The 72,089-nt window shown below is 38.9% G+C and overlaps 4 protein-coding genes and 1 long non-coding RNA gene across 5 annotated transcripts; 4 read left to right on the top strand and 1 right to left on the bottom strand.

Annotated features, from left to right (window-relative positions):
* The first annotated feature begins 23,957 nt into the window (after positions 1-23,957).
* LOC133710209 (uncharacterized) lies at positions 23,958-26,044 on the top strand. Its single transcript, XR_009846560.1, has 5 exons — positions 23,958-24,470; positions 24,776-24,933; positions 25,111-25,192; positions 25,445-25,533; positions 25,613-26,044. It is a non-coding gene; the product is annotated as an uncharacterized LOC133710209 (long non-coding RNA).
* A 1,627-nt stretch (positions 26,045-27,671) lies between these two features.
* LOC133709405 (uncharacterized) lies at positions 27,672-33,287 on the top strand. Its single transcript, XM_062135138.1, has 3 exons — positions 27,672-27,830; positions 29,231-30,061; positions 30,926-33,287. The coding sequence occupies exons 2-3, from the start codon at positions 29,231-29,233 to the stop codon at positions 32,699-32,701; spliced, it is 2,607 nt and encodes an 868-aa protein (XP_061991122.1). The 5' UTR covers positions 27,672-27,830; the 3' UTR covers positions 32,702-33,287.
* Positions 33,288-34,570: 1,283 nt separating this feature from the next.
* LOC133709984 (uncharacterized) lies at positions 34,571-35,875 on the top strand. The gene is made up of 3 exons (XM_062135955.1): positions 34,571-34,905; positions 35,016-35,149; positions 35,241-35,875. Exons 1-3 carry the CDS (start codon positions 34,737-34,739, stop codon positions 35,511-35,513), a joined length of 576 nt encoding a protein of 191 aa, XP_061991939.1. The 5' UTR covers positions 34,571-34,736; the 3' UTR covers positions 35,514-35,875.
* Positions 35,876-35,955: 80 nt separating this feature from the next.
* On the bottom strand, positions 35,956-39,838 carry LOC133709983 (mitochondrial thiamine diphosphate carrier 2-like). The gene is made up of 7 exons (XM_062135953.1): positions 39,469-39,838; positions 39,097-39,213; positions 38,878-38,989; positions 38,082-38,209; positions 37,131-37,283; positions 36,590-36,739; positions 35,956-36,413 (listed from the first exon to the last, which is right to left on the bottom strand). Exons 1-7 carry the CDS (start codon positions 39,583-39,585, stop codon positions 36,195-36,197), a joined length of 996 nt encoding a protein of 331 aa, XP_061991937.1. The 5' UTR covers positions 39,586-39,838; the 3' UTR covers positions 35,956-36,194.
* A 5,787-nt stretch (positions 39,839-45,625) lies between these two features.
* LOC133710237 (protein SRC2-like) lies at positions 45,626-46,784 on the top strand. Its single transcript, XM_062136254.1, has one exon. It carries the CDS (start codon positions 45,754-45,756, stop codon positions 46,639-46,641), a length of 888 nt encoding a protein of 295 aa, XP_061992238.1. The 5' UTR covers positions 45,626-45,753; the 3' UTR covers positions 46,642-46,784.
* Positions 46,785-72,089: the final 25,305 nt, after the last annotated feature.

The raw sequence follows: 72,089 nt of genomic DNA, 5'->3' as shown, positions 1-72,089 counted from the left end.
CCGGCCCAAAGAAAAGGACCCGGTCCAATTCCAATATTAAAAAAAAAAGAAAAAAAAAAGGAGAAGGCCCAAAGTAAAGATCAAGCCCAGAGAAAAAAGTGCTAATTCTCAGCCCAAATCAGCAGGCCCAACAGAACCCGAAAAAAAACACATCGCTACGCACGCCTGCATCAACACGCGCGTGCGCTAGGACTGTTTTATTTTCTCGAAATCAAGTATGTTTTCTTTATTTTATGATTTTAATCAAGCATGTGAATTTTATTTTCTCTTTTTTTAAGCATGCTTTATACCTTATTGTTTATACCTTTATTACGTTTTGTTATTGAGCATGTTTAGTTAGATAATTTTGATCATTTAAAGTATGTCTTGTTATTTATGCTTTATATGATTATCTTTAAGCATGATTTATAAATATGTTTAGCATGTTTTATATTTTATTGCTTATGTTTTTATTATGAAATTTTAAGCATATTTTGTGACTTTATTTTTACGCATGATATATGTAACATATATTTTGTTGTATATTTGTGCAATTTGAGCATGTCATGTAGTTTATTTTTATATATGCTATGTTTTTTTTTTATATATTATTAAATGTGTTATAGTTATTTTTGTAATGCAACATATAAATTCCATTTTGCCATGATAATGAAAATCCATGTGCATTATACACACACTTACTGTGATAAAGTATTTTCACATAGCATCGGAAAAAAATGTGACCATTACGAATCTTGGTCTTGAAATCTAATTCATACGTTTGGAAAATAATTAACGTGGATGTCTTTATGACTGCGTAATTTATTTCTTCTCTCTTGTTTATGTAGATGGCTGATCCAACTCGACCTGAATTTGACATTTTGGACTCAGAAGGACTTGAGTACCACCGTTGGGTTTCCGATGTAGAAACTGCTTTTGTGGCAAAAGAATACACTGCCACCATCAAAACTCCTACTGACCCCAAAGACGATGGACCGTCTGATAAGGTGAAAGCAAATGCCTTAATGTTTTTGAGGAAACATATTGATCCTAGCCTACGCTGGGAATATCTTCAGTTGAAGACACCCAAAGAACTATGGGATGCCCTTAAGGGACGTTTTGGGAACATTCATGACACCTTGCTCCCAGAACTGACCGTTCAGTGGAATGAAATCCGCTTGATTGACTACAAAAGGGTCAATGACTTCAACAATGACATGTTGCGCCTAAAGGCACGTCTAAATTTCTGTGGAAAGGAACTCACAGAAGATGATATGATCCAGAAGACTCTTTCCACTTTTCCTACTTCAGCAATTATACTAGCGAACCAGTATAGGCTGGAGTATGACAACAAAAGAATCACAACCTTCAATAAGCTGATCAACCTACTGCAAGTGGCTGAAAGGCATAATGAGGTTCTTTTGAACAACAATGCCAGGCCTGTTGGGACAAAGAAAATTCCCGAAGCTAATTATGGCAAAGTGAAAGGTGGAAAGAACCCCAATGCAAAGGGAGTTGGACGTGCTGATCCCTACCCACGTGGCAACAATGCACCACGTGGCAAGGGACGTGGGGGTCGTGGTATGGGCCGTGGAGGCCCTCCGAATGTGTGGCGCAGAGATGGTGGTGCTGGCCCTAGTGGTCATGGAAACAAGGTGCAAAGGGCACCTAAGAACCCTTCAGTCAAATAGGGAAGAGTTGGCAATGAACCATGCTATAGGTGTGGAGTCATGGGGCATTGGTACAAGAACTGCCAAGCAAGCAACAAAGTAGCAGCCAATTACAAGGGGTATAGGGAGTCTAAAGAACAAGAGGCTCACTATATGGAAGAAGGAGGCAATGACCCAGACGTCAACCTCACAATTGCAGACTTCAATGGCAACAAGGAACTTGCTCAGTCAATGGATGCTTCAGATTTTGACTGATCTGCTCTATTTATTTTATTTTCCAAAAACAATTGTGAAGGCATAATGCCTCATTTTTAATTAGACTATTACTTGGTCTTAAAGTTTATTTCAATAATAGTTTGATGAATTAGATTTCTGAACAAGACCTTGATTTGATTATCGTTGGCTTATTAATAAATTTCGGATTTTATTCTGAAGCATTGAATTTATTCGATTTTTATTTACTACACATATTCACATGGTTCGAAAAAGCACTATAAAGATGTAAAGCAATACATCTAGAAAAAATTTATTAGAATGAAAAATTTTTATCATCATTCTACAAAAATAGACATGCTCTGAAGAATATGAGTTATATTTTCTAAAATCATTAATAATACCTCCCATTTATTTGTAGGAATGAATCGAGGAGAACTTGAGTGCTTAGTTGATAGTGGGACTACCCACACAATATTAAGGAATAGGCAATTATTCATTGAATTAATAGCCTATAATTCCTCTGTGACTACGATGATTAGATCATCACAAGTAATAAAAGGGCGAGGAACTGCCAAATTTTTGCTGCCTAATGGCACAACATTTAAAGTCACGGACGCTCTATACGCACCAAGAGCTAATCGAACCTTGTTAAGTTTCAAAGATATTCGTGTCAACGGTTATCATGTAGAAACACATTGTGAGAATGGAACTGAATACCTTTATATTACCTCTAATGAATGTGGAAGGAAACACATTTTAGAGAAACTTATGAGTCAATCTAGTGGACTGTACCTCACTACGATTCGGATCATTGAATCATATGATGTCACCAACAATGAAATGTGGGACACTGACTCATACAGGCTTTGGCATGACCGCCTAGGGCACCCCGGTCGTGACATGATGATCCGTATTTTAAAGAACTCACACGGACATCCCTTCTTTCGAGTGAAAAATAAAATGGGAGGAAAATCCGCCACACTGCAAGGTGTCGGTCCTAGTATTGCTCAAATGCAGTCATTGCCTTCTGAAGTACCAAAAGCACTACCTCCCCCCCATTATGCCTCATTGACTATTTCAAAGGCACATCACTCATTTTGCAAAGCCTGCTCTTTAGCAAAAACAGGATCGAGACCTTCCTATGCTAAAGATACAAAACAAAACATTCCATTCTTACAAAGGATACAAGGAGATATCTGTGGACCTATCCATCCAGAATGCGGACCATTCAAGTACTTTATGGTTCTGGTGGATGCCTCGACACGCTGGTCACATGTCGTTTTATTGTCCACAAGAAATGCTGCATTTGCAAAACTCCTAGCACAGATTATACGCTTAAGGGCTCACCACCTTGATCACCCCATCAAGTCTATAAGGCTTGATAACGCTGGAGAGTTTTCATCAAAAGCATTTGATGATTATTGCATGTCTATTGGGATCGATGCAGAGCATCCTGTACCCCATGTGCATACACAAAATGGTCTCGCAGAAGCCACCATCAAAAGGCTACAGATGGTGGCTAGGGCATTGGTTATGCGCACCAACCTGCCTATATCTGCATAGGGTTATGCAATATTGCACGCAGCTTTACTTATTCGTTTCAGACCCACTGCTAGCCAACCATTTTCTGCGTACCAGTTGGTAACTGGATATGAGCCTGACATTTCACACTTAAGCATATTTGGTTGCGCAGTATATGTGCCTATTGCGCCCCCACAGCGCACCAAAATGGGTCCTCAGAGACGATTAAGTATTTATGTTGGATACGAATCCCCAACAATTATCCGCTACTTGGAACCCTTGACAGGCGATCTCTTTACCGCTAGATTTGTGGATTGTCACTTTGATGAGACAGTCTTCCCGTCGTTAGGGAGAGATAGGAAAAAGGATTTTCCAAGGGAACGACAGGAATTATCGTGGTTTGTCCCCACTCTGTCTCATTTTGATCACCGCACTTCACAATGTGAAAGTGAAGTGAAAAGAATAATCGATCTTCAGAACGTAGCAGATTCGATGCCTGATGCGTTTACTGATATCGCAAAAGTGACGAGATCACATATACCAGCTGCAAATGTGCCTGCAAGGTTAGAAGTCCCCAACAAGGGGCACGGTGCCGCAGATAGAGGCACTGCAACCACACTTAGTGGAGATGTGGTTGAGGCCGTGGCTCCCCAAAGGAAGAAGGGGAGGCCACTTGGTTCGATTGACACTCACCCAAGGAAGAAGAGGGCGAGTAAGGCACAAACCGATCCATTAATCATCAATGTAGAGAATCCCTCTCATGAGATTGTCTCTGATTATAGTTATGTCCATGAATCAATACTGGAGGACGCTCCGATGTTTGAAATGATTCCACAGAACAAAGAAATCTCAATGGATTATAAGAGTGCGTATGAGTTTATAGAAAGATCTTCCATACACATTGATGATATATTTGCATACACTGTTGCTCAAGAAATCATAGAGCACGATGATATCGAACCACGTTCTGTTGCAGAATGTCAACAAAGAGCAGATTGGCCTAAATGGAAAGAAGCAATCCAGGCAGAATTAGATTCTCTGACAAAGAGACAGGTATTTGGTCCGGTAGTGCTAACCCCACCAAGTGTAAAGCCTATAGGACATAAATGGGTCTTTGTCAGAAAGCGTAATGAGAAGAATGAAGTCCTGAGGTACAAGGCTCGCCTTGTGGCGCAAGGTTTCTCACAACGCCCTGGAAGTGACTACGATGAGACATACTCTCCCGTAATGGACGTTATAACGTTCCGCTACTTAGTTAGCTTAGTAGTTTCCGAATTACTGGAAATGCAGCTCATGGATGTGGTTACTGCATATCTCTATGGGGATCTAGATTCAGAGATATATATGAAAGTGCCTGATGGCCTTACATTACCCAAGTCAAGTGACTCTAAACCACGGAGTGCGTTTGCAATTAGGTTGAAACGCTCACTTTACGGATTGAAACAATCCGGGCGGATGTGGTATACCCGTCTAAGTGACTACTTGATTGGGAAGGGATATAAGAACGATGAAGTATGCCCCTGCGTATTCATAAAGAAAACAAGTTCCGAATTTGCAATTGTAGCAGTATATGTCGATGATATGAACATAATAGGTACTCTTGATGAAATAAGAGAAACCGCGAGCTACTTGAAATCCGAATTTGAGATGAAGGATCTTGGGAAAACTCGATTCTGTCTAGGCCTTGAACTAGAACACCGAGTTTGTGGAATACTAATCCACCAGTCTGCGTATGTCCAAAAGATGCTCAGGCGATTTAACATGGACAAAGCACATCCTGCTAGCACTCCCATGATCGGTCGAAGTTTGGATGCAAGGAAAGATCCATTTCGTCCAAAGGAAGATGACGAAGAAGTGTTGGGAGCTGAAATTCCCTATCTAAGTGCAATAGGCGCATTATTGTACTTAGCCCAATGTACTCGACCAGACATTGCATTCTCAGTGAACTTGTTAGCTAGATTTAACTCAGCGCCAACGCAGCGTCACTGGAATGGTATCAAGAATATTTTCCGATACCTAAAAGGAACCATTGACTTGGGACTGTTCTTTCCCTACAGAAAGACAAAAGGGACCGCAAATGGAACTGCAATCCCTAAAGGAAATGTTGATGGCGAAAGCGCCACTCACTACACTGAAACGCCAAATAACGTTTTGGTTGGTTTTGCTGATGCTGGGTACCTCTCTGACCCACATAAAGGTCGTTCCCAAACTGGTTATGTATTCACCATTGGGAACACGGAGATATCTTGGAGATCAACCAAGCAAACTCTTGTGGCTACCTCCTCGAACCACTCAGAGATCATTGCTCTACATGAGGCGGTTCGTGAATGTGTATGGTTAAGAGCTATCATCACACATATTCGAGGGACTAGTGGTTTGAGTTCTACCACTGAAGAGCCTACTTGCATTTATGAAGATAATGCAGCTTGCATCGAACAGATGAAGCTAGGATATATCAAGGGTGATAATACAAAACACATATCGCCAAAGTTTTTCTACAATCAGCAACAACAGACCCTCCTCAAGATTCAAGTGAATCAAGTAAGATCTGAGGAGAATGTGGCAGATTTGTTCACCAAACCATTGCCTAAGGCCATATTTGAGAAACATGTGAAAAGCATAGGAATGCGAAGACTTTCCAAGCTCCCCTGATTAATGTAAGTATCAGGGGGAGGTGTAGACGTCAGGGGGAGTCTAACACACACATGTCATCCTCAAATGTAAAAGGTGCGTTGTGCTCTTTTCCTTCGACCAAGGCGTATTTTTTGTCCCACAGGGTTTTTATTGTTACTTGACAAGGTTTTTAGTGAGGCAACAACTCATGCACCATTTCGCTTTGACTTGGCACAAGGGGGAGTGTTAAAAGAAAAACATATTGTGTGCCTTCGTCAAAGCAACTGACGGAGAGGGAATCAAGGAATCAGTGATTACCATCAATCAGCACAATTACGGATCAATCAGCATTTAGTATCATTAATGTAATCGATATTTCCGTTGTAATTCTATCCCTATATAAAGGGACTATGAAATGAAATGAGTAGACCAATTCCAATTCTCAATTTACTTTTACAATATATATATATATATATATATATATAATATATATATATATATATATATATATATATATATATATATCATAAAAATATTGATCAATGTCTTGATCTACAATCAATCAATTGAAATTCAATTGTTCAAGCTTTCCTTGAACCATGATATAAAAATTCAAATCGATGAGAATAATTAATAAGACAAAACCCAATATTTCATAGCAACACTATTCAAGGTTTTAGGGGTAGACCACAATATTTGGGTCTTAGGGTTTCATAAATCATTTTTTATTGCTATTAGGGTTCCAAGTATCACAATTGAACAAAAAAAAAAATCACATTCAACAACTGCAATGAACATGTTGGGTATCAAAAAAATATTGATATCATGAAAGATTAGAGAAAAGATAAGAAGAAACAAGAAAGAGAGATGATAGATAACCAACCTCTTTGCGCAGAGAGAAAACTTTGATAGATTTAAAAAAAAAAAAAATCTTTGGTCTGGTAGCTAGAAAATTATTGGAATTTGGTATGTATAGTTAACACTACAAAAACAATTCCTTAAAGCCTTCACCCGATTGGCCGATCCCCAATTCGAAAAGTCCAAAGTCTAAACAATTTGAAAATCCTCAAATCCCTAATTCTTCTGATTCCAATCCAAAGTAATGGCCTCTGAAGGCTCTAAGTCAGCAGCTCAATCCAGTCACTCCACTAATTCAGTAACTGGCAATGAGGTCATGGCTGCTCCACAAAATGGACATGAACAGAATCAAACATCATCTCCTTCTCTAGCAACTCGAGCTTCAAAAACTAAAGGGAAGAAGAAGTTTGAGCCTGCAAAGAACACGAAGAGAAAGAGGGATAAGAAGGCCAAGAAGGAGAGGTCCGAAGTGTGGGAACATTTCACCAAATTCGACAAGCCTTTACTGGAGGTTGTGGATGGACAGGAGACTGTAGTTGGCAGTACAAAGAGAGCTCAGTGTAAATACTGCTCCACTCATTTGCAACTTTAAGCCTTTAATAATGTGAACTGTTCTTTGTTTGTTTGCACTAATGTAGAACAAGCAGAAGAAGAGAGAAAGAGATTGGAGAAGGCCAATGCAGGTGCAGCAGTAGAAGTTGAAGAAACTCATGCCACTCAACAAAGCTGAAAGGCTACAAAGTCTTCCAAACTTTGAAAGAGTAGTGATGCATCAAAATCTTCCAAATCAGTGTCAAAGACTAGGAGTGTGAAAAAAAAAAAAAAAAAAAAAAAAAAAAAAAGCTCAGGTTTGCTCACTTGTTGAGTTGCTGTTTCTCACTTTGCATTCCTTGATGAGTTTGATCAGTTCTGGACTTGGTGAGTTGGTGAACTTACTAGTTTTTTATTTTATTTTTTGTTTGAGTTGCAGCAGGTTGTGTTTGGAAGTTGGAACTATGGAAGAATCAAGAATGTAATTTGGAAGTGGAATTGTGGAAGTCTAGAAGATGTTTGATAGTTTGATTGTTTGCTGCATTTTTTGAATTTTTGTCATTGTTATTTCAGAACTTGATTATCTAATTGTTTGTTGAACTTGTTGAATCACTTGAATGCTGCTGTACTCTACTACTCATTTTATTTCAGTTTGATAGTTTGACAGTTTGTTGTTGTTCCAGTTTGATTATTGCTTGATATGCTGCTTGATTGTGTAATACTATAAGTCTATAATTACTTGATATGGCAGATATGCTGCTATAGAAGGGTAGCACATAAGCACAGTGCTTTAGTTTAATCTCATTCTTTGATACACATATGATTGAACATAAAAATTAAAAAAATAATGGAAATTATTCTATGCACCGACCGTGTAAATGACCCAACACTTATAAAATGATCTCAACCCTTAATATTTATAATTAATATTTTTATTAATAACCTAAGAGTGTATTTAATATAATCTAACCATCCATTTATGTCGGTGCAAGTGCACGTCGGTGTACTGAATCCTCCCCATGTAATAAAGTAATAAACCACCAAAGCACTTTGGAATGATAGCTAGGCACCGTGCAGATCACGCCCCATAGTAATTAATTCAATACATTTTCTAACAACGGGTCCCCGAAAATTTTGGTGGGTCCCGGAGTCCGTACCTATTTCACTTTCTAACCGAATTATTCTCCGAAAATTCTTCTACCCACCCAAGTGGGTGGTCACCCGATTGATGTGTCAGACATCCAGCCACTCTAAGGCGACTAACTCATGTGAGCCGTCCATTCAGTCATTAGTCTAAATACGACCGTCACCGTCAGAAATCAAAACAAAACATAGTTGGGAGAAAAAAGGGTTCAGTCAAAGGTTCAATCAAAAGTCAAAACACCATCGAAAACCCAGATCCTTGCTGGTTCGAATACCAGATACTAAAGGTTCTATTGAATTGTCGGCTTAACTGATTAGATTTTTCTTTGGTTGTATGTCAATTGTGTTGTAGGATCGGAGTTTGAATGTACGATTCTGAAATAACCAGTTGCTGAAGAAAGATGAGAAGGATTTTCTGGGTTGTTTACGTTTATGGGGATGATTGGATTCAGAGAAGTTGCGATACCAATTTGTTAGTATAGATTTTCAATTTGAAATATTGCTTTCATCTATAAAAGCAATTCAACAATGGTCTGTTGCAACTTTCGTAAATGATATTGACTTTTAGTTTGAATTGATATGGTGAAAAGCTGGTAGAATTTGACTTGATCGATCACTTATAGTACTGTTATTTGACTTTAGCATTGATGTCTTGCACTCTCACATCTCAGAGTTAGTAGCAGTTATCAAATCAATTTTGCAGATGTGAAATTCTTATATCAAAGACCATCAAAAATCCAGATCTGGGAGAACGATCGACGGATTAACTTAGTCTTCCATGGAAGGGGGATGATCTGGAGACTCATAAGCAGGTTTTGGAGGATTCTGGAGACTCGCTAACCCAACAACATCCAGATTCGATCTGGGTTCGAAGTAGTTGCCGATCTTAATTTGGGTTGATAAATTTTGGTCTTTGTCTCAACAAATATCTTGACCGCCAAAAACTAACAGCACGTATAATTCACGTGCTGTTAAAAGACCAAGGTGAGTGCCCACCTAGGTGGGCAGAAGAAGCTCCGATTATTCTCTCCTTTCAGTTTCTTTTTGGTCTCATACACAACCAATCATTTGCCCAATATTTTCCTTTAAAAAAAAAAAAAAATTATTTATTGCACAAGACTACAAGTTGTCAAGTTCAGCGGGAGCAGAGATGGTCAACGCTGAGGCTATTCCCCACTTCGCTATTGTCAAATGGGATTATTTAAGTTGTTGTTCTATTGTCAAAAAAAAAAAAAAAATTCACAAAGTTTAACTAAATAGTATCTTGTTCGTGTTATTAATATTTCTTCTATAGAAGAATTTTATAAATTATCATTGTATTATGACTTGCTCGACACTTTGGTCATTGATTTAATTGTTTTAGTCACTTAACTTTAACTATGTTATTAACTTTGGTACTACCGTCAAATTTTTGTGAATAACAAAATTTCTCAAGGACGTATGTCTCAAGTTAATAAGTATGTGAAAAATATAGGAAAAGATATAGTAGATGTTTTTGAGGTTGAATTTCATTGGTACCTGCCATCAACCTAGAGCCGAAGTCCATCAAATGGGTTTCTACAAAATTAAGCGAAAGATGAGTTGGTGCTAAGAATGAGGCATACCTTCGAATCTCTGGCTACCGTACTAGTTCTACATCTCTCATTTTTGGCTACAAATTCGAATTCTTTTTTTAGGAATTGAATTTCATCTGCGTTCTGCTACCTATATCCTCCTAAGTTTCAATTTGGCTAAAAGGCCACTTCTGCTTCCTTCAAATTTTGGCAAAACTAACCTTAATGCAACCAGATATCCAAATCCAATAAAGAAGAAACACACCCATATGGCCATATGTTCTTGGCTAATGGTTGTAATTGATTATAATACAAATAAATTAAAAAAGCTTTATTTCCATCGTCTTTGGGACCCATGAGCAGTGGCGTAGCTAGAAATCTTAGTTAGGAGGGTCAAAATTTAAATTATAATATTAAACAAACATAAACTTCATCAAATAATATAAAAATTATAAATCATCACAATACTTAAAAATAACAAATCTATCTAAAATAATTATAGTTGTCCACGACGATTACTCATTTCTGAAATATCATCATTTGATGTATTTCTTATTTGAGGAGTTTCAGGTGGTGTCAACACTGTTCTGTTGCTTTTCTCTTATAATACCTCTCTAAAAAGGCTTTCATATTCCAAATTTTCAATTACAAAGATTTCAACTTGCTATTCGGAGAGAGAAAATCTGAGAGAGACAAAAGACAAAATTATGAGAGGAAACAACTTAAGAGAATGAGCAGGAGACCAAAAAAAGCTATACAAGTCTAAATATATATAGCCTACATAGGAGAAAACAATCATTAATTAGGAAAATATATTAAAATATTAAAAGAATGTGGGAGACCGTTTTCTGTCCAAATTGGGACAATTTTGATTAGGAAAATATATTAAAATATTGGAGATTGTGGGATACTAGGAGTAGGACTGTAGGAGAACCGTCCAAGTTGATCATGATAATAATTAAAAGCAAACTTTTTTTTTCTTTGTCAGAAGGGTCAATTATTGGATTAAAATATGATATATACATGTCACTATCACATATTTCGACCAACCATGGCTCATTTTGGAAAATTGAGAAGGGTCAATTGACCCTTCTCGCCCTACTGTAGCTACGCCCCTGCCCATGAGGTGTTGTGCTAAATACTTTGTGTAATTCACTCTTTAGGGATGTTGTTCTTAATTTTGGGTGAAAAGATCCTTTCTACATTCTATGAAGAATCGCAGTGTAATCACACTGTGAGTACCACAATTGTGTGCCTTGTCGAGCAGTGTGTTGTAGGCTGGGACAAGTCTACATGTGGTTGGTTTGTCATTTTCTTGCATGCCTAAATTACAGATTCTGATGGTTTGATTTACAAATTTCAAGGTTGTGGCAATGTTGCTGTTGTTGGTAATATCTTGAGGAGATTGACGATATAACTTCAATTTTTGCTAGTCACTTTGTTAGTGCTTTAGAGCAGTGTTCTAGTGTACATGGAAAATTGAATGGTGTAGTATACCTTCTTGTTTGTTATATCTTAGCTATAAGGTTTGTCATAGCTGTCAAAATTATAAGGGATGTCATTCATAATGATTAATCGTTAATTGTTTCAATAAGCTTTCTTTTTTAAATAAAAAAAAATAGAGAGAAAAGTTTTTTTTTAGTTTTCTTTCGACATCAAATGAGAAAGATGGATATAATAGCTAGCCACTACGCAATTATTTCACACCTCCAAGTTCGGAGTATTTTTATCAAAGTCTTCAACAAATTCCTCTTTAAATGTACTTTCTTAAAACACTCATTAATCATGTTGCAGATCTCTTTGTCTTCTCCTTAGACCAAAGAGTAAAATCCATTTAACATCTTGACAAATTCTCGTGAAGCTTAGTCTAATAATTACATGTATTAAAGTCATAGGTTTATCATTTAGCTTCCAAAATTCAAAATTATATTCAAGGTAAACAAAAGAAGTCGAAATACTTGTTAAAAATAAGAGGGGTCCTCAAATTTCAACTTGAGACGTTTTGATTGGAATCAAAATGGCTCTAATTATGGACCGCTAGTGCTAAAAGAAGTAAAAAAAAAAAAAAAATGTTGGGAAAACCGATTGGCTTTTATGCGTCCGCGTCGTAGTGGATCTCCACCCAACCACTGCTGGATTTGTTCCCGCCAAACCCGTCTGTGACTTGGGCTGTATCTGTGGGCAAACCGGATGACCCGATAACAGTGCCACGACGTCGTATAGAGCAGTTCGATTTCCCTCATCTCTCTCCGATTAGAGCCAAGGCCACGTAAACCGTAGGTCACCATTCTGATCAGAGCAAGAAGAAGAAGGAGAAGGAGATGCCTGGGACCCACCTTAGAGATGGCGAGAGAGTGATTCTTGCGTGGGGCAGCCGCACCGACACGTGGTGCGGCAGGCCAATCATTCCCCTAGCAGGGGGGTATTTTGGGTATTTCACATTTAAAAATCAGGGACAATTTCGGAACAAAGACAAAAATTTCTTAAATTTGATTGGGCAGCCGCACCGTACACGTGGTGCGGCTACCCGCACCTAAGAATTGGCCGATGGCGAGATGGAGCAGCCACAGTCAACGGAAAAGGCTCGCTTCCCAATCACAGAAGCGAGCTCTCGTTCTCGTCTCTCCCGTCCATTGGTACTTCCATTCACTTATGCTTCTTAATTTTCAGAAACCTTATCGACTACTTTTTTGTTGCTGAGAAATTTATATGCTAATTTGTATGTCTCTTTTGTTTTGCAGTGAAAAAAATTTCAAATTATCATCAGCCACAAGGCTAGTGAAAACTTGAACTCGAAAGTGACCGAAAACTCGAACTTCACACGTTAATTTCAAAGCGGAGCTCCGCTCTAGATAAAATCTATATAATTACATACATACATATATTTATATATATATAATTACATACATATATTTTTATACTTTAAAGTTACATCTTAGAAAATATCTCTGCTACGCCTTAGAGTTTTAAAACATTGTTATATAGTGCCTGAAATTAGGTTGATGAATAAATTTGAGGTACTCGAGCTTTTTCTTGGGCTGTTATCAACAGCGCAGGCTAAGATTCCCCTAGCCGCTATTTTGTAATAATAGACACTGAGTTGTACCAACTAGTTAGTTAGTGGAGCCGTTAGTATCTCATTCACTTTTGTGTGTTAAGGTCCCAAGACTACAGGGCCGGCCCTGAGCGCTGCTGCCTGAGGTAGCCGCCTCAGGCCACCACTCTCCGGCGAGCCTCCGCCAAGTTTTTTATTTTATTTTACATATATTCATTATATAATTATATAATCTTCTTTTGCGAATACCCTATAATATGGCCACGCTACAGCAGCGGCAACATAGATTTGTTGTTGTTGGCAGCACCAAGATTTAGTGCACTTGCACCGACATAAATGGATGGTTAGATTATATTAAATACACACTTAGATTATTAATAAAAATATTAATTATAAATCGGTGCATAGGATAATTTCCAAAATTTGTGATGAGATATGATTTTCGCTCTCCCAAAATCTGTGAAAATTACTGGTCCCCTCACCATTAATTAGCAGAATATGCATTAATCATTTTGAAGGCTACAGGATTTAATATTGTCTTATACAGGCAGTCGGAATTGGAAAAGATCTCATAGGTATTGCCATCGGAAATTGGTAGAGTACCCAGTCATGGTGTCCTCAGACACTTTGTTGTGGAGGTAGCACTCTTCCTATCAAAAATAGTATTAAGTTTAGGGTTTGTGCCGTAATCGTCTCAACTGTTTGGTGTTGGCAACAATTTGTGGACATATCTTCTCAATATGGTGAAATATTTAAATGGAATGGATTTACATTGACAAAAAAAAGAGTGAACGTGTTAGATGACTTAGATCACTTTAAAGGCTCAAGGAGATGCAGTGTACATGATCTGACACCTTTCATTGTAAAGGTGTGCGTCGTATTCAACTTCCCTATATTTTTCAGTGCTCATCAGGCTTTAACTTATAGTGTTGGCTTGTGATCTTATATTTAGTCACACAAGTAATGATGGAGCATATATAATTAATCTGTTTTTTAGGGGGGCACAACAAGTTTTACTTGAAGAAGGTGTCAGACAGTTCGAGTAGAACATCTTTGTTTGTGTGAGAGTGATTGCTCCATTATGCTGAGGATGTATTGTGTGAGAGTGATTGCCTCATTATGCTGAGGATGTATGGCAAAACGTACGATTCCAGTACACCGTCAAAATGGATCTGTTGATGAATGTATTTTTGAATCAAGATGGCCAGCTTCGAACAAAACATGGCTTTCAGTTTTTTTTTTTTTTTTTTTTTTTTTGGTGTGAATATTATTTAGAAGAAAAATCTAATATACACTAAGAAAAGTTAAACTTGAAGTAACATGAGAGTTGATGATATGGCATTTGCATGCTATCATGTGGTATCTAATTTTGGTATAAATATTTGGGATCTCAGGCAATTTTTTTTAAAACAGACATAAGTGGCTTTGCAAAGATATTTTGTGGATTATAAAGAAAACGTTTGATTTTACTAAACGCTTTTATTGCCAATTAGATCAAGTGTAGAGGTTCCAAGCGTCCTTAGTACATAGCCACAAACAGAACAAACTAGCTCTAACAAGCAACATTGTTTTTCTTTTTGTTTCCTTATTTTTAACTAGGAGGGGGACTTCAATGTAGGATGTCTTCCCAACATATTGAAGTGAAATTCCTATGAATAAGAACTAGTTGGCCTGAACCCATTTCTGTTGAGACCACATGCACAATTGTGCTTTCTTTCGTTCTCATTTGACCCATTTGCTAATTATAAAGAGCTAGTCTTTTGGGGTTAGCCTAGGTGGTGAGAGAAACTGAAAAAAATAGTTTTAATTTTGACTTTTTTGTGGTTTCATACCTTTTGACTCACCATTCTATTTACTTAATTAACCTTAAATCTCTAAGTTTTAGTTTAATTCATACTTATTCTGCTTCTGAATTCCTTTTATACTAATGTACAACTTTAATTCACTTACTTTATTCCACTTCTGCCTTTCAGTGTACTGGTGTTTTTGGTGGGGAGGTATGGATAGGATTTGGGACAGAACTCACAGAAGAGTACGTTGACCGGAGAATGAACAAGATCACATCATCAAAGACGTTCAGAAGCAAGATTAATTTCTTTAATTTGGGCCACTGCGACTTGAAGCCAATTTAAATCTGAGTTCATGATCAGGAAGATGCAAGAACTTCAACTGACGGCATTAATGCTGAAGAAAATGGTCAGGGGTATAGAAATAGCAATCTGACTTCCTCCCACCTAACTAGTTTTATTTTCTAGACCCATACATGCATGAATATGAGTAGCCCTTCTAGCTCCATGATATCTGACCTAGATGACATTCCTAAATTCAAAGACTAACACGTCCAAAATTTGGGATCCAATCTTAAATTATTCCAGTGTTGAACTATTGAAACCCGAAATAAAAGGTTTTCTCAAAAGTTTAATGTGATCAGAAAATACTTGTGTTATCGTACAAAGAGTATGGAAGGAAAACAGGTGATGCACTCGGTTACGTCGTTACTGACAGAGCAGCTAGTTTGGGGCACAAGAAACCGAATCAAATAAGAAAGGGTTTTTGTCCATTTACCCCATTTCTAGGGATTTTTTTCCCACTAACCCCATTGAGTTTTTTTAATTCCCTCTTACCCAATACACTCTAAGGGAGTCTTCCCTAATACCCCATTAAGATTTTTTTTTTGTTTTTAATTTTTTTTTAATACCATTTTACCCCTCACCCCTTATTTACTTAGAGAGAGAGAGAAAATAGAAGAGAGAGAAACCATAGGAGACTTCGCCGGAGCCCGTCACCGGTCGCCGGAATCCGGTCACCGGTCGCCGGAATCCGGTCACCGGCCGCCGGATTCCGGCCAACTTTCGCCGGATTCCGGTCACCGAAATTTGTTGAAAATCTCACCGGAAAGGTTTTTTGGCCCCCAATAGACATCTATTGCCCCCCAATAGACCTCTATTGCCTCCTATTGCCCCCCAATAGACGTCTATTGCCCCCCAATAGACGACTATCAGCCATGTATTGCCCCCCAATAGACGTCTATTGCCCCCCAATAGAACTTTCGGTAGCCGAAATAGGAACTAATCTTCCTAAAATTTGACAGATAAAACTTTGATTAAAGAAAAAAATGAAGAAATTATATCAATTTTAAAACGTCTATTGCCTCCCAATAGACGTCTATTGCCCCCCAATAGACGTTTCGATTACCGAAATGAGAACTAATTTTTCTAAAATTACACAAATATAACTTTAATTAAAGAAAAAAAAGAGGAGATTACATTAATTTAAAATATCTATTGCCCCGCAATAGACGTCTATTGTCCCTCAATAAAACTTGTTTTTTCCTTTTTTTTTCTTTCCTTTTCGACCTTCTGCCCCCTATTTTACCAAAAAAGTAAAAAAATAAAAAAAGCAAGAGGGTTGCAGCTCAATCATAAAAAAACAAGTCAAGGTATGGACTATATGCAGGATGAGTAGGCTCCAATCTTCAAAGATTCTCTAATACTAGTTGTTGCAAGTCCATACAATAGATAATTAAGGAAAAATAAAAAGAAAAGGAGAAAAAAAAGATGGCTGCTCAGAAATCAAAAGATTCAAAACACCTACTATTCCCCTCATCTCATCTACCGGCCTTTCTCAGCCCCTCACTCTCTCCACTCCTTATCTTCCTCCTTCGCTCCTCTTCTTCTCCTCCGTTGAGTACATCCAGTGCGACGTTTCCAACGCCGAGGACTCCAAGGCCAAGCTCTCGTCGTTGACCGACGTCACTCACTCACTCACCTCTTCTATGTCACCTGGACCAGCCGATCCACCGAGGTCAGTCACCGCTTTGGAGTGGGATGAGATCGAGTTTCCGGATGCTACTGGTGGACCTGTAGCTCGAGGTGTTCGACGAATCGCCACGGCAGAGGAGGACTTGGGAGTGGAACCGCCGTCGTCGTCGACGGAGAAATTGTCGACTTTGAATTCAGCGTTGTGGTCGTTACTATGATCGACGGTGAAGTGGTGCTGGACTAGGACCAGCCAGTCGTCGAGGTCGACTCCAATCTGGACAGAGTCGTCGAGGTCGATTCCTCCGGTGACGAAGCCGTGGTGGGCGGCCCGAGTCTGGAGGAAAGGGAGACGGCCCGAGTCTAGAGGAAAGGGAGACGGCCTGGGTCCAGCGCCGGAGGGGAGAGAGAGCCTGGGTCGTGCGCCGGAGCCGGAGGTCAGTAGGGAGAGAGGGAGGGGCATAGAGAGAGGAGAGAGAGATCGGGATGTGTGAGAGATTGGTGTTGAGTGGCAATGGTTGTAATTGTTTAATTGGGCTGAGGGCAAAATGGTCATTTTCTATTAAATTGTGTATGTGGGAATAAAAATCTGTTGCTGGGGTAAGTGGGATAACTTTGGCTCATTTTGGAGCTTTTGGTCAAGATCCCAATAAGAAAAGACCATCAATCTCAAGCAACTCTACTCTACTCAATTAGTTGAGAACTTGAGATTATAGACCAATTAATTGTCGTAATTTTTCTAATTACTAGCTAGCTCATGTAACATCTGTTTCTCGAGAACTGAAGGCATCTGTGTTTTCTTATTTCTTTTCATTAAGTAATTATTCAGCGTCGGCTATGGAAAACAAACAAACAAACATGTAGGTAGATAGCCCTCTATATTCACTGAAAATTGTTCGGAAAATCTTTTACCAGTTTGCAACATTATTGTTGGTGCCAATTTCGGCATCAACGAGTCAACGGAAGATCCGTTGAAATCCAAGTGTAAAGTGGTGGGGTTGTTTTATTCAAGTGGGCCTATCTTTTCCTTCGATTAGATCGATATGATTGTGGCCAATTTCGGCATCAACGAGTCAACGGAAGATCCGTTGAAATCCAAGTGTAAAGTGGTGGGGTTGTTTTATTCAAGTGGGCCTATCTTTTCCTTCGATTAGATCGATATGATTGTGGCCTTGGTCGTCCACCTCTTATGAATGATAGTCTCGTCTCAGACTTCCTTCACCTGATGTTGGGCCTCCAAGCTCCTTGTTAGGTGAAATTGATAGTCTCTTCTCGGACTTCCTTCACCTGATGCTGGGCCTCCAAGCTCCTTGTTGGGTGAAACTGATAGTCTCTTCTCGGACTTCATTCACCTGATGCTGGGCCTCCAAGCTCCCTGTTGGGTGAAACTGATAGTCTTGCCTTGGGCGTGCAATATCCTCTACCTGACGCTGGGCATCCAGCTCCTCGAGTTGGCGGAGCTCCATGGAAAAGACCTGCAAATGGAAAAGATGGAAGGTTATCGGAGGACCAGCCTAAGGCCGGCCAAACACACTCTGATGCCTAAGTTAGATAGGTGTGTTTGAACATTTATGGAGATTGGAGAAGAAAGAATGATGCTTGAGCATTTTGACATAAGAATGAAGTTGACATGTCAATAGAGAAAGAGAGAGAGAATAGATTATGCATTTTGGCATAGCTTTGGGAGAGAAGAGAGACTTGAAGTCGTCCCTTTCTGCTTGTAAAGGATTGGTATTTATAGGAGAAGAGTGGTTGAGGTGGAAAGGGAAAAGTATGAGTTCTTCCCTAAAATCGGGGTGTCAGCCCGTAATTTCCGCTTCCTGACACTCCATCTGACAGAGTTGATGACAGGTGTCATAATTCTGTGGTCTCTTCCTTTCACGTCACTCTTGGGCCATGCCACAGACCATACTCATCATCAGAGCACGACACCTGGCCTAGTAGGTGAGAGTTAGCCCTTGATTTCAGCTAACTATGTCCCATTGCAATGACTTTGTCTGAGAGTGAGTTGATAGTCCAGGCTTTAGCCTTGGAGCTCGTGGCCATGATCCTTAGAGGTCGAGGGTGTTAAGCTTAGAGGTCGAACTCTTGTTCTTGGGGGTTGAGGCTCTTGATTCCTTTGGATTATGTTTCCCTGATAGTGAGGTTATGATATGCTTTTGTCTTGCCATCCAAGATGGTGAATCAATCATATGGTGACCGTCCAAGACTTAAGAGGTGGAGATCCAAGGTTGAAGACTTGGAGTACCAAAGTGAGGCATCTCACTAGCTGTGGTTATTTCCGTCTTAGGATTATCTTTTCTTTCTCGACGAAAGGTTTAAGTGTGTTGAAAGGTCAGAGTCCTATCGTGGACTCTTTGACATTTCAACGCGTCCTACGTGGAGTGGGTTGAAAAGTCAAAAGTATTTGGCGAACCAAATTATGACATCAACAATTATACAACGATAGTCGCAGAAAAATTTCACCAACTATGTACATAAGGTTGCGTACGTGAAACTTTTTCTTTAATGTTTTTTTATTTTTATTTTTTATCTTTATCAAGAGGGTAAGTTGAAACTTGAAAGTAATTATTAAGGGCAACTAATAAATGGGGATAAGAGGCAAAATTTAGATGTTGGATTATTCTCAAGGGAGAATTCTCATGAGGGTTCTCCACATCTTTCTTCATGATCAGATTATAATGGGAAACTATTTATTATCTGAACTGCGAAAAAATGATTTTTCATGACCTCTCAGAGAAATTTGAACCAATCGTCACCTCAAGTCTGTCAGAGTACAAGAAGCTCTTGCATCACCTTCCATGACCTCTCAGATAGCAGCTAGCACCTCCTTTTCCACTCATTCGTGCATCAAATGTAGGCAATTCTCAAGGAACCCAGAGAGATCAAGATGGACCTCCTTTAATAAGTATTAAGTCTAAAATGAAATAAAAAAGTACATTTACATAGGATTATATTTTAGAATGAAACCGGCGCGCCTGCAACACTGTGGAGACAGACTAACGGAAAATTAATGGAGTAAGTAAGCCAGGTCTTAGGATACAAAACCCAAGTTCAACGTTCTTGATACCACAAAAACAATTGTAAAACACCTCTGCATGCGGTCAGCTAAACTTGCGCGCTAATTGAATTAATCAATCTCACCCTTGTTTCAGCTCGCCTTTTTATCTCCGAAAGGCTGATCATAAGCGGCGCACCCAGGGTAAACAATGTAATAAACGAAACAGCCACGAAAAGGGTAGCACAGCTTTCTTCTCCACCGAAGTCGTCATCATCAAACTCCTCTCCACCATCAAGTCCTCCTCTACCCAATGTTGAGGAGAAACCCCAATCCTTCTAAAAGCCTCCCCGAGTAGTGGGTACAGCTGCTTCATCGACCCCTTGAACCTCTTGGAAACAGAATACAAAGGTGGGCATGCAGCCTCATTCTCATTGATGCTACCGACTGCCACGCGCCCACCTGCATAAGTGCTGCACGCTCTCATTATACCGCTTGCTCTCCCACGAAAATGCTCAATAGTGAAAGCCTCAAAATTCTCTGGTGGATTTCGGAGCAAATACAAGGTGGACTTGCATGTTGATATAAACACAACTTCGTTGTAAACTTGGGAGTGAATGTTCAGGCCAAAGAAACTCTTACCCGGTTCGTTATAATAGGGCTTCTCGTTGAGAACGAGCGCCTGTATAGACACCAAAACTTGGAGGATTGTCGACTGAGCTGGGTTCCACCGCTCATATCTCCAGCCAATCCATGTATTGAGAATGCTTACGCAGACGTGTCCACCAGCGCCGAGGTTTGGGTTGAGACATAACCCATGTGACCGGTAATGGACCTTTGGGGGGTGCTTTGGGTAGTCAGGTGGGAATTTAATGTCGAAGAAAAAGAGACCATCGTGGTAAGGTGTGCCGGCAGCTCCGATAATCACAGCCCTGAGGAGGTCAATGCGTGTATCGTACACCCGCACGTAGATAGTGTCCGGAAGGTCCTTCTCTAGAATTTTCCATTCACGCATGATCGTCTTGTAGATGGTACTGCCGATGTTGGTGAAACAATCTTCATCTCCGATGTTATTATTCTTCCCCTTTCCCTGCTTTTCCACGCAGCTGAAGTGGTGGTCTGAATGGTTAGAAACGACATCAAATTGCTTAAACGCAGGCTTGGTAATCAAGACAGCCATCTTTGTTAGATTTTGGTGAGATTGGTCCATAGAATGCGCTTCTATATATAATTAGCAGGCAAAGTATGTTCTTTTATTTTAGTCGATGTTTTTCAACTTGGGGTGAAGAAGTTTGATTAGGTTTCAACATGGAAATTGGAATCAAAAGCAATATAGAATATGGAATATGGTTGGTAATATAATCCGTCAGAGTCAGTTATATATAAGTAAAAACACGGCCTTCTCTTTCTAAAGAGGAAACTTATTTCTCTACTTCATGATCTCATGCAAAAAGATTTGAGCCATCATTGCTTCATGATCTCATGCAATAAGAACTCAACCAACATAGACCAAGTTATTGTTTGCCATTCCATATCAAAAAGCTGTGTGTCTTTTTTCCCTAAAAAAAAGGTTCTCCGGTTGATCAAGAACGGATAAAGTAATTCGACAAAAGAGTTCCATATATGATGGAATGAAGGGTCGAAAGTCGAAACCCTTATACATTTCAGACACAAATTTGAATGAAATTCGTAGTGGCAAATCAGCTACTTCAAAAGTGGCTCTTCCTCTTCAGTTTGGGGATAGTTGGTGGTGAAGATGAGCTCCGCGATGGCAATCAGGATACCAACAGCATTGGGTACCTGTACGTATATTCAAACTTATCAATTGATAAAAACGATCATAGTGTAGCGCATATGTACTTACTCCGATGAAAAAATCTCTTTTAAGGTAGGCAAACAATGTCCAGAGAGTCGCATTAGCCAATGAAATTATAGAATGGCTAACTGAGAAAGGCTCTGCATCACTTGATAGTTGTCTCTTTCTCAGTTTTTTCTGACAAAAATTTGAGAGAGAAGTGCAGTGAAATGAGTAACATACATTATATATATATATATAGTATTAGCTAGCTTACTTGCTTCTAATTCTTCACTTCTGTATTTAATTGTCTATATCTATTATGATATAAAATCAAGTACTGTTATGCAATTGTTTTGAAATTTCCTAAGGCCTCCCATTCCAATGATAAAAAAGTGCAAAATTAAAGTGGCCAAGTGAAAACCAATATAATGGGTTTGCTTAACAGAATAGAAAGAGGCAAAGCTAGAGTTTCAACAAATGAAATCAAGTGTGGAGACTTTAATCAATAATAGTGGTTTGGCTTTACCCAAAAAAAAAAAAAAAAAAAGGTGTGATTTTATGATAGGGTGGGTTAAGAAAAATGGAATAGCTAGAAAAATTGTGGGAGAAGTGGAGCAATTGGTGTGTCTTGCCCTTATTTCATTGGTTTTGTCATGTAAAAATTTAGCTTGCTAGTCACACTTTGAGACTCTCCATCCAAATAGAAAATGACTAACTAATGAATAGACTTTAATTTCTTATTATTCTTTCTCAAATTTTAATTTCTTTAATTTTTACGAGTCTGATTTATGTTCCTTAGTATCTTGGGCTCAGTCCCCAGCTCTCTGCTTTCTTTCTTTTGTAACAAATTGGGCTGTGGCGTTGGCCACATTGTAAGAAGACGAAATTGGGTTTTGGGACCGAATTCTTCGCTCGTTGTCCATTATTAGTATTTTTAGCTACTCTTCACTACTTGCATTTGTAACTTTCAAAGATAGCTACCATATTGTTCACCAAATCACCAATAATGAATGTTTACCAAAAATTCTTCTATACACGGCGGTGTAAGTTCATATGCACCAATTATGCAATCTCAGCTGTCTATATGTGGGGTCCGTTATTTATCACTTAAAACCGTCCAATCTCAGCTGTGCGTGCATCTTCACGCAGTGTACCGAAAACGCTCCTAATGTTTACAACGTTTATTAAAGAAAGAGTTCCACATAAGGTTTAATTTCTTTTCTCATGTTCCATTATATAGATCTGCAGTGTTTATTAATTGGATAGTAATAAGCCTTTCATTGTTGTGATTTTCTTTTTTTCACCTCCGCTGTAGTCAGTTATTGGTGCCTAATAAATTTTTTTGTCTAACATAAAGAAAAATTTATATTTCAGTCTAGCAATGAAATAGATTTCTCTAACAATGCATTATGTTATCAATTGTATATAAGGATTTAAATTTCTTTGAAACCACCAAAATGATCGTAATTTGACTTTATTGATATTTGAGCGCCATCAAAAAAAATTTTGAAACTAGTTCTCCGGTATCAACATTAAACAAAATACAATATATCAAAATTTTTATTGACATTCATCAAAATTACTATAAATCTGATCGAAACTGAAATTTCAAACCTTATTTGATTATAGACTGATTAATTATGTGCTAATCATAAAGTACGGTAATGAATATAAACTGTATAATACACACATAAATTATTGAGTTGTTTAACTTTGTGCACGCAAATGGGGACGTAGCTAGAGTTGGCTCCACCATCACGTATTATGAGCTGTGACGTGCGCCAATGGATTGAGTTGAGTTACAGTTAAATAGTTTCAAAAATCTATAACCTGTTTGATCAAGTGAAAAAAGAAAAAACAAAAATCAGTTTTCGAGTTTAGGGAAACATGAAAGGGGCATGTTTTCTGAGTTAATTTTGGGGGAAGATGAAAGAGTGAAAGAGGGTGTAGAGTGATTTGGAATTAAGTCAAGAGTTTGGACACTTTCTAATATAAAAAAAAAACAACAGAATAAATTTTTTAAAGGCAGAAGAATGTGTAGAGGTTGAATTTTATCATACACTAATTATACATAATACTAAAGTTGGTGGGATGGTTACTGTTACTAAGCCGAGTAACAGTACGGCTCAAGCCGAGCCGATTATTGAAATTACGTTTTTGCCCTCTCTTATTTTCAAATTACAGTATTGTCATTCGTAAAATCACATCATCAGCCGCAGTCTATCTTTTCCTTTCTATTAGTTTTCAAAAAAAAAAAAAAAAAAAAAAAAAAAAAATCCTTTCCTTTCTGTCGGTCTTCTCCCTCTGTACTTTTCGCGAAGGCACCGGAGGAGATGTTGATGTTGCATGATGAAGACTTGAAAGGATTACTAATTCAAAGAACACAGGTCTGCAATTCAGCTATTAGATTTCAATTGATGGGCAATTGTAGTTTCCGAGAGAGAGAGAGAGATAAGAAATCGGTTGTGTTTCTTTGCTTTACACGAAGAGATAGAGAGAGATCAGAGGCAAGTTCTCACCTCATCATCTGAGATCCGGGGTTAGTTGCTCTTCTTCAAGTTTCAACCTTTAGAACTTTGGATCGTTCGTCGTATTGTTTGTTTAGAACACCCCGCGATTGGGATCACTATGTTTTGAGCACTAAAACTGAATCTGTGAGTGGTTTATGTGATTATGGGGATATATATATCTTCTTTAGTCCCTACTTTCGAATCTGTGTAATCATCTATTGACCATAAAGATCCAATCGTGGTATCCACCGAATTCTTGGAATAGAGGTCAGTAATGCCATCTTTTCTGTATTCAAAGACATTCTAATGCACCATTTTGATACTGCAAACTAAGTGACTTTACAATGCTATGTGCACACGCACAAGAAAATGCTTCACTAATCTTGATTTTCATACTATTTTTCTATGATGAAAAAAAAAAAAAAAAAAACAGAGTTTCTTACATTCGGGTCATTTTGGTTCTGATTGTTGCCTACCAGAGAGTTGATGTTGGACCATTTTATGAATTATAAAGATGACAATTGGTACAACAATTCCATGATCTCATAATCAGGTTTACTTTCTATGCACAGGGTGGATACAGAGGGTTTTTGCCAGAAGTACAATTCCCTTAACACCAAAGATTGTGAATGACATCCATAAACGTGGTGACACCAACCTTGGGACATCACGAGGTAGCCATGATACCTCAAAGATTGCGGACAGCATTCAGAACAGAGGAATTAATCAGGTAAGTATCATCTGGATTGTTTATGTTGATAGATTTCTGTGTATGATGTTGCTTTTCCTTGGAGGTATTGGTAGGTGCAAGTATATTGCTTGATGGTTTAGGATATGGTTGAAATTACTTTGTTGAAGGATAGAATATAGTATATTGAAAGTTTTGTAATTTGATATTGTTTTGTAGTGCTGCCATTTTGCCCAAATAACAATGCAATTCACATCTGTACTCTGATCCAATCCAAATGGGAAAACCTGTTCTTCAGAAGGTACTGTGTTTCAAACTCATGGGCTTGCAATGATATTTGTCGAAAACCAGTTATAATGTAATATTTGAATGCAAACTTGAGAAAGATGAAACTTGGGTAACCGAGTTTTGGTCAAAACAATTAGAAAGCAGTTCCAGTAGTAGTGAGAATGTAGTGCAACTCATTAGGATGATTAAGTGATACACATTTGATGACTTCCTAGAATGTTCTGCCCTCCAACTTATGAAAAATATTATGTCTGATGTATTTCAGGATTTCAATGGCTGCATTTGTTTTCCCATACTCTTGATATAGAATGCTGTATATCAACAATGGAAACTTGGAGCATTGACTTCATGCAGGTATGCGTCACCGTAGATATCTCACTTTTCCTTTCACACCAAGATGTTGTTCTTATTTAACAAGATATACTATTTGCAGTCTTGCTTATTTACATAAGGCCATTCAACCAAAGGTGATCTTCTTGGCCACTAAGCACTTTGTAAAGGAATGGAAATTTTCTGGTGGTGTAGAAAGAACTATTAGTAACATTGGTTTGCCAAATCAAGTTTGACTGATAAGGAAATTGAAGTCAAGAGTGAGTTGCCTCCAAGTGAGATGGTGGTAATGCCACTAGATGCAACTATTAGACAGCTTAAACAAGAAGCTGAGAGTGTCCTCAGAGATGCATATTATGACAGAAGAGTTTGTGGTGATGGAAATCAAAGGCCTGGAGGAATCGGATGATATACAGGTACTTTCTGGACCAGTTCAATCGAGGACAGTTTGTTTCTCTTCACACAAATACTATTCCGATTAATGTAATATACGGTATTTTATCAGTTGAATCAAGAATAAAGTCATTTTCAATTATATTTTTCATTGTTGTACATTATTACCAATAACAAATCCCGCGGCAAAGCGCGGGTCTCATTGCTAGTTCAATACTATATATGTTATAAATAAGGAAATATTCACAAAATTAGCTTTCGTCATAAATAATGTATTGACAGGTATACATTTAGTTGACGCATTTAAATAAAATAATAAAAATTACTAGAGAGAAATAGATAATATGAAGTTCTCGTGTGTGTTTTTTTTTTTTTTTTTTTGAGAGAGAGGAGGTCAGTCTTTATTGAATAAAAGGAAATTTACAAATTACAAGCTTCAACTGCTAAAGCAGCTTGTAAGAAGGAAGGTGCAGAAAAATAAAAAACCTCATTTGGAATTGAGGAGCAAGAAGCTGACATAAGATGAGCCATCTCATTTGCACTCCTTTTGGTATGAACAACTTGCAGATTTGGGTTAGCAGCCAGAATAACCCCCAAGTCTTCATAAAGATGTCCCAACACTGATGTATTGACCCCAACATTACTTACCAACTGCTGCTGCACTAAAAGTGAATCAGTTTCAATCATAGCAGGCATAAAAGTCTATTCAACCGCAAACTTCACAGCCTGCTTACAAGCTTCTACTTTCACATGCTCTGGAGAGAGCAAACCGTCAGTTTGCTTACAAGTTATTGTGTGTTAATAAGTAAAGTTCTTTATTTATTTAAAAAAAAAAAAGTAAATTTTTTTTTACCAATACTTTCTTGAATATTTTATTTATTTATTCTTTTTTAATACAATATTTTAATCTCATGCATGATACATAGATGATTTTGTAAAATAAACATTACATTGGCCATCATTAGGATTAATATGTGCTGTAAGTGCGTATCCAATGTTATACATTCGAATCACTCAACCAGATTACATCTTCAAATGCTCAATTAATCTTCTTGTTTTTTTTAAAAAAATTTATTTTCTGTTGTGTAATTTATTTTGTTTCTATTTTCAATTTAACTGTCTGTTTAGTGTATCTTATTGATGTAACACTCTAATTATTATTACGTTCTTTGAATTTCAAATTACTATTTTGACTTGCTAATTAATAAACTTATCAAGTGTTTATGCTATGATTTATGAAGCTCAGCACAGTTTCAAGTTTCAACCTCCAATCGCTTCATCACTTCATTTCCAAGAGGTTAAAAGCCTCGGCTTAAACTTAGTTTAAACCCTAATCTCACGTAAACTTTCCTAATTAAGAATAGAAATATTTAAGAAAAGCCTCTACCAAATCATTATCCCAGAGAAAATAAATTAAAATCCAGAGTCCAACATTAGTCTCCCCCACGCGCTATAAAGTGCGTCGCGGTAGGGCCACCATTTCGCACCAAACCCCATGGCTGCTTAAAGCTTCTTAACAAATCTAACCTCTACTGCGAGTGAGTATATTTAATAATCCTACGACTCGTCGTTCCAAACACGTGGCGAAAAACCACTCGCCAACACGGCAGGCCAAGTATCGTCGCGTCTATTATAGCAGGAATCTTATGCGGCACGTGTTCGGTTATTCACACGCGCCGGGTGGAAGCGCGTGGGGATATCCCTTTCGTAGCTCTTTAAAAACGGTCCAGAGAGGGGCCTCTCTCTCTCTTATAAAGAAAACACACAGACTCGACTTTCCTTCTAAAATCGTATAAAACTTTCTCTCTCCTCCTCTCTCTCTCTCTCTCTATAAGGACACAACGACTTTGCTTTTCTCATATTTTCGTTCAGAGCTCTTTGAAATCAGCCTTCGTGGGCATGAAAGCTTAGCTTCTACAAAGAACCAGGTACAACAAAGACTCATAGTCTCTCTCTCTCTCTCTCTCTCTCTCTCTCTCTCTGTGTTTGTTTGTTTAACACAACACACACTGTTTGTCTCTGTTTGTGCTTCATGTTTCGTTTGTTCATAACTTAATAATCTGTGAGTGGTACAATTGGTGGTGAAAGTTGAAGACCCATTTCGGGAGGGTAAGTTGGTCCTTTACGTGGGGTTAAATTTGGGTGCTTTTGTGTTTATGGAGGTCAAGAAAATTTTAAAGGTTGAATCTTTTTCTTTGTATTGTGGGGTGGTGTTTTGGGTTGTTGTATGATTCAATGCAGTCTTGTGGGTTGTTTTGGAGGGTCATTGTGGAGTGAAGGAGTGGAATTTGGTGGGATCGTGTTGGGGTTCTCACTGGGGACTCTAGTGGTTTTTTTTTTTTTTTGGCGGTGTGAGGTTTTTGTTTGTTTCTGGTGTAGTTTGAAGCTTCTGAATGGTGTTGGTTGTGGTTGTGAAGTTGTGATTGTGTTATGATGAATGTGATTGATGGGTTTTGGGATTGGCTTTGTGCAGTGGGGTTGCGTCTATTTTAGTCTGGGATTCGAAAAGGGATCTGGGTTTGATTGTTTTTGTTATTATGGGTTTGATGAGTCGGGCTCTGTTTATTTGTATTTCTTTTGGCTTCTGCTTTCAAGAAATATGTTTACTTGGTAAATGACTTGTTTTAAAATGCCAAAGCTTTTTTTTTTCACTTTTTTTTTTGTATCCAAGAAATACTATTGTTAACTTGGAAAGTCTGTTTTTTTTTTTCCACCCTTTTTTTTGTTTGGTCATGTTTCCTGTCTTCATAAAATTTTGAAATGGCTACTTGCTACTTTGCTAGTTTTCTTGGTAAAAATCATTTACTCTTTTTTCCTTTTTTCGAGGAGCAGTGGACTAGGATTGATAATTGTCAGTTGCATGAGTTCTTCAATGTATTGCTAGATAGGAATTAAGACTTTACTTGGTTTGTTTAAGACGAAGCTGCAACAGTAATAGCTCAAATGATTGGACTTGCAGTAGATTGTAAACTAGGGACAACTTAGGTATCAGAAAAGTGTAGGATTGTAGTGAGATTCCTTAGTTCACCAACACTTTTTTATTGTTAATATGAGAAGCATTCTTCATTGCTTTGCATGCAATCTACTTATCGTTTCCTATCTGTTTCAAGTTAGTTATCATCTTGGCATGAATGTTATCAACCAAAATAGCAGCAAAATATAGAAATTTAGAATTTCAATTGCCAATAGGATATTATAGTTTTCCTAGATCTTGGTGGTGTTCATGCCTGATATTATTTGCTGAATAGAAGGGAAGTAAGGTTTGATTGTGAACTTGTCTCCTAAGCGTCTTTAATAATATCAAAGACCACTCTCCCTTATTTGGCAGATGGATTCAGTTGAAGGAAATAACCATGTCGATTATACTGAGGATGAATCTGCTGAGCATTCTTTTTCTCCAGAAGCCGTGGAGTTAAATGGTGTGGATGGCGAGCCTGAGATACTTCCTAGAGTTGGAGAAGAGTACCAGGTTGAACTTCCCCCTCTAATGGCTGTATCTGATTATCTCTGCCGTCTAGAGAACCAAACTGATGCAGAAAGCACAGATAGTAGTTCATACAGATTTCTGGTGGGATTGCCACTACCGGTAATGTGGATCAATGAGGAAGTTGAGTGTAAAAAACATGAATCCAATGTGGGTTTTAATGATGCAGTTGACGTGGCCCATAAAAATGAGTCTCTAAGATCTGAATATGTCAGTGGGTTGGTTGTTTCAGAAAGGGACAGCTTTAAATGCAAAGCTGAGCCCATGGATGTTGAGTCAGATCAGGGAATAATTTTGAATGGGTCTGCGAAGTTGGATGTGAAACAGGAAATGGTAATGCCTGAAAATCAAAATGGATGTCCGGTTCCTGGTACCTCGAGTGTTAGTTGGAGTCACATAGAAGAAGCCAGTTTTCTTCTTGGTTTATATATCTTTGGGAAGGACCTTGTTCTGGTGACAAAATTCGTTGGTAGTAAACAGATGGGAGATATATTATCATTCTACTATGGGATCTTTTACAAGTCTAAAAGCTACAGCAGGTGGTCAGAATGCAAGAAAATGAGAAGCAGAAAATGTATATTTGGACAAAGAATATTTACAGGATTAAGGCAACATGAGTTGTTATCCCGTTTGCGTCCTCATGTGTCAGAAGAGTGCCAAAATACTTTACTTGAGGTAATTACATCTAACTGAAAATTAGATTAATCTTTGAAGTGTGGATTGATTTATATGAGCCTGTGTGCACATGCATATTAATATGCAGATAAAAAAAAAATGCTTTGGTAAAATAATTATATTCATTTTTGAATACTCTACTTCAAATTTTAAAGTACTATTTGCCCACATTTTTAATTTATTATTTGATCAATTGACACTTGCATTTGCATATTTATTATCTTTAGCGATTATCTCCTCTTGTCTCATGGATAAATGATTCCGGTACTTGTGTGCATTTGATTTTCTTTAGGAAGACCTTGAAGCTCCTAGTCATCTGCTTTTTCCATACAAAACTTTGGATACTGTATAAAAGACTTAGTTTTATGAACAACGAAGGACGGAAATATCAATAGAATTGTGGGCGTAACTGCAAATACAATTGATAAATCGTGTTAGACATTGTTGCCTCCTGAAACCGAGTTTGTAGGTATCTTTGCTTATTCTCATCAAAAGTCATGCAAATCTTGCCCAGAACTATGAAAAAAAAAAACTACATAAATTTAAGGATTAATTTTACAGGGAACTTCTCATTCTCAGACGAGGAAACTAGATGCATATATGTAACATTTTTCATTATCTACCACTAGTGTCCTCAGACTTTAATAGAAAATTCACGTGTTAACTCTAATTAGCCAATTGTAACATGTGGTTTGCCAACAGACACATAAAACTAATAAATCAGATTGAAGTCAGAAACATATAACATTGATATTTCCTTGGTAAGAAGGCATATGTGCTGGATGTATTTCTGCTACAGTCGTTTGTCTGTTCCTTTGTTCATATCAGGACATATTTCCTTAGTTTTGTTGGATGAATTTACAGGTCTCAAAGACATTTGGGGAAGGAAAGATATTACTAGAAGAATATGTATTCATTCTAAAATCTAGAGTTGGATTGGATGCTCTTGTGGAGGCAGTGGGAATTGGTAAAGGGAAGCAAGATCTCACAGGCATTGCCATGGAGACCCCAAAGTCCAATCAGGCTGTTACTGGTCGCCCAGAAATACCAGTTGGCAAAGCATGCTCTGCACTCTCACCATTGGAAATAGTTGGCTTTCTGACAGGTAACTTCCGGCTCAGTAAAGCCCGTTCAAACGATCTCTTCTGGGAAGCTGTTTGGCCACGTTTGCTTGCTAGAGGGTGGCACTCTGAGCAGCCTAATCAGGGTCGCTTTGCTAATGCTTCCAAGCATTCATTGGTCTTTCTTCTTCCTGGGATTAAGAAGTTCTCCAGAAGGAAACTGGTGAAGGGAAGTCACTATTTTGACTCGGTAAGTGATGTGCTCAGCAAAGTTGCTTCTGACCCAGAGCTCCTCGAGCTTGAGACAGGAGCAGATAAAGGTTCCACGAGCAAGGATGAAAATGGTTGGGCCCATGAAACAAAGCCTGATGGTTTCCCAAGCCAGCAACGGCACTGTTATTTGAAACCTCGTACCCCCAGTCGTGGTACAGATACCATGAAGTTCACTGTTGTGGATACTAGTCTGGCCTATGGTAAAACATGCAAGGTGAGGGAACTGAGAAGCTTACCAGTCGAGTTGAATACCTCCGTCTCCACCTCGAGTACTGATTCTGAAGATGAGGATGAAGTTGCTTCTGATGAATCAACACAGATATCTAACTCTGCAGATACCTTGTGTTCCCGTAGGAATGAGGTCAATGTTTCAAAGACCGTAAAGACCAGTTTGGGTAGAAATGAATCCAAAGATGACAAGTATTTCAAGTGTGATGCTTCAGAGTGGGAGCATAGAGCTTTTAGTCCACATGTGACCAATGTGGCTGCGAAGATCCCCAAGGAGCAGAACATTGATATATGCAATTACATGATGCCTAGAAGAGCAATGAAGTTCCAAAGGAGCCAGAAAGTGGTGCCTGAAAATAAAAATGGTACGGTTCCTGTTTCAAAAAAACGTCAGCGATTAGCTACTTGTAGTAGCAAAAAGACCAGCAGGATCAGCAACCACATCTCGCAAGATCCCATGTTACAACAAGAGGCCTGCAACTTTGGCCACATCTCTGAAGTCAGCGAGAAAAACCTCTCTGCAGTGGATCCATCTCCTGAGAGGTTATCATCCACCAGTACATCTAGAGGAGGCAGCCCAGTGATTAGTAGTGAAGCTGTTCTTGGTAGCAACAATATGGGTGCGGGACAACATTATCATTGGCCTCAATTCGATTTGAACGAGGAACCCGTTTCTCTAGATGCTGAAACTGATGAACCTATGATAGAAAGACAACATGATGGAACAACGCAGGAACCAGATGGTCTGCATTCAATGGAAACCTCTGACTGTATGGCTGCTTCTGAGCAGCAGCCTGCAGTTAACCCTCGGAGACAGAGCACAAGAAATCGTCCACTGACCGCTAAGGCACTGGAAGCTTTTGCTTGTGGATTTTTAGACACAAAGCAATCGCGGAAGAGTAGGGATGTATTTCCTCGGGAAAAATCCAAATCCAGACGTGCTCGAGCAAGGATGCAAGTTCCTGAGAGTTTTGATACTAGTGTCGTGGATTATAATTTGCAGGAAACCAGTACTGCTGTCCATAGTAGTAATGCTGACGGATACAGCGAGCTTGACATGGTTTCCCAAATGGGTTAGGCGCTGATTAGTCTACTTGCAACTAGAGCATGGAGCTTCTGGATATTAACAGAGACCACTGCTTTCACCTGCTAAACCCAACATATCCAGCAAAGATTGCCTCTTCATTCTTCTGCATTGTATATGTCTTTAGATACAAACTTCACATAAGGGAGTTGGAGTAATGTCTTTGCAAGAGGCCATCTACATGAGACAAAGCACCTCTGGCAATGCGGTACCGAGATGACAGTACAAAATTACCCATCATTCAAATCTCAGTTGAACAGCATTTGATAGAAGTTTTAATCTCTCTATGTAGAATTTGTTTTTAAAATGCTTGTTTTCTAGGTATTAATTGCAATACCAACTTATATTGTCAAAAAAAGTCTGGGACAGTTGATACAATTAGTATAACCATTGTAATTCGCCTCACATCGGAAACCATTCGTAATGAATAGAGAGTTGTGCTATGCCATTTTAGTTGACTAGGTTTCAGAGGGAGGCAAAAGTTAATGGGAACGTTTCAAGTTCCCTGTTATAGTTTAGTGCCTTACTGCCTTTTGGTTATAGATATGGTATCACACTATCACAGCATAATATTCTTTTCTAGCAGTGTATTCATGTCTTTGTTCTTTATGCGCAGAAGAATTGTAGACAAAAGCTAGATATGATGAACTCAACAAGGGCAGTCATGTAGATGCTATAATCATTATTGCTTTAGATGCATTAGTGGAGTTTTATCACAATACTTATCAGAAACCAAAGTTACATGTCATAAATTTAATTACTTATATAATTTTTTTAATGAGAATATTTATTTCAATCGAGCGCATAAGAAATAAAAGGAAAGGAAAATAAAGAGTAAAATCAGACTTTGCGTTTTGTCTTAATCCATTCAGACATACGTCTTGTGTTTAGCAATACGTTACAAAATTGACGCAGTCGGAATGATCGGATTGATAACCTAGGTTTACCAGCAATAAACCTAACAAAAGGATTTTGGAGTCTACCAGAGATAAAAGAGAAAATCTTTATTTTATTCATTAAAAGTTAAAAGATAGGTTCTGCAGCCGCCTGCTGCTGCATAAATAAGATAAAAGTAACCCTAGGGCGACTAACAATGAAACCCTAAAGCCCATGGGTAAAAACGAAAACAACCCCAAAAATAACTAGGAAAACCAAAACGCCGAAAAATAGAAAAATGCAGTTTTGAGGCCCTCAACGATCCCAAAAGCCCAAAAAATGCTATAGCTCATGGCTTTGCCATGAGTCTTGCTCGTGGCGCGATTCCCTTTTCGGAAAGGTAAGGTGCGTCCCAATCGGACTCCGAGCTGTTTCGTGTTTACTAGTCACTTTTCGTTTTCCTCCTTTAGCATGATCCAATTGTTGTTCAAATTGGGCTGCCATCCGTTCTGCATCAAAAATGGTCACGAGAAAACTCATTTCAACAACCGACATGACATAAGAATCAGTAACTCGCATTAATCGGAGTGGATGGAGGTCAAAACACGGGACAAATAGGTCATTAGATTGTTTAACCTTTTAGCTTTTGTTTGGGAACCACGATCTAGAACCCTAGATTGTTTAACTCGCATTATACTGACTCTTTCATATGACCTAAAATCCGAAGAACCACGATCTAGAACCCTAGATCCCGTTACACCAAACCATGAATAAAGCCAATAGGCAACAATATGCACGAGCGACCATGCATCTATTAAACCCCAATCCAAGTTGTTAGGTCTACCGTCTACCTTCCATTTCTAACAAACAAGAAGAAATAACGGGGACCAAATAGCAAATAGATACACCCAAAGAACTCCATATTTAATGCTCTTAAATCCCATGCAAATGACCCCCCTTTCCATAAATACCTAAACAAAAATCTATTTTGTGTAGAGGAGAATACGACAAGTCATACGGGACGTGTGTCCATAAGGACACCACCACGCGCACCCTCCCCCTCTGTAACTCACTCCACCACTCTCACACCTTCTTCTCCCTCTCCCCTCTCCTATTCCAATTTCCCAAACCCTAAATATTAACACCTCGCCAAATGGGCCAGGCACTTCGCCGAGCAGCCGGGAAAGCCCGACCCGGTTCCAGCATCGAAACGACGTCGTCGTCGTCAGTACCCAAGACCATCGTCAATAAGCGGCCTCCGGTGACTCCCCCCGAACCGCCTCCTGAGATCACCAAACCCGGCGAGGAGGGTTTCGATTCCGGTACGTAAAGCTTTCGCCTTTAAGCATTTCTTAGCTCACCCACATTTTTTATTTGTTGGCTCAATTTTCGATTTGAGTGTGTGACGGCGTCGTTTCAATGTCGGTTTCAGATGGTGGTGCAGGAGCAGCAGCACCCAATGCTGAGAATCTGCTTGAAGAACGCGATCCGAAGTTCGATTCAATGCTTAATCAGATGGTGGGTCGGATCAAATCAAAGCCCGGAGGCAAACCTGAAATGGGTGAGGTCAGTATCTCAATGTTCTTCAAGAAATATATGACCTCATTTTCTCAGTTATTTACTATTTGATTGGTGTGTTTGTGCAAATGTGGTACAGGCACATGTGGTGGAGAAGTACAAGAGGCCACTACCGAAACTGAGGGATACGAAACCGGATTCCGGTAGGTTTGAGGAAAGAGCTGCTGCTCCGGGGACTCTGAACGTGGCGCAGCTGCGTCACATTATACTATTGCATCAGGGCAAGGCTGAGGATCACAATGGCCCAATGGAGGTGCAGAGAATTGCAGACAAGTTTCGGGTTGATGTTGCAGAGGTTAAGAGGATTGTGCAGTTTGTGTCACTGCCTCCTGAGGATACCAGTAAACAGTAGAAAAACCCTTGAAGACTTGAGAGCTGTGGTTTGATCTTCTGCACTACTAACTGGGTTTTATGTTGAATAAGGAAATTTGAAGATATAGGGACTCATATAGCAAACCATGTCAATGGTAGGAATTTGCTCGTTGCTTAGACTCATAGAGCAAGTGTTAGAGAATTCTATATTTTCCACAGCATCTGAAACATGTAGGATTTTTGTAGCTAGTGCTTGGTTTCCAAGTCGGGCAAAAGGTTGTAACCGTGATGAGAGGCTTTTGATTTGAATACAAGATGATAAATCTGTTTCTTTATGTGAAATTACAAAATCTGTTCCCTGAATGTTGATCATAATACAGTACTTCATGTTCCTTGTGATGATTAGAAAGTATTTGTTTTCTGCATGTACATTTTTGCTCTTTCAATCTAGATATCAATGTACAGTTAAAATAGGATGCAAATGTAGTAACCAGTTCTTTCTGGGGAGTAAAGTTTAAATTATGAGTCCAAATGTTGCTACAAAAATTTATGGTTTACATCTCAACCACTCTGCTATCTGCTTACAACCTTAAAGCCTGTAGGTGTGACTAAACAATGTGCCCCCTTCCTTTCCTTCAACGAGAGGGTCTTGTAACGTTTCCGATGACAAAAGAATCACATGATCCAAAAATTAATTTTTGCAAGTAGGGAATGGTTAGATTCAAGTTATTCTGGACTCTAACCAGTCGGATGTATATTCATAAGCCACAAATGTCACTGCACCAGCAGGAGCAGCTTTGACCGTTGATGGGACTATTCCCTTATAAAGACCAGCCCAGCCTTCTTTCTGCACTATTCGTCGCAAAGCATCAACCATATTGCTGTAGGCACGGTGCTCTACTCGAGCCCCATATCTTGGGTGCCTCTGTAGTCCTTCAATCTGCAACAACCCAAAAAAACGAAGTTTTATATATCTATTTTCATTGCATTATCATTCACATATAAAGCATATTAAATCAAATCTTCTTCCCTTATACTCTTAGCGAAAAACCTCTGTACAGCAGTAATTCCAGATGAATGATCGTAGTACAGAGTTCAGGATGTCAAAAGATCTACCTGGAATCTTTTCTTGACCACATCAAGTGGATGACAGACAAGTTTGGCACATGTCCCAGCAGCCAGACCACAGAGGAAAAGCTGAAAGCTTGTGAGACTATTATCTGTACTGTATAAGTCTGCACTAGACGATCTAAACTGGTTCAACATCTACAATGAACACAAAGAATATTATGAGGTCTGATTTGACTTCCTCTTGTCAAATTGTTTGTACAAAACACAAGAAACAACATATTGCAACATAATCTCCTCAATCTAAGAAAACCCTCTTCACAAAACAAGGAGGACTCTTGTTTTACAATTCACTAATAAAGTATTTTCATTCACAGATCAAACATAGTGGGTTGGTGTTACAACTAGCCACTAAGTATTTCCATGCAAACAGCTATTTATTGAGCTCAATTATAAACCTTCCAGGTATCTTCAACAGGAAAAAAGAAAAAAGAAAAGAAAAGGAAAAAAACAACAGATTCCTCAATTGAAATGACTTGTCCCATCAAAGGATGGTGCAATACAAAAAGCAAAATTATGATAATCTTACCATGGTCCAGCGCTTAAATGTGTCATAGGTACCAAATTGCAAGCCTGCATAAGGAACAATCTCAACCAGTGTTGGTGACAATCCAGCATACAATCCTCGAAATCCACGAGTTTTAACTATATCGACAAATGCAGACCTCATAGTTGGATACACCTATTGAAGGAAAATATCAGTAAGGCCCCCTATTGTGCCAAAGAACTCGTGAAAAATTTGGTGCTTTATGGATGCAAATTATGAAGATGACATGAGCCTTCAAAAAAGTTATATGAATTTACATATATACTTTATTGGCTTGACCATTTTAAATGTATACATTACATATCCAATTGTTAATTTGCAATTGCAATTATACAATCTATTCCCAATCTTATTTATTTCAAAAATAATACCACACGCAAACTCACACAGGAACCTCAAACTAGAAAAGGACCAGCTAAAGACTGGTAACTAAGCGCGTGCTACCCAAGCCCTGAAAGACATCACATGTCTGCCAGAGGCTCACCTTTTATTGTTAGAAGTGTGCCGAAGGTCTCGGTCAACCATTTCTTTACGCAATCAAAATAAAGTCATGCACCAGAATCTGACTTCAGGCTGACTCCAACTAACCAAAGTTGTGCACAGCACTCTCAAGAGCTTGCCATGCCAAAGAACTCAAGTATAATTTGCAACCTTGGATCACTTGACAATATTACCACCGTATACAAGAGCAATAAACAATGCTCAATCTTAAGCAATCCCTAAACCCTAAAGTAAAGCTCATTTCAGGTGACATGCATAACGTCACATTATTAAGACTTGCAGGATATAGCAATATACAGTGAAGGGCCGGTTTCAAACTTGATGAAAAAAATAAAATAAAAAACTTAATGCATGTTACTATATTCTATTTGTTAGGTTAACCATGTAAAGCTAATACGATTGTTAGGACAATGCATGTACTAAGTTCTATACCTTAGGTTCCCCCTGTGAAGCTAGCAAGGTTCTTAGAAGATCAAACGGGTATGATCCGACAGTAGCCGCACAACCTGCTAATGCCCCACTGATGTAGGACAAGTAAGGACTTAAATGAACATGATCCTCTGCACCACAAGATCAAAGATCAGTAACTATAAGAAAAGGGGAAACATAGAACACAACCATATTCACATTAAGTGATAATAGCTTTCAAAGCTCCAAAGCACATATGCGAACTAGAACCAGACATAGAGGAATCTCTAGCAGTAAAATTATCAGTACAAATGCAGATAAACATAACAAACAACCTACATTTTTTTATCTACTTAAGCATTACATCCTGACATCTAGCTTACAACCCAACTTGCCTTAGTACAAAAGCATGACTGCAGACCAATTTAAAAGAAAAATCTTGAAAATAAACAGTGTCAAAACCAAATCTTTTCAATCTAAACTATTTGGACTCTTAGTAAACCAAAAAATAATGAAAAATAAAGAAAACAGAAGACCATGTTCAACTCATACCTTTTAGTCACAAGTAGCCATATCACACAAATTTTACTTCAGACCTACATTTGATGGACTCAGCCATGGCTTTCAAATGCAGGTAAGTGTTCACCTGTCAGATTTGTCTATTTTCCTAATCTTTTAAACAATGTTTCAGTCCAGTCTGCCATACCCATACTAGATAGAATGACGTCCTATTAAACATTGTGACTGTGAATAGTTCACATGACAGAGCCTATACCATAAGATTATCCTGAATAAAAGATATTGCCTACTATCGAAGTACCTGTCTTGGAAGAACCAGCGGCAAATGTCTTCAACTTGTGTAGTACAGTAAACTGTATTGCGGTATACGGCATAACCATAAGTAGAGCTGGAACATTGCCTCGCCAAAAACCCTGTCATGAGCAAGAAAGTAGAGAATGATAAAAATCTTCCGAAAATGCTTACAAAGAATAATGCCATTGAAACAAAGAAACTCATCACAAGTTGAGAGTCAGTATACCGGTAAGCCTTCCTCTTTAAAAATATCCCTTGTGGCTTGAAACATCCCGGTATATTTTGACGGCCCAGACAAATTCCGATGAACCAAAGCCCATGAAGATGTAGGCTCCAATTGAACCTGTCAAATACAAATTCCATTAATTCATTGTCATACAGACCAAAACCTTCTCTTTTTACTTTAATTCATACTTTCATTCCATTGATACAACTCATTCATAACAACTTGTAAACACTAAAAGTAATGATTTTTCAGACTCAACCACAGTTCTTGCAAAAATAGCATAAAAGCCCAAATTTCACTTTTTTTTTCTCAGGCCAAAACATCCCAAATTCTCAAGCTTCAAAACGGAAACAGCATTCGAGGAAAGCAGACCTGGAATCGAATCTTGATAACGTCAAGCGGCGAAGTAACAGTCCGGGAAATCCCACCGGCGATTAAACCCGCCGTGCCATCAATAAAGGCCCGCTTGAGCTGCCCGGGCTCTTCCATTACCCCCCCTCCCCGGCGAAGACAGCTACGCTATTCCAACCCTATGAAATGGACCGCATTCAATGAATAGCGCAGAAATTGAATGACGTATGGAGTGACGAAATCTGAGAGGGCACGAGGGAATTTAGGGTTTCAGCGAAAGGGGAAGGCGGTAGAGAGGGGCAAAAGGGGAAATGGGGAGAGTCGCCGTCATTGAATTGGGGATTTTTGCCGCCTTATTGGATTAATTATCGGGGAAAGGAATATTTGCTTTTTTTTCTCATATTTCACATTTGTTTCCCTCCGTCTATAATGGAATGGACCTTTCTCGTCCATTGCTTCCGACGACCGACCTTTTCAATAAGATATTTGTTTCACATTTTTAGATATTTGTCCAATAAAATTTTTTTTCCTTTTTTTTTTTTTTTTAATAAGTCAAAAATATTTGTTTATAGTTTATAGGGTATATTATGGATTAATAAAGGTCACGACGGTGGTCAAAATTTCAGCAATAACTCACAAGTCCGTTTAATTGAAAAACAACAAAACACTTATTTAACGGATATAAATCTAAATATAATTTTGACTGTCAAGATTGTAATGGTAGGATCGGTTATACTGCTGAAGAGAAGACCCCTGAATCAAACATGAAGGACCGGAGATCCAATTAGTGGGATGCGAGGCATGGAAGAGAGTCAATGAGCTAAAGAGAAAGTCTGCAGTACAGTAGTTGTATCATGTGGCACGGTGCGCCCATACGTTACACTTCTTTATTTATAATTTTATACTCATATTGTTTCTGCATGTATCCAGTGAAATCTTGAAATTGCTTCTCACTTAATCTGTTATTGGCCTGCCGCACCACGCACAGAGTAGCACGATGCCCATACTGAAGAACTGCTCATGAGCTAACTCTTCCACCCCTAAAAAGCAATGTATTAAATGATAAGTGATGGTGTAATTCATAAAACTAATTATTCGAATAAAGGAATGAAATATTGATGTTTCGGTGGTTTTTCTTTATGATTTAATTTATGTTATGCAATTAAGTGTAAGCAGGTCACCACGCCGAAGGTTGCCAAAGGTTGGTGGTGTGGCGACGCAAATATGTTAGGCGAAAAGAGAAAAAGAAATAAGGAATCAAGGTGAAATTAAGAGATTGATTAAATTGGAAGTGTGAATTATGAATCGAACTACTCTAAAAGATAAGTCAGAGATATCGAGTTAGGCATTAACACGGATTTTGTGTGCACGAGATATTTGATACCCTACAACCAAAAGGTAGGTACATATTGTGTTGGCATGTGTTTTCCAGGAGTGGGAGTGGGAGTGTGACTAGACCTACGAAATGCCCATTCATTTGTTTATTGTATGATGCAACCATGTGATAGAAATGCCAAGCACACCGCAATTAGAATGCAAAACCATCCAATTTGTTCCAGAGATTACCGAGATTGTTGATCCTTCCACTAAATTGGAAGTCAATACATATCACACGGAAAACAAATGTTAGAGACTAAGGAAGTCTGGACCAAAAATTCATTGCGTGTGAGGAACTTTCAAAATGACTCTTTTACAGAGTACAAGTATTCCAAGCGAGTTAGACGACTTCGTTACTTGTTAGACACGACAGTTAAATATAGTTAAATTCTAAATCGAGATTTGAAATTTCGGTTTTGAAATATTTCGTTAGTTCTTATGAAAACTAACTACGACATATTTCTTTTAATATTGGTATTTAAAAATTAGTTTCAAAGATATTTTTGATTTCTCTTAAATATCAGTAGAAATTAAATTATAAAAATTTTAATAATTTCAAAGAGATTAATTTAAACCTTTGTTCCGATCCAGAGACGTACCTTTCTCACTTTTAGTTGCTTTTCAAAGGAGTTGCCAGCTTCTTTTCCATGATCGATCTTGTGTCTTCTTCGACCCTGGCCTTCTCGTGTACGTGCTTAAACAAAGACTTGGTCTACATATCAAGGAATCTATAAAGTCATAATTGTTGGATCTGTTGGGAGTGACAATTATCTTGCTCATACTTTTTGATCAACTAGAACATTGTATATCATTCTCAGGCTCTGCTACCCTATTATATTATAATCACCTATAATTTATAGCACGATTAAATGGAAGAAATAATATACAGTTTTTTCTAATCATTGTTTTTCCAGGAGTGCCCATTATCCAAGTTGATAGGTTCCTGGCTAGGTGGCAAAGAGCGATTGTTAGCTTGCACAGTACGCTGAGCCTTATTTGAGGCAATATATAGGGCTTTATGTTAACTTGGGATCTAAGGTACGCAAGGTAGCTAGAACTTGATAGGGGATTTCGATCTGAACCATATCCATACGTTGTGCACTATAAGAGGAAGGCATTCATGGTGATCCGCCACACTTGCATCATTGGGGACCAAAGTTCTATCAACCTTGTCTGCTAAGGCCGAGGATTTTAAAGTATTGGAAGCGATTGATTTAGTCAACTCCAATTGGAAAAGAGAATGTCTAGTTGATGAAGGTCTTCTTAATTATTGAAACAGTTAAGCCGTGGCGGAATTGTGTAAGGGTCTGCGGGGTCCGGACCCTTGCCAATTTGAATACTTCCTTAACTAGCTGACCCTTGCCGATCATGAATATCTTGATTATTAAAGCTTTCAAATATAGTATGTTTTTGAACGCAACCCCACCACTGTATAATCTATCCTTTCTCTTTTAATACTATATACCTCAATATATGAATTCCTTTAATGTTGACCTTTTGTATTTGATTGATATTTAATTTTGTAAGATAACATTGAATTTTGATCCGGCAAGAACTTCAATATGGTTGTAAAAAGACATTAACTACTGTTAATTATTTCTGTGTTGTAGAGAAACTAAATTTGAGAGGAATTTGCTGTGTGTTCTCATTGATAATAGGGGTCTCTTTATATAGAGGATTACAATGCATAGAATCTCAATCGTACAAGGAAAGTAATCGTACATTGAATAGGAATCTAGATCCTTCTAATTTAACCCTATTACCACTAGGTCAAGTAACCTAGAGTTTGGGCCAAACACAAATAGAGATATCCTTAAACGCTCCCCCTTGTGTTGTCCAAACGCGGTGCTTCTCTCGTTGCCTCGTTAAAAACCTTGTCTCGTAACAAAAACCCAGTGGGACAAAAATAACCTCGGTCGAAGGGGAAAAAGAGCACAACACACCCTTCACGTTTCGAGGTGAACATGTAGACATCTCCCCCTGATGTCTGCGCCTCCCCCTGATGACTACGATCATGGGAGTTCAGATAATTTCAGCAAGCCAATTCTTGCCACATGTTTCTCGAACGTGGATTTGGGCAATGACTTAGTAAACAAGTCTGCCTCATTGTCCTCAGATCGAACCTGGTTCACTTTGATCTTGAGGAGCTTCTGTTGTTGCTGATTGTAGAAGAATTTGGGCGATATATGCTTGGTGTTGTCGCCTTTGATGTAGCCTTGCTTCATTTGTTCAATGCAAGCAGCATTATCCTCATAAATGCTCGTTGGCTCATCTGTGGTAGACTTCAAACCACAATTGCTTCGAATATGCGTAACTATGGATCGAAGCCATATACATTCACGAACTGCTTCGTGAAGAGCAATAATCTCTGCATGATTCGAAGAAGTAGCAACTAAGGTCTGTTTTGTAGACCTCCAAGATATCGCGGTCTTTCCCATGGTGAAAACATAACCAGTTTGGGAGCGACCTTTGTGTGGGTCAGAGAGGTACCCAGCATCAGCAAAACCTTCCAAAACACTTATATCGTTTTGGGATGGGGATAGGGGACGCAGTCCACCATGTGTGGCGTCCCTGGCACTTGATGGGTCCGAATCCATCTTCTCTTTGTAGGGATAGAACAAGCCCATATCGATCGTACCACTTAGGTATCGAAAGATATCTTTAACACCAGTCAAATGGCGTCGTGTAGGCGCAGAGCTATATCTAGCTAGCAAGTTCACAGCGAATGAGATGTCCGGTCTTGTGCATTGAGCTAAGTACAATAATGCGCCTATTGCACTTAGGTAGGGCACTTCTTCATCGTCATCTTTTGGACGAAATTGATCCTTCTTTGGATCAAGACTACGGTCGACCATTGGGGTGCTTGAAGGCTTAATCTTATCAGTGTTGAAACGCCTAAGCATCTTTTGGGTATAAGCTGATTGATGAATCAGGATACCATCTGTACGGTGCTCAAGTTCTAAACCGAGGCAAAACCGTGTTTTCCCAAGATCTTTCATCTCAAACTCGGATTTCAAGTGTTCAGCGGTTTCCCTTAACTCTTTAAGGGTGCCAATTATGTTCATGTCATCGACATAAACCGCTACTATTGCAAATCCGGAACTTGTCATTTTTATGAACACACATGGGCATAGTTCATTGTTGACATATCCATTTCCAATCAAGTAGTCACTTAGACGGTTATACCACATCCGTCCGGATTGTTTCAATCCATATAGTGAGCGTTTTAATCTAATCGCAAACGCGCTCCGTGGTTTAGAGCCACTTGATTTGGGTAACTGAATTCCGTGTTAATTATTTGTTCTTTTTATACCTCAATTTTATGTTTAGGATGACAAAAAGAGTGTTTTTACATTTGGACCCCCCCCCCCCCCCCCCAAACTCTTAATCCTAGTTCCGCCCCTGAGTTAAGGGGCGCCTACTACATCTTCTAGGGTACTCGCTTTCTCGCTTTGTGATAAATATGTTTATTAGATTGTCAATCACAATTGTATGGTGATGACTAAGACACAACAAGAGCAATGACAGAGTCATAAAATCTAAACAAGTGGGTTAGTCTCTACACTGATGGGATAATTTTGGGTGCAGCTATTGCCACCCTACCATTTTCTTTGTTCACCCTATTTGCTCATTACACCCTACATTTTAATTTCAATTATTAAATTTACTTATTTAATCCATTTATCTTTTCAAGAATATCCTTATATGACATATCCAATTAAAAAATAATTATTTTTAGCAACTATCTCTCATTTAATTTATACTCATAAAAAAAATTAAATTTATTAAAGTTTCCTAATAAAATCATAATCTGATTTACTCCCCTTTTTTAATTTTTTCTTTCAATTTCAATCTATGTAAAAAGATTAGTAAATTTACAACTATGATCAATGAAGAAGAGATTGATTTTTTTCTTCGTGTTTTAAATTTTTACTTTCAATGTTTACAAAGAATATTGCAAAGATTTTGATGAAGTTAAAGGTAATGATTTTGTGAATTGAATAACGAATTAACGATGAGGAGGCAACAAAAAGACAAAAAAAATAGTAATAAATTCAAATTTGGGTGGAGAAGATAAAGATTAATGTTATCCAATGAGAAATTATGTGGTCCTTGTACTTAATTAATTACTTATATATTTATTTTTTCTTACATATTTGGATTTTAGAAAATTAGTGTACTTATTAGTCATTTTGCACTTGGGTAATAGTCTTTCAATAATTCAAATGTTTGTAGGGTGAACTAAGAAAATGGTAGGATGACAATAGCCGCACCCGATAATTTTTTATTAATGATCGAGCCTATTTGGCTCATGCATTTGAGAATTTGTTGTCAGGAGCCAATAAGAAGACATTATTCATCACAGTTATCGCTTCCGATGATGCTTTAACTTAATATTTAAACATATTTTGTTACTTATTTGATAGTTGTTAGTCATCGATGAAAAAGATGGTGAGAATCTAATATCATAAAAAAAAAAAATCATGTAAATTCATAATCAGTTTTCTTTAGAAGTTTCCATCATTTCCTTACCGTTTCAAATTTTACTGCCAAAATAAAATAAAAAAATTCTTTCCTATTTCCCTTTCAAATTATCTGTTCACATGAACCCAATCCTCGTTAAAGATTAACCTCCCCGTTCTCCAACCAAGGAAAGGGACTTAATATCTAAAGTATATGCAATGCACCCGAAACTTCTCCAACCAAGGAAAGTATATGCAATGCACCCGAAGTTTCCAAGAAAAGTTGGAAAACCATGCACCAAGACAAGTCTCTGTTTTCCTTAGCCGAAGCAACTGTAGACCCCAAATTTCATTGACTTTGACAAGATCTTCACCATACATATACAACTCGAACTCTCCAATTTTCCCAAATCCCTTATCTAAATCGATTTCTCTTCTCCCTATCTCTCTTTTTTCTGAAACCTAAATGGAGCAAAGGACTCTGGAGCTGGAGCTGGTCTCCGCCAAGGACCTGAAGGACGTGAACCTCATCTCCAAGATGGACGTCTACGCCGTCGTCTTCCTCGACGGCGACGCCTACTACGGCAAGCAGAAGACCAAGACCAAAGCCGTCCGCGCCTGCGGCACCAACCCCACCTTCAATTTCCCCATGAGGTTCACCGTCGACGACACTCTCACCCAACAGAACCGCCTCTCCCTCCAAGTCAAGCTCGTCTGCGAGCGCAGCCTCGGCGACAAGGACATCGGCGTCGTTTACGTCCCCGTCAAGGAGCTCTTCGACTCCGCCGACCCCAAGAACATGAAGTTCATATCGTACCAGGTCCGACGACCCTCCGGGAAGCCCAAGGGCGAGCTCAGCTTTTCTTATAAATTTGGGGAGAAGGTCGCCGCGCCGGTGCCGGAGGTGGCCAAGAAAGGGGAGCCGGTGACGGCTTATCCGGTTGGAGGACCGTCCGCGCCGGCGTACGGGGCGTACCCTCTTCAGGCGACGAGTTCGTCCGGGTCGGGTTACCCGCCGCCTCAACCCGGGTATGGCTACCCGCCGCCGCCGCCTGGGGCTGGATACCCGGAAGCGCCTCAACCGGGTTACGGGTACCCACCGCAGCAACCGGGCTACGCTTACCCGCCTCAGCAGCCCGGGTACGGGTACCAACCGCCGCCGCCGGGTTACGGGTACCCGCCGGTGCAGCAAGTGCAGCAACCGGCAAAGAAGAAGAGCAAGTTGGGAATGGGATTGGGCGCTGGGTTGCTAGGAGGTGCCCTTGGTGGGTTGTTGATTGGAGATATGATTTCCGATGGAGGCGGTGGATGCGGTGGCGGCGGCTGCGGCGGCGGCGGTTGCGGTGGCTTTTGATTTGGGAATCGTTATGTTGGTTTTGTTTAGATTTTATAGTACTCTTTTCGTTTTGTTTGGATTCCGAATCCTACGAGTCTATGACATTTTCATTTACTGAATGTTCAACACAGCGTTTCGTATATACAGTTCTTTTTTCTCTACTTTGATTTTGATTCTTTTATGATGTTAATTGATTTTCTTGTTCAAGGTGTTAATAATCTCAGAAACTAGAAGCTTAAAATAATCGGATTCTGGGTTGCCTCTAGCTCATATATTAGGGTTTGCCGGAATATTTAACTGGCCGGAGTGGACTTTGTCCTCGTTGTAACGGACACCAACCTTACAATTTTACAATAAAAATCAATAACATTGTGTGCCGGCGGACATAAAGGAGGCATGGGCGCAGCAGCAAGTAATCTAAACTAGAATATCCTATAACCTCCAAGTGGCTGATTTTATAGGAGGGAGAACTGGGGAAGTGAATGGAAGACGAGGTCAACTTCGTGATCTTGGCAAGGTGGCATGTTAGTATCCTTGTCGAAACCAAATTAACTTCTCTTGAAGATTAATAATACATAGTTTATAAAAAAAGCAAGCGTTTGAAGCTTTTCTTCGCCATTGATGAATAATGAGTATGAACTCTTATCACAAATTCTACGATATATGACATACAATTCAAAGCCTAAATAGGTGATACAAAGAAAAAGAGGCATAACGGGGCTAAGAATTTTCTCTGAAGATGAGGGTTAGCACACAATCACAATTGTTCTGGATCGATGGGATCTGTGGCAGGAGGGAGAAGAGATCGTGGTAGTTTGCGGGCTCTCGTTCTGGTCTTGCTTGCCGGGTTTGCGGGCCGGAGAGGCGGTAGGAAACCGGTCTGCCACTGGTTTGGGGGTGAAGAGGGCGGGGGAAGGGGGATCCATGGCTGCGGTTCGAAACTTGGTTGGATGGAGATGGGGGTTGCTGGCTTTACTTGTCTGGTTTGGAGCTATGGAGCTTTCCATATCCGATCTTGGTAGGATAGCTGGCGGCGTTGTGTCGTGGGGCAACCGGGTTGGAGAAGCAACAGCGGTGGTGGTCCGATGCGGGCTGTGGTGCGACAGGGAGGGCGTGACGTCGGTGGTGGCTGGTTTAGGCATGGGCTGGGCCTTGCAAATGGGCTGTGGTCTCTATACTTCTTGGACTGATGTGTGGGGTTGGGATCATCTCTTGGGCCTGACCTTTGCTGTTTATTTATTTAAAGTTTTTCTTTACTTTTGTTGTTTAGTTCTATTGCGCAGTTTGCGGGTAATAAGTCCTTACATATGTGGTGTATGGCTAGTCGGGCTTTATGCCTGTGTGTGCACTCAAAGTGCCTTGTCTGCTCTAGGTAGGCGGCGAGTTCCTTGCTTCGTCAAATGGTCGCTACCTCCTAGTGGCAGGGTGAGACTCAGTGTCACTGGATCTTTTTTTCAGTGGCAACATGGTGGGAAAGCTGTGATTATGGAAATTATGCTATGCTGTATTCGAGTTGCAGATCGAGTTATCTTTCCGTTGTGTCACCGCTGCGAAGCAAATAGAGCCGTCTGGAGCGAGTTCTTTGCTAGTATGTGCATGTTTGAATACAAGTGTTTAGTCGAGTCTCATGATATTATTTCAGGATGTACTCTAAGTGCCTATTGTAATCAGGGGTTTAGGCTCAATGTCCCCCCCTTGTATTCGACAGTTTCATTAATCAAGGCTTGAGGGCAGCCGCACCAGCCCTTTATTCAAACAAAAAAAAGCTAATAAAAGAAAAGGGTTAGTCAAAATTGTCCCAAATTATTGACGACACAATTAGGGTCAGTGAGACTGTGAGAATACGATGCTGACATGATGAGAGGGTTTCATGAAATGATCAAGCTTCTTTTTTAGCAAACTAAAGAGCTAGAGATAAGAACGTAGATCGTTTTAATGTGATAAAAAAAAGTTATTGGAAGTGGGTTCCAAAAATAAGAATCTACGAACCAAAATTACTGCGGATGATGTGTTTAAACCTCCTAGCCTTAGATTGAAGGGAATGGAAAAAAAGTAGTCTTTCTTTACATTTGCCTATAACTATGTCCTAGTATATCGTAGTTAATAGGTTTACTTGAATAAGTGAGCATTGGTTGTATAATGAATGGTCTAGTCCTACGTACCATTTGGTACCTCCACAACCTCTTATATATCTTTGAATGGTAGCAGAAGGGTATAAAATAGCCGTTTTGGCTTGAGTTTTTCAATAACAATCATTGATGGATTGATTAAAAAAAGGAAAAAATTCAGTTTACTACCCTAAACTTTGGGGGCTAAAATCAGTTTGGTCCTTAAACTTTTTCTTTTTTTTTTTAATCAGACTGGTCCTTGCACTCTCAAATGACATCGAGTCCAATTTTTGAATTTGCCTCCAAATGTGACGTCACCATAGACTTTAGAGCCGACAAAGGGCCCCACATTTGACTGTAGTTCTGACATTTTTGACGAAACGTAATCGAACTAAACACTCACTCACTGACTCTCTCACTCTCGCTCGCATCATCTTAAACTGTTGAACCCAGATTCAATATCCCCAAATCAAGCTATTTTTGGGTCAGAAGATCAACGCGAAGGTACACGACATGGCTGGAGTAGATGAATGGATACCTTGATTGGAGAATGGAGGCGAAGATCTTCCGAATTACGGTGAGTTAGGGTTTTGAATTTAAGATTGTTACAAATGATTACAGTGGTTTACTATTTAGGGTTTGATTTACTGTTGTTGATTATTTTTTTTGGGATTTGATTGTTTCTGGTTATCCGATTTAGGGCATTCGATTCCACTGGGTCTAGAAATTTAGGGGTTGGAATGTTCATATTTAGGGGTTTTTAGTTAACTTCATTGCTTTGACAGATTAGGGTTTGGAACCTTCTGATTTGGGGTTTGCAAGAATTAGGATTTCCAAATTTTACAGTTTTATATTTCTCTCTCATATAACTCTGAAATTGAATAATAGATATGCATGTGGTTGTTGTTGGAAAGCTAATGCTGCTGATTAAACAAAGTGGTCCTCATAAGTGCTTATGTGGTCCTACATCAGAATTGGTTTTTTAGGGTTTTAGTTGTTGGTAGCCTTTGAAAACTTGGTTGGTGAGTATTTATGACAATGTGATCATAAGTTTAGGGTTTTGAGGTATATTATTTGTGCTTTGTATTTATGTAGGGTTTTCTGGTATATATTGGTGCTAGATGTGAATTCCTTTTCTCTAACTGAATATGTTCTTAATTGCAGTTCATCCTGATTACTTTACCTGCAAAATATATCATGGTGGATACTTGAATCACATAGAACACAAGTATGTGGGTGGAAGCATCAACTACTATGATAATGTCGACAAGGACAAGATGAGTTTAACTGAGGTGGATGGGATGGTGAGTGGTATCAATCCTTCTTATGTTGGGAGAAGGATTGATTACTATTACAGTATTACTCCATAGGGTCTGAGGAAGATGCAACCGCCAAGCTGAATATTGATCGAGATGTGGTGACAGTGTGCTGTTGTGTGTCACAGATTAGGCTTGTGATCCTGTACCTTGACCACAGAGACTTGCATGAAGATGAGTATGAAGAAGAGGATAAGGTTTTCATGTATGATCACGGGATACCAGGTTTTGGAGATAGCCAAGCCGGCAACACTGGGGTTGTCATAGAGGAGCTGCCTGATTCACCAAGGAAGCCTAAGTCTTCTGTGAAGATTGAAGAGCTCCTTCCTTCACCTCAAAAGCAGCATGTGAAGGCCAAAAGATATAAGGTTTGTGCTTCAAGGAAACCTCTACCTCCTTAGAAGATAACTGAGCCTGAGGAAGAAATTCCAACTCAGACAGGTAAAGCTCCCACAATTGATTCATCTGATAAAATAAGAAGAAAGTGGAGTTGGTTGAAGAAGATGAGTTTGAAGATGATTTAGATGATAGTTTTGACGATAAGCACATATATGAAGAAGATGAGACCATTGTAGAGGAAGAAGAGGGAGATGAGGAAGGCTCTGATGATGATGACTACAACCTAGCTAAGGTTGATGATGAGTATGCAGGTTATGGGGTTGATGATGATTTTCTGTTTGACTGGTTAACAGAACCAGAAGTAGGTGATAAGGAGGGGGCTTCTGAGGCTACTGAAGGGGTTAGAAATGAAAATGAGAGGGATGAAGCTACTGATGTTGAAGGCAGTGAGGCAATGTTTGGGGCGGTTAACTCATATGAGGAAGGGATAAGGCATGAGTACAACAATGATAAGGATGTGAAGCAAGACAGGTTTCTAGAGTTTAATCCAAAGATAGACATGAATGACCCTCATTTTTACAAAAGCATGAAGTTTGCCACAACAAAGGTACTCAGAGCTGCATTAAGGGAGAGAGTAATTCAGGATGGTTGGGAGGTGATTTTTTTGAAGAATGACAGAGACAAAGTGAGGGCCATTTGCAAGGTTGAAAATTGTGATTATAGGCATCTAAAATGCAACATGAGAGCAAATTGCAGATTAAGACTTATGTTGGGAAGCACAACTGTGCTAGGATGTTGGATAACACTATGGTGAAAATACCATATCTAGTCCAGAGGTTTGGTGAGCATATCAAGCTCAACCCTAAAATCTCAACAGGTGTTAATACTCCAATTTATAATCTTTCAATTATGCATGTGGTTTTGTCAAAGTTTGTCATATACTTTATTGTTTTGATGTCTAAGAGTCCCTACAACAAGTGATGGGAGTTGTTGTGTGAGCTAAGGTCTCATTCTAGCAAGACTATAGAGTTAAGAGGGCTGCTCTGAGTATGCTTGAGAGAAGCATGAAGGAGCAATATGCAAAGGTGTAGGATTATGCTAAGGAGCTTCAGAGGGTGGACCCAAATACAAATGTGGACATCAAGTGTGACTTCAATAATCCTAAACAGCAGCCTGTATTTAGGAGGATGTACATTTTTTTGGGAGCATTGAAGCAAGGATTCAAAGCTGGATGCAGAACATTGCTGGGATTAGATGGGTGTCACCTCAAGAGTGCAAATGGTGGTCAGCTGTTGTCAGCAGTGGGGGTGGATGCTAATTAATAACACAACCAGGGAGGTTGCTTATACACAAGTAGAGATGGAGAGAAATGATTCATGGGACTGGTTCCTGAGGCTTTTGGTTAAGGATTTGGAGATCACAGGTGAAGAAAATGGTTTCACCTTCATTTCAGACAAACAAAAGGGCCTCCACCTGCATGTGAAGATGTGGTGCCACTAGCAGATCACAGATTATATGTTAGGCACTTGTGGACTAATTTCAATAAGCTATTTCCTGGTAAGGTGATGAAGGACCAGCTGTGGGCAGTTGCCAAGTCCACAACTATCGCTTATTACCACAAAGAGATGGTTCTCATGAACCAGATGGATTCAGAGGCTTATAAATGGCTAACAGGCAACATAATTTTGCTAATAACTTTATAATACTTATGCTTTTAGCTTCACGTTACTTGTGAACTAATGTCAACTGTTTCACACTTTGTAGATCCAAAGAGAAACCCTAAGCACTGGTGCAGATCCCACTTCAACACTGAGAGTTTCAATGCTTGTATCCTACCTGCAAGGTCCAAACTAGTCATTACATGCTTTGAAGAAATTAGGGTAAGGATGATGAAAATGATTACAATGAGGAAAGAGAAGATGAGCAAAGTGATGGACCCTATCTGCCCCAGGCCTAGGCTGATTTTATAAAAGAATAAGGTTAAATCTGTAACAGATTGCATCCCTAATGGGACTGGCAGCCACAAAATTGAGGTGGAGAGCATTGAGGCAGCAAGTATGTGGTGGATCTAGCCAAAAGGGCTTGTGCTTGTAGGAGATGAGATCTAACTGGGATCCCTTGCAAGCATGTCATATCAGCCATCAACTTCATGAGAGAGAAGCCTGAAGATTATGTAGATGCATGCTACCTGACCAAGACTTACATGGCTGCTTACTCTAACATAGTCCAGCCTGTAAATGGGATGGACTTGTGGATCCCAAGTGAAGAACCTCTCATCCTACCACCACAGTACAACAGGTAGCCTGGAAGGCCAAGGACCAAAAGGATTAAGGATGCTTCTGAGAAGGAGAATGAAGGCTCTAAGCTTGGAAGGGTGAAAAAATCTCTGAGGTGTAGCAACTGTAACCAGTTGGGTCACAATATTAAGAGTTGTCATAGACACCTCCCACCAAAGACAACAGCAGCTAAAGGTAACAAGAAGAGAAAGCTGAACAGTGGAGAGGCATCATCTTCTCATGTATTTCTGGCACCATAGATTGTTAAGGGTTCTGAAATGTATTGGATTATTATGGACTAATCATACACTAACCAACTTATTTGCTACAGGTAAAGGGTACCAAAGAGCCCTTAAAGACAAAGAATGAACTCAGAGCTAAGGTGGTAAAGAAAGCTGAAGCAGCAAAGGTAAATTGATTTTACATTTTTGTTTGAAGCTTTTGTTGGTCATTGGTTGCTTCTGAATGTATCCATACATCTCATTGCTGCAGAAAAAGAGGGATGAAAAGAGGGCAATAGCAAAGGCAGCAAGATGACCTACTCCAAGCAGAGGAAGAGGAAGACCACCAAAAGCTGCTTCAAGCAAGGGTAAAGCAGCTTCTGCACCACAAGCTTCCCAAGGTTCATCAAGGTCAACTGTGAGGATCAGAGATAATGTAAGGAATGTTGGAAAATAGGGATGCAGCCAAGGTTAGGATTTAGAGATGCATTGTGCATTTTTTTGTGCAACCCTGTGCTGTGTCGCATAGTTGCTAGGTCTAATCTTTTGCATAGATGATTATATCTAGATTTTTTTGCAACTCAATCCAAACTGTTGTTTTTTGTTAGTTTGGATGTAACCACACATTTATGCATCTATATATTTGGCTGCTAATATGGTAACTATGAACAATCTTTTCTACAAAATTTCTGATTTTAGTCATCTTTTGCTATTACTGTTCATTCGATGGTTATTACATGTTTTGGTGAATCAGTCATATTTTGGATTAATGTAGGATCTAATTTAAATTTTGGAGGCAAATAGATCAAATTATCCATTTTGACCACCTAAAGGGTTTAAAAAAGATTTGTGTGGGCCACCTTGTTGACTCCAACGGCTATGATGACGTCACATTTGGAGGCAAATTCAAAAATTGGACTCGGGTGATGTCCTTTGATCGAGAGTACAAGGACAAGTCTGATTAAAAAAAAAAAAGTTGGTCATTAATATTATATTATTTTAATTCTTATTTTTTCTATTTATTGTTTTCTCTCTTTTTTATTTTATTTTTTTGAAAGCAGGAGATGCCCTCAATAATAATAATCTTATCACATCGGGCAGGATAATAAGCCTTGATCTCGATGAGAGTTACAAACATCTTCTTAGAATACGTCATGAATATTAGCAATAGTCTCCTCGAAATATGTAACTTCATCAACAGACGTACTAGCAAAGTAAACAAGCGACTGTGCTACACTATTCGCTTCGCGGTAAATGAGTACTATATATTGTTTTGTCCTTAATTTATAAAAAATTATCAAAAATGGTTGAAGTTTGCAAATTTTAAATAAATGTTACATATGCCCTTTTATTTTCATGGACTTGAAGAACAATTAAGTTTTTCGAATATTTATTTCATATAAAATACACAGAGATTACAACCACTAATTAAACCATGGAGTGCAATCATAAACTTGTGTGTTGGGGGTTACACAAACATGTTTCCTCACGTCTTATCTTCCACGAAGTACCTATCACCCTGGTTGGTGTTAGACCATAATTTACATATATATGCATTTCTCTAAATATTGAATTTAACTTGTTTTTGAGTCTATTTTAGCTTTTACTAAATCATTTTCTTATTTATCTAGGAATATTGTAAGAGTGAAGGAAACATTTATTTTGGGTTTTAAAGTGGAGAATTGGAGGTAGGAATAATGACGGTCAATGTGAAGTAAAAAGTTAAATTCCAAATTCTGGCAAACCACTACAAGTGGCGGTGCACCACCACTCACGGTGGTGCCATGTATTTTCGGCCATATTCATGCAGGAACAAGGAGAATGAGTAACATATCATCTATTCTTTTACATCCATTCACCATCATTCTATTTTAACCAAATTCCAAATTTGTTGGTTCCAAATCAACCATAACTTTCTTCCATCTTTTTTATACCATCTCCACTCCCTATTATCCAAACTCCACCATCATCATCACTTCAAAATCTATCATGTTTTAGGTTTAACCATCATCTCTCACTCATTATTACCTACTCTAATCTATACCATCACTCTCATACTCTTTTCCCTTGATTTTGGGATCTATTACCATTCTCATACTTCACCTCCATGCTTCTTACAATGCTTGAGTTGCTCCCTTTTGCTTCCATTCATCATTTCACACCTCTCTCCTCATCTATTTAAGCATCGCTTCTCACAAGGAAGAAAGAATCACCCATTCCGCCCCATTACATCTCTTTTCACTCTCCATTTTCATCAAAAAACCTCCATCTCCATTTCCCAAAATCCAAACCCATAATATCCATACTACTCTATCTCCTCCTTCACCACCACTATTTCTTATCTTCTATCTCCATTAACACCACAACTGCTACTTCATTTCTCCACTATCTTTTTTATCATCATTTTCTCCATCTACTCCACATATTCACACAATACATAATTCAAGCTTCAATATTTTTTTTTCAATCAAATCTTCAAGATCAAGAAGGAGAGAGAATCACTATCACCACCAAGATGTGAGCTTGGGGACCATCTGCCACACCACTAAGCCAACTTTATCCCTTTTACTCTATATTATATATTTTTTGGTGTTTAATTTGATTATGAAGTTAGTATATGTAATTATGAGTGAATAGTACTTTGTTGGGGCTAGGGTTCAAAGCCCTAGCTAATCTTGTATGAATTGATGTTATAATATGATGTGATGCAATTTTCTTTAATATGTCTACATGCTAGTTCAAGAGTTGAATGTATATGCGTAGACTTTACCACTTTGAGTATGTGTGTTTGCTATGTCATGATATAATGTTTAGAGACTGGTAACCTTTAAATGTTAAAGCATGAAAGTACACTAGGTGTGCAAGTAGGGGTTGTGAATTACAGTCACTTAGAGATAAGCTTGGTTAGTTTGCATAATTTCTTCATCTCCAAACTTTATGCACTTAGGGTAATGCACTACCAAATTGTCACGCCCCGAATTTTGATTAAATAAATTCAAATCCGAAATGTGAAAACTCAACTAACCTGTTCATAACGCTCAGCATTTTTTTCGAATAAATCACACATCAACAATTTGAAATACAAATCTCAATTTAACTCAATCCCTTGAGTCATTTATTACATCACTAAATAACGAAATAAAATGTAAGGCTCGTTAAGAACATACACAATCTGTAATATAAAACAATAAGTCCGAACCTAATACTGCCGCCCTACACAACTCGATCTCCACCCTGAACGTCCTGACCTGCAGAATTAACCCCTACACCATAGAATAGTGCACCGAGATTTCAAACAACAAACTCGGTAAGCTTTTGAAGCTTGTATAAGTAAACTCAAAACAAGATAAATCAACAATCTCTATTTAATCATTTTTCCACCCAAAATCAAATTAAAGCAACCAACGACAATTCCACAATTCATTCGAAATCAAGTCCCACATGGACAACAAAAGAAAGGACACTGACACTCTCTTTTAAAAATATATACTCATGGGCACAATATTATACTCAAAGGCACACGATAACTCAAAGTTATCCCCCAAGCAGTATATTATACTCAAAGGCACACGATAACTCAAAGTTATCCCCCAAGCAGTATATTATACTCAAAGGCACACGATAACTCAAAGTTATCCCCCAAGCAGTACAATGGCAGACAGACTAGAGCTCTAACTGAATCGTAGCTCGTCACCTCGGGCAAGGTTCAAGCATACGATATAATTGCCTCGATCACTAATGTGACAAAAGGTCCTCAAACCGAACATTTAAAAAGCTCACATGACTCAAAATGGTACACTCAACTCAATCACCACTGTGACAATAGGTCCTTAGACTGAAAACATTTAAAAGGTCCACATGACTCAAAATGTTACACTCACCCAAGATACTCTTCAATCGCAATAAAATCAACAACATCATGATAAATTGTATTCTCGTAAAAGTAAATGCTCGAAATAACAAATCAATTAATTTTCAATCATTATTTCACCCAATGATACACCATTCAAATATATATTCTACATAAATAAATATATATATATATATATATATATATATATATATATATATATATTATGTAGAATATATATGTAACACCCCGAACCCGAATTAAAATTACCAGAATTTCAACAAATTTACCTTTGATCAGGGGAATTTAACAGAGCCGCTGCTCTTGCATATCGCCTTCTAGTTGAAAAGGATGGAGTGTGTACCTCAACGTTTCCTCATCAATCCATGGCTTAGCTAATGAGTTCTTCACGAGAATCAAACACGGTGATGCCAGTTTTGGCGTGATAAATTGCAAGAGTTCCCTTCTCTCTATTTCTCGATTGTTCCCCGAGAGACCAAGAGAGAGAGCCCTGCTGCTTTCTCCCTTCCATCTATTTATATCTAAGATAACCTAAGATAAACAGTCCAGATTAGTCGGTTAGTCGGTGCTGGAATGAATGGCCCAAATTGCACCATATTAATTTTTTTGATTAATTACTTAATTCTCTCTTCTTCTTTTTTTTTTTCATAATATGTAATCCGAGTATTCTAAAATTCCTCCGAACTTGCTGTAACATGAACTTTCATCAACCCCTTATAAATTGATATTTGATTTCAAATCATCAAAACAATTTCTTAAGCATCTTGTTATTATATGTACTTTATAAAGTTCTCGGGTATTACAATATACGTAGTCATCCACTCAGGAATGCCTACTAATACCAACTATAGTTCACACACACTAAAAACCGATAAATTCATTTTTATAATTAAAAATTCTTGTTTTACTTACCCATGAATCGTAGAGGCGTAGACGATCAAGTCCATATTATTTAAAACAAATATTTATTTTCATAAAACAATTTTCACAATTTAGCGATCAAATGTAAATTAATGAAATTCGGTTCGTAAATGAACCATGTGAGATTTACTCACCTCTAAATCCAGCTGCGTCTTCTTAACAGCCCAAAATCACAAAATGTTCGCCAACTCAATTTCGTCAAGCACCTAATCACATATGATCTCGACTTAGCACACAATTCACAAAACACAATTATACAACGATCCAACGGTAGGATCCTCACGGATCGCCTTTTCACAATTATACGAAGATCCAACGATCAAATCTTCATCTGAGACCACACAAAGTCATTGGAACACTTGTACGATCATTATTTTAGAACTACAAGTCGATCAGACGATATGATCCTCACAGATCGAAAACTGAAACGATCGAAACCGTAAAATTCCTAACAAATTCATGCAATCCCAAAAAATTACGTATTGTACATCGAAATGTTCGTATCAATGTGTAGATTGAAAAGAGGAACAAAAACTATCCCTAGGGTGGCCGGAAGTCGCTAGAAACGGCCGCCACCGAGTTGGGTGGTGAAACCTACATGAAACTCTTCCTCTCAACATGTAGAACAACTTTCATTACTAGCACAAGGTCTGAATTAAAGCAGAGAAGCCAAAAATTACCTCAAAAGGAGGCTCGGTTGGAATTTTTTGCCCAGTTTTACGAGCAGCTTTGGTTCTCCGTCCATGGCTCACTTCAGGCCAAGTCCTTTGGGGAGCATGATCAGCAGCTTCAGGCGATCCTAGAATGCCCAACAACTCGAGCTATGGCGGCCGGAGGAGGGAGAAAATGACGTTGACTTAACTCGGGGTTTTGGATCGGGTTTCTCCGGCAACCACTAGTACACACCGTGCCACGCTGCAAAACCACCACGGGAAAGTGGAGGAGGAGGAGGCGAAGCTGTGCAGACCGGTGGCGAGGCTTGGGGTGACCGGACGGCTGGGATATCGTCGTTGGAAGGAATCGGGCGATTCCCGGTGGGAGGACAGAGAGAGAAAGCTCGGGTTTCTTGTTTTGGAAACTTGGATATTTTTGCAATTTCTGAAAACTTTCATCATTTTTTCAAAAATGAAAATTTTTCCCGAATGCGATAACTTCTTCATACGAACTCTGATTTTTGCATTCCATATATGCACGAGCTCGTATCAACGCGCTCTACGACTTTCGTGAAGGAAGTTTTCTCAAAATTCTAACGCATAAAATCCAATTTTTAAATCGAACGTTTCGAGCATTTAAGAAATTGTCCGAAAAATTTCAATTTCTAGAAACATCTAAAAAGCAAGGCATCGAAACTAGAATTCGTACAAATGCAACTTTTATTAATTTCACACAAAATACATGAAATTAATTTAGAAATTAAGGTCATTACAATACCTAAGCGGATTAAAATGCATGACTTAAGTAGTTAAGTACTACACCAGTAAGAGGTTGCTTGATACCACAAAAGGAGCATGTCTCTTGTCATACCCGAGAGGGTTGCAAGGAGAGAAATTGGTTAATTAATTTAACATCATTCGATATTGAAATGCATCAGTACTTGTAAGAGAGGTTAGTAGTAGAGACAATCTAAATCCTAACTTTCATCCATTTAATCACTAGTTTTGTTTAGAGTAACTTAGTTTACATTTGAGCCTCTAGTTGTTTTCAATTTAAAACTATATTCAAAAACTAAAATCAAATCACTACTCCATTTTGCACATATTCACCATGATCCTAGATTTTCTTGTGAATCTAGGTTTGTGATTGTACATTTGCATATTCTAGCTCTCCTTAGGTTAACACCCTAGATAGTGAATGAAATCCAATCCTCGTGGGTTCGATAACCTTTCTTAAATCCTTATACTATTACTTATACCTCTTATACTTGAGGGTAGCTATTTGGCTAAAGTTGATATGCCTGGTTTTTTGTTTGTATACAACTAAATTGTGATTTCCGGCATAGAACTCAAAGTTGCAGATGTAAGTTTGGCTCCCCTCTTTCCTAACTAGAAAACTAAATGCATAGCTGGAAGAATAGGGCACCACATGAAGACCAAGATCTTCTTTCTGCGACTTGCAATGAATTCTGAAAAAAATTAGTTCCAACTTTAGGCGGAGACATATCATTAGTGATGTTTACATGCACAGTTGCAGCAGCATCACACATTGTTAGAAATACTGCAAGCATGACTAGCATTGATACATTCCTTGCAAACAAATCCATTACTCTGTGAAGATTTCTTCTTCTTCTTCTATTTTTTCTAAAGGAGGGATAGTGCTGTGTGACAGGTTCCTTTGTTCGCATATGTTTGATAGTGCATGATGTGGGAGTAACTTGAGTATAGACACAATTAATGCGTTTGATCTTAATATATAGAAAACCAGATTGTCATCACCAAATAATATCTAAAATGATAGTTAAATACGGAATACAATTAATAAGCTTGGATTTGGAGCTGGTTTTAGGCGAAGTGATGTCCTAATGTTTATGATAATTCATGAAGAAGAAAAAAATGTTTATTAGATCCTTATCATAAAAGGATATACATGTTTATAAAAGAAAGTCAAAATGTTGTACCTACTAGAGAAAAGAGGGGCATCATATTAAAAGTTCTCTGATAGACTTTAGAATGCCAAAAGAATATCTGTGAATAAATTCAAGAAGGAAAGGAAAAGCCTTATTGGATGAGATCGTCCTCTGTCAATATTGTCAAATTAAACTTTGATCGATCTATCTACTGAAAACATATGCATCTTTTATTCTTACTATGTCATCATGATGGGGGCTGATCCAATTATCCTTCAAGATGGGTTGCTTTGGGCCAACCGTCTAAACATCAAGGGTCAAAAATTTCGATTCCTTTGTTGCTGCTTATTCGAATAAGTGGATCTTCTTTCCTTTTGCTATTTCAAAAAAAAAGTTTGCATTTTCATTCAATTTGAAAACGATTAGTAGAATTTTCTTCAAAGTTTTGTTCTTACTAGAAAAATGATGCATAACTTACTGCTTTGATGAGAACTGAAATTTCTGTGTTTGGAAGATCTCACAAACACCGTTCAATACTTGGAAGCCAAAGAGAATGTAAAATATAACACGGATCCATGTTGTTCATCAAGGTAATGAGAACAATCAAGTTTTACTCAAGATGTTTTCATGCAAGATATTCTTGCATCCTTTATTTATTTGGTAAAGTAATTCTTACATGACTTAAATTCTTACATGAGTTGGTTTAGTTGGTATGGTCGTGCTTGTGGTTGAGCCTTAATCTAAGTTCAATCCCCGTTGCCAGCAATCCTACATGATCTGTAAATCTCTTGCGGAAATCTATACCTAGGGGCTGTAGTGACAGGTACGTGTCCCACCTCAGTCTTTTAGAGTTGAGATTGTAGGTCTGTCCTGACATGGATGTGTTGGTGAATTAAGTTGGAGGTTGAAATAATAAGGTGGAGAGTGATGGTTGACTGGTTGGTGGAGATGAGCATGAGGGCAAGGAGTTGAGTCGTCAACAATGCCCATGAGACCTCTGCTACGGAGGACAGGAACCAATTGGGCAAGCCAGAGGACGTAGTTGGAGCGATCAAGCTTGATAGTCATAAAGCTTGATACGGAAGGGGCGGTGGTGGAGGATATGGGAGCAATGGTGGAGGAAGTGGAGGCCATTTGGATTTGCGGGAGAGAAAAAAAAATTGGTCGTGAGACTAAAGGGCTCTGGATACCATGAAGTGAATTAAGTTTGTGTTGAATGGCTTGAGAAGTCAAGCTCAGTATGATTGTATTTATAGACATTTACATTATTAAAGTCCTAGATGATTACAATATCAAAACAGAATTCTACTCTATCATAACAGAAAATATTCTATAATTCAAAATACAAGATAAGAAGGGTTAGATACTTGAATCTAAACAGATGATAAGAAACAGCTTCAATTTGAATTTGAATCATTTGAATGATATGGTTTATCAGTTGGAAGTTTTCAATGTATCAGCTTCGCCATTAATTGTTTATGCTCATCATAATTAGTTATCAGCAGCCCAGGATAACCAAGGTAAACAACCAAACAGCCATGAAAAGGGCAGCTTAACTTTCCTCTCAACTGCGTTGAACTCTCCTCTACCACCGACAAGTCCTCTTCCACCCAACCATTCTTTCTAAAAGCCTCGACGAGTTCTGGGTACAAAAGCTCCATTGACGTATATCGTGAATCCCCAATTGAAAAACGCATGCGCATGGTCACATAACATCCTTCTAACAAACCACTCGCTCTCAGTATGCCGCTGGCTCTCTGACGAAAGTGTTCGGCGATGAAAGACTCATAATTCTTTGGTGGATTTTTTAGCAAATAGAGCGTCGATCGACTTGCAAGTTAATACAAACGCCTTTGCGTTGTAAGTTTTGTATTCATACTCTGTAAGATGTCTAAGGATATTCCTGTCAAGAAAACTCAGACCCGCCTCGTTATAATAGGGTCTCTCGTTGAGAACGAGTCCCTGAATCGACACCAAAACTTGGAGGATCGTCGACCTAGATGAGTGCCACCGCTCACTCCTCCAGCCAATCCACGTGTTGAGAAGGCTTAAACAGATGTATCCAGTTGTTCCTAGGAGTGGGTTGAGACAGGCACGGACGCAAGGGTGTGCTAAGGTATGCTGCAGCACACCCCAAGATTTTGGGGGAAAAAAATTAATATATGTGTAGTTGTATACCGAAGTAGCTCCAGACTTTCGCTTCTGGACGTCCACAGAGCTAGTTTGGGGGGAAGAAAAGTCAACATATACATAATTAATATATGTATAATTAACACTCTTGAAAAACCTTCTTGTTCCCACTGTTGTTCATCACCCATAGTTTTGGTTCTTCTATAATTAATATATCATTTTCTCTCTTTCTCTATCCTCTCTGTGCTCTCGTCCTCACAACCTTTTCACCCTTTCTCTGTTCTGCGTTTCTCAAGCTCAGAGCCTCAGACTCTCACCTCTCTCTACCAAGTCACTCTTTCTCCTCAATAATCTGCTCTCATCTCTCAACCTTATTCAGGTATTAGTATTACACTTTAACTTCTCTTCTATAATGAAATTTTTTTACGAAATTAGAATGTAATTTAGGTTAGAATTTGAGTATTTCTAGATTTCTTGATGTAAGCAATCAAATCTATTGATTTCTAGAAAAAGATATTGAATTTGTATTATTAATACCCAAATACCCAATTGCTCATGATAGTGGCAATTTCTTTATTGTGTTGATTGTTTGAGAGTTAAGTTGATTATACTTTTGATTGGGTGTTTTTTAGCTTTTGAGTAAGTTAAATTTGTTTTCCCTTGTGGTGGGGAGGGATGTGGTGGCCTGGTGGGGTGCCCGGGTGTGCTCCTTGTATATTTGAGTTTGACTTAAGTTTGTAATTTATACATGGCCAGCAACTTAAGATTGGTTGTTTTCATGTTTTTTTTTTTTCTAGGTTTTGTTTTTAATGACAGATCAACCTCAAAATCCTAAGCCACGAAAAGTTCAGAAGAAAGTAAATTCATATTTTCTGAAAAATGATGTTGTTATGGGTGATATTCCAAGTTCGGTTGTGGAAGAACATTCTTGTTCTGTACGAGTTGAGTCTCATGAAATTGATGTTAATCACATTGAACGTGATCCGGGAAAACGCCCTGCAATCTCGTCATATCCTATTAATGAGCGTGATGAAGTTCAAAGAAAATATATGAGTTTTATGCTTCAGGTAACCGAAGAGCACAACTTAAGTAGTTGAATTTGTATTGACATTGAATATTTAACTTTGAATTGCTTCAATTTTCTATTGTTAGATTTGGGTGACAAAATGCATCTTGTGGATCATATTTTGACAAGTGTTATACAATTGAGATATTCTATCAAAACAAAGTAAACTCTGCCAAATTTTTGAGAATAATTTTTCTTGCCAGCATAAGGTAAATTTAGCACATCTCAAATTTAATTCCTGGTTCCGTGCCTGGGTTGAGAGACAGACCATTCGATCGGTAGTAGACATGGGGTGGGTGGTCAGGGTAGTCCGGCGGAAACTTGATGTCAAAAAAGAAGAGTCCATCCTGATAAGGTGTGTCTGTTACGAGTCGACCTGGGAGTCAAGACCTCAATAAGTTAAACGCATCGTTTTGGCAAGTCAATCTTCAGCTCACAGTCAGCTTACTCTGGTCGTCAGCATGGGGCACACGTGCTCCTCATTAATTGACACTTAGCTTAATTACAAACTTGAGTTTAATTAGTACTTTTCATTACAGTTTAGTGAGTCAGCTGTTTAGATGGGATGTGTCTCCATCCTAGCCCTCTAAGAGCATCTCCAATGGCTTTTTCTTTTGGCTTGGGTCAAATTTGAATTTGACATATGACATGGCAAATTTGACATAACAACATTTTGACATCCTTTAAGCTCCAATGACTATGTCAAATTTGAATATTACTTTAATATATAAAATTCTATTTTATGTTGTTTTTCCTTTTTTTTTTTCTTGAAAATCAATTGAGATGCAATTGAGAGATGCAATTGAGATATGGGAATACATATAATCGAAACATAAACAGCTTTTGAACATAAACATCAAGTGCACCGCTGGAAACCAACGAACTGATCCAAACAAAAAAATCTAGAAGGCTTTCATGACCTCCATACAGACTCATGCTGCATATTACAAGACCAAGTAGTCTGCACAAGTCCTCTTTCATATTGATACTATACTAACTAATCCCACCTATTAAGGGATTCAAAAGCATACCGTAGTATCTTAACAACCAAATCTGCATCTCAACAGAAACTAGTAGTTCCACTTTCATAGGATATTCAAATTACATGTCAAAGACTCTACTTAGACAAAGTCAAATGAAATTATCTGCCACGTATAATTAACCAAGCCCAAAACTAACAAAAAGTTATTGGCATACCAGGCAATAAACTTACCATTTCTTCCTCATGTTGAGCTTTTTCAAGTGCTATTTCCTCCCTTCTCTTCTTAACCTTTTCTATCTCAGCCTGCATAATGAACTTAAACATATTAGAATTTCAAGTAAGCAAAACAGAAAAGGTTGGGAATTAACAAAAGTATGTGGCATGGCATGAGCTGATGGAGATACTTAAAATACACTGCCAGAGTTTCCTTGAGTCAATGTCAGAGTTATTGTCTACGTACAATTAACATTACTGAGAAATTAAATAAACTGCAGTTTCTGTGAGTCTAGACCACAGAGTTATTGTCAAGTACAATTAGCATGTATCCATAGAAGTAAATGATACTTTATATCATAACCAGTGCTAGTTTCTGCTGCTCTTCTTCTTCATCATAAATATCACCCAATTATCCCGAAAATACAAGCAATACAAATATACGATGGCAAGCCACCATCAAACACCAAAGTGAAGGAAGCATCACAAACTTGGCAGCACAGAAGACAGGAAAAGACGAGCAAAAAGACTCAAACAATAGTAGAGCTTCAGAAAGTAGGAAACTATTTCATATGATTCGTTCTTCATATCATTAGCATCAAATTCATCAAAGACAAAATATCCCAGACAAATTCAAATACCCAGCAAGCAATCATCAAACATGGTCACAAATGAATCCATACTACATATCAAGCTGAAAGTCACACCAAGGCTATATATATTTTGGGCTCAAGGAGCCTGTTCATACATCTAAAAAATGATGATACATCAAAAATATATTTTGCACTGTAAATTACAAATCAAGGATTTGGAATCCATGACTTGTGTTTCCTTTTACTGTCAAATTCTTACACAAACAGTTGGGCAAATCTACCCAACAAAATCTTCATATACAACACAATTGAAAGAATCAGAAAGAAATACCCAAACAACAATCTCCCAAATATCACACTCTATCCAAAATGTGCTAGAGAACTAAAAAGCAGTCTCAACTACAAGACTCAAGGAGCCTGTTCATACAAACTAAAAAATCATATAGCAACCAGCAGCATCTACTAATGACATCAAACTTGTACTGAAAGTAAATAGCCACAGAGAAAGCAACACAATCTGCAGTTTCAGAACACACATGCATTCTTTTATTACCATTAAGTTAATAAACTGCATTTCATCAACTTTCTGTTCCATTTTGCATACAGCTTAAGCAATATAAACCTATTTAATGCGCAACAACTATTGAATCCATTTTGCACACAGAGAAAGTAAAAGAAACATGCTTTAAATCACATCGGACTGTCGTTTCCATTTTGCTCACAGACAAAGCAATAGAAACTGATTTAATGCACAACCAAACAGCTTGATTTAATGCCCCGGCGTCTTCTTCTCCCTTTCTCTTGTAGAGCTTCAATCTGCAGATTCATCAAGTCTTCGTCTGATGATGAATTGGTAAGATCCCAAAATTCCTCATCTGCACTATCTGAAGATGAAGCTGCTCTTGATCCATGATCCTAAGAAGAGAAAACAATCTTGAGAAGAGGAAGATTGAAGCTTGAAGTTCTGGGTGATTTTTTAGTGGAAGCTTGAAGTTCGATCTGGGTGAGAGGAGAGGAAGAAAGTCGTGAAAGGGAAAGAGAGTGTGAGAGAGAGTGAGAGAAAGAAACAATAAAAAATTAAAAGACAATCTCATGGTTTCTGTCATTTTTGACAGAGGAGAGAGTTCGGTCTAATCCACGTGTAAAAAACAGACCGGTTGGAGAAGGGTTTGGGCTGTCAAATATTAACGTTGGGCTTCCACATGGCAAATGACCTCTCCGTTGGAGATGGTCTAAGTATAGTATATATAGGATGTAATAGGGTTTCGGCAGCCATCTTTGAATGAAATATATTTTCCTTTCTGCTTTTACATTTCCAGTTTCTTCTTTTCTTCAATACCCAGGGGTAGATCCTTATCAAGTGGTATCAGAGCCCTCAATTTTGGGGGAGCGATGGTTAAAAACAAAGGGGTGGGAGGAGCTCTTCCTCAAGCCTCGGGTGAGCTCACCAGTGTCGATTTCGATCTCCAGGTACACAAGGATGAGACTAAGGCCAGGATTGATGAACTCCGGTCTACTTTGAATGTGTACCGAATCCTTCAACTCATTCCGGACTGAAATTATGAATGAGCTCAGATCTATGAAGGATACTTCAGCTGCTGCCGTAGCTCACCTTGATTCCTCTTTACTGAAATTTGGATCTTTACCCCTACGTCTGGCTCACCAGTTTTAGCTGCGAGAATGGACTCGGCGTCTTCCACAAGGGCCAACACAACAACCACGGGAACTCCCACTGCTGGTAGCGTTTCTCAACCTCACACTTTCACCTTAAACCCACCAAACAATGAAGTAGCTATAATTAATTCGAGCGAAATTACTACGGGACATGTTACTGCTTCTGTGGATTTTGGACCCAATAATGTGTTGGTTACAAATGCTTCTGGGGCCTTGGTGCCTAACCCCATTAACATAAGCAGCAGTACTGTGGAAAATGTGAGCTTAAATCGTTCACAAGTGCAAAGTGAGCAATTGCAGACGCGTTACTATCAGCATTCCAGTTTGGGGTCACAGCCCTTCAATCATTTCATTGGTCCATCTGGGCCTTATGCGATTCCTAGCAGCCAGCATCTTAATTCCTCCCACGGTCCTATGGGACACAGCCCCGATCCCTTCACTATGACCTATTCGGGACCCTTCTCCTACACACCACTGAGTTTTGTGAAGCTGCCTACACACCCATCAACAACTATGACAAGCCAGTGTTTATCACAGTCATTTATGCCCCACTCTATGGTGACAGCTTACCCTACCTTTGCCACCACTACAACCCCTATGCCACAAAGTTACGTCCCAAATTCCCTGTTAGGATCCAACTTTTATCAGCAACAGTCTTGTGGATATCAACAACAACTATTCCAACCACCCCATCACCATCAATTTGACCCGAGCTTACCAACTATGAAACAAATGAAGTTGGAGCTTAATGTTTTTAGTGGAGGGGACCCGGTGGAGTGGTTGAATAAGGCCGAACAGTACTTTGAATTTTATCAAGTACCAGAAGACAGAAAATTAACCCTTGCCACTATGCACTTAACGGAGAAAGCCTCTGATAGATGGTTTATGTTTAAACATGAGTTCCCAAACACCTGGCTGGGGTTGGCTGATCTACTCATGAGAGAATTTAGTGGCCATAACATTGTTGATTATCAAGCTACACTTGCCAGAATGTCACAGGTTGGGAGCGTGGAACAGTATATTGAGCAGTTCACAAAGTTATCCAGGAGAGCTCCGGGATTCTCTCAGCAACTCCTCCTCTCTTGCTTCTTTGGGGGTCTACAAGACAACATCAGAGCGGATGTGAAGGTTCAGAAACCCAAGACTTTGTATGAGGCGTGTGAGATGGCCAAAATATTTGAGGAGAAAGAGTTGAACCTCCGGCATAGCTCCAAGGGAAGTTTGGCGAACCGAAACAACCATGTTATTCAACTGCGACCTGCTACTGTCCAAAATGCAGGTGGCTATTATAGAGGAGCACTACCACTCAATCCTGCTAGAATACAAGCTGCTCCGCCAGTGGGGGCTAATAATCCGGGTGGTGGGAACAAGAGGCTAACTCAAGCTGAGTATCAAGAAAGGAGAGCACGAAATCAGTGTTTCTTTTGTGATGAGATCTTCCGGCCTGGCCACAATTGTAGACGGGGTCAAGCCATGATCATCGAGGTCATGCAGGAAGATAGAGAGCTACCCGGTCCTGATCCAAATGCTGAAGTGGGGGAGGCTCAACCCCATGAGGAAGAAGTTGAAAATCAGGAAGTGGAATTGCAGGTTATGGGGGATGGAAGTCACACATCAACCATGCAGCTCAAAGGGGAGGTTTACAACAAAAAGGCTCATGTACTAATCGATTCAGGGGCCTCCCACAACTTCATTCATCCTGCACTTATCAAGCAGTCTAAAGCCAAGGTTCAAGCTATTCAACCTGTCAGAGTCCGGCTTGCTAGTGGAGCAATTATGTACACTAAGGGACAGGTTACTGTTGAGCTATGTCTACAACAATTTCATTTTTCTGCTAATTTCTGTATATTACCTATTTCAGGGTGTGAAATCGTGCTTGGGGCTACTTGGTTGAGGACTTTAGGGGACATAACATGGAATTTTGAGACCATGAGGATGAGGTTTCACTACATGGAAAAGGAATATCTATTACAGGGTGAAACTAAAACTCAAGCTGTAGTGGTAGGCTGTAAGATAATGTCTAGGTTACTCAAGAAGGAGAGGGAGGCTGTACTAGTTCAACTCAAGAATGTGGTAAATTCCCCAGCCAAGGAAGCAACTCACCCTGAGATTGTGAAGCTGATCCACAAGTATTCTACTTTGTTTGAGACTCCTACGTCTCTACCACCCGCAAGGCCACAAGATCACAAGATTGAGTTAGTACCTAACACAGCAGCCATAAATTTTCGAACCTACAGGTATCCTCACTTTCAGAAAGCAGAAATTGAAAAAATTGTGCACGAATTATTGGAGGCAGGGATCATCAGACCAAGTGTGAGTCCTTTTTCATCACCTGTACTGTTGGTTAAGAAGAAAGATGGGACTTGGAGGATGCGTGTGGATTATAGGTCACTCAATGCAGCTACTGTGAAAGACAAATACCTTATACCGAGGGCACAGTCTAGAATGAAAGGGCTGTATGATAAGAAGCACACTGACTGAGTGTTGCAAGTTGGAGACTGGGTTTATCTGAAGCTACAACCCTATAAACAGCATTCTATGCCTGGGAGTGTGTTTCACAAACTTTCTGCCAGATTCTATGGACCATTTCAAGTCATTGAGAAAGTTGGTCAGGTAGCTTACAAGCTTCAACTTCCCCCCAGTGCCAAAATACATAACGTGTTTCATGTGTCACTTTTGAAGAAAAAGGTTGGTGATTCTGTGGTAGTGGAGACCCAGCTACCTAACATGAATGACACATCCACTTCAAGGTGGGCTCCTGAAGCAGTTTTGCAGACTCGAATAGTGAAGAAACATGGGGCAGCTGCTACACAGTGGCTTATACAGTGGTTCGGTACTTCTCCGGAAGAGGCAACTTGGGAATTTGCTCAAGCAATTATGCAAAGGTACCCTCAGTTTAAGTTTTAACTGGGAAACTTGAGGGAAAGTTTGATGTGATGGAGGGAGTAATGTTACGAGTCGACCTGGGAGTCAAGACCTCAATAAGTTAAACGCATCGTTTTGGCAAGTCAATCTTCAGCTCACAGTCAGCTTACTCTGGTCGTCAGCATGGGGCACACGTGCTCCTCATTAATTGACACTTAGCTTAATTACAAACTTGAGTTTAATTAGTACTTTTCATTACAGTTTAGTGAGTCAGCTGGTTAGATGGGTTGTGTCTCCATCCTAGCCCTCTAAGTATAGTATATATAGGATGTAATAGGGTTTCGGCAGCCATCTTTGAATGAAATATATTTTCCTCTCTGCTTTTACATTTCCAGTTTCTTCTTTTCTTCGATACCCAGGGGTAGATCCTTATCAGTGTCAGCTGCTCCGATAATCACAACCCTCATAAGGTAGACACGGGTCTCGTACGCGCGCACGTAGATGGCGTCTGGGAGGTTCTTCTCCAAGATTTTCCACTCGCGCATGATATTCTTGTAGACTGTACTGCCATTGATGAAACTATGTCCATCTCCGTTGTTGTTCTTTCCTTTCCCATGCTTTTTCACGGTGCTGTAGTAGTGGACTGAGTGGTCCAAAACGATGTCAAATTTCTTGAACGTAGGTTCGGCCATCTCTGTTGAATTTTGGTGATCGATTGATAAGCTATGGTTTTAGCAATTAGGAACCACATGGAATGCTTTTATATTTTAAAAAAATAATAATGAAAAAATTCTGATGGGGAACTATTTGATTAGGTTCCAACATGGAATTGGAATCCTGATTTGATGAGTTGGTTTTCATATGCAATACTGATTTCAAATAATCGGATATAAGACGGTTTTACCATGAATTACCAGAATCCATGGTATATATACCATGAATTACCAGAATCCATTGTATATATTCAATTCAGATTTTAAAAGATTTTGGCTGACTTTTAATAATCTATGGATTCTGGTAATTCCATGGATTGTTTTAATTCCACATAGAGTTTGACAGATTTTATTAGATTGATTTATTAGGATTTCTTTAGATTCTATAAGTCCATAGATTGTTGCAATAGCAATAAATAAAAGTAAAAATTGGCCAAAACACAGACAATAGAATAAAATTCAGTTTAACTTGAAACAACTATTATTGAATCAACACTACTAGAAAACTTGTCTTTTACGACGCGCAAATTACGGCGTGCATAAATTGTGCGCCGTAAAAGAGTGTCATTTACGGCGTGTTTTTTTGTGTGCCATAAAAGACTTCACTTTCTAGTCTTTTACGGCGTACTTGCAAAGCACGCCTTAAATGTCATGTTATATTTACGACATGCTTTTTTTGTTTGCCGTAAAAGACTTCATTTCGGTCTTTTACAGCCCGCTTTCATGTATGCCGTAAATGATGTTTCTAAAGTCATTAGCGACTTGCTCTACTGCGCGCTGTAAATGACTAGCAAAAATCTTAAATCCCGCTCGGTCAGTTTAGCTAATTTCCAATTTCCCACCAAACCTTTTACTTGACATTCGAAAAGATAAAAACTAACAACCCAGATCTCTCATTCATCTCTCATCTTGTTTCCTCTTCTTCTCTTCATCCTCGCTCGATCTCATCCCATCGATATAAAGGCTGAAGCCAATAATCTGGTCATTAGGTGAGTGAATATGTCTCTCCCAAATTCAATTGGGGCTTGTTTCTGATTTTTTTTAATTCCTTTCAGATCTGAGGAAGAACCACTAGAGCGAAGAAGAAGAGAGCCAGATCTACACAAACCCCTTATCTTCTTCGTCTCTCTTTCACTTTCGGGGGTTTCTCTTTCTTTTTCAAATCCCTCTCTCTCTCTCTGCTCTACGAGGCCCTTCGAGGCTTCCACCGCCGGAAGTGTATGCATCCATCGCCTCTCTCTCCGTCCTCTCTCAGGTACTCTGGCCGCTCTCTCTTTCTCCCTCTTTCTCTGTATCTATCGCTGTTTGTATTTACTTGATCTACTTTTTCAATCAAAATCTTCAAACTTGGTGGTTTTTAGGGATTTCGGGGTTTTTGGTTTAATTTTGTGGTATTTGTTTGGCTTTTAGGGGTTGAAGTAGTTTTTGCAGTAGAGAAAGTTGTGGTAGAGATATGACTACTGTAAGATCAAGCTTGCCGTCCAGGATTCGGCAACTTCTGTCCGCCGACGGTGCTCTCGGGCCGTCCATCAAACTCGACTCCTAGCAGGTGAGTTCCTTCTCTTTCGCTTTTGGTTTGGTTTGATGAAATACACAGACTTCATTCAATCACAAA

This window comes from Rosa rugosa, chromosome 5, assembly GCF_958449725.1.
Source record: "Rosa rugosa chromosome 5, drRosRugo1.1, whole genome shotgun sequence".
In the NCBI taxonomy this organism is placed as follows: domain Eukaryota; kingdom Viridiplantae; phylum Streptophyta; class Magnoliopsida; order Rosales; family Rosaceae; genus Rosa; species Rosa rugosa.
Note: the sequence above shows the minus strand (reverse complement) of the source record. Positions and strands in the feature narration are given on the sequence as shown.

Coding starts and splice junctions, on each gene's coding strand:
- LOC133709405 (XM_062135138.1), top strand. CDS start 29,231: ATGGATTCAGTTGAAGGAAATAACCATGTCGATTATACTGAGGATGAA. Junction 30,062..30,925: donor GCCAAAATACTTTACTTGAG/GTAATTACATCT, acceptor ATGAATTTACAG/GTCTCAAAGACATTTGGGGA.
- LOC133709984 (XM_062135955.1), top strand. CDS start 34,737: ATGGGCCAGGCACTTCGCCGAGCAGCCGGGAAAGCCCGACCCGGTTCC. Junction 34,906..35,015: donor CGAGGAGGGTTTCGATTCCG/GTACGTAAAGCT, acceptor TGTCGGTTTCAG/ATGGTGGTGCAGGAGCAGCA. Junction 35,150..35,240: donor GCAAACCTGAAATGGGTGAG/GTCAGTATCTCA, acceptor AATGTGGTACAG/GCACATGTGGTGGAGAAGTA.
- LOC133709983 (XM_062135953.1), bottom strand. CDS start 39,585: ATGGAAGAGCCCGGGCAGCTCAAGCGGGCCTTTATTGATGGCACGGCG. Junction 37,284..38,081: donor CTTCACAGGGGGAACCTAAG/GTATAGAACTTA, acceptor TTCCTTCAATAG/GTGTATCCAACTATGAGGTC. Junction 36,740..37,130: donor CATTTAAGCGCTGGACCATG/GTAAGATTATCA, acceptor TGTTCATTGTAG/ATGTTGAACCAGTTTAGATC.
- LOC133710237 (XM_062136254.1), top strand. CDS start 45,754: ATGGAGCAAAGGACTCTGGAGCTGGAGCTGGTCTCCGCCAAGGACCTG.